The following is a 72,089-nucleotide window of genomic DNA, read 5'->3' as shown; positions in this document are numbered from 1 at the left end:
AGACCTCTCAAGAGGTCAATGACTAAATCATACACACAACAGATAGTGGGAAATGCATCATTAAAGATTTACTGTATATGTTTTATACATTTGGGTTTTGACAATGTGTCTCCTGGCAACACTATTGACGAGATCCTCTAGATATATTTCTTTGTCTATTATTATCCTAAATTATTTGATTATTTAATTCTATATTTGTGACCCATTTCAAGAAGCTAGGTGTATATCCAACATTGCTACTTAATGCTGGAAGTGGTGTTGGAGGGCCAGTAGGAGGCACTCTTTCCTCTAGTCTAAAAAAATATCCCAATGCCCCAGGGCAGTGATTGGGGACACTGCCCTGTGTAGGTTGCCGTCTTTCGGATGGGACGTTAAAAGGGTGTCCTGAATCTCTGAGGTCATTAAAGATCCCATGGCACTTATCGCAATAGTAGGGGAGTTAACCCCGGTGTCCTGGCCAAATTCCCAATCTGGCCCTCAAAACCATCACGGTCACCTAATAATCCCCAGTTTACAATTGGCTCATTCATCCCCCTCCTCTCCCCTGTAACTATTCCCCAGATCGTTGCTGCAAATGAGAATGTGTTCTCAGTCAACTTACCTGGTAAAATAACGGATAAATAAAATAAATAAAAACACTGCTTTTTTTAAATCAAAATGCGTTTTTTGGGGGACATAAATACCTTCTGGAACGTGAACTTAATAACAAATGTATATGCCATCTGTAAATCTGAATAAAATTGCTAAATGACGTGCTTAATTGGCTGAGATAATGGCTGGGCTGGAAATTAGGAGAGATGAGTTCAGATTGGTCTGCCATGTAGCATGCTTCTATCTGTAACATGAGCTGCTCAGTATGTGTAGATAATCCTTGCTACCACAGCTTTTTTGAAAGATATACCATTAGCCATGGAGATCTGCAAAAATGCTGCTACTGCTCTCAACAACATTGCTGCCCAGAATTTAGCAGTGGGAAAAAGTGATGTGATGGACTACTTTCTGCACACTGTCAGTGTGAACCGGAGTGACTTGACACAACAACGGGCCAAACAAGCTGTAGCTAGCTACAAACCAAACGGAAAAGACAAGCTGCCGTGAAGCGTTCATCCATGTATAAGTCTAGCTACATTTTCAGATATCATACATTTAGTCAGAAAGTCATTTTCATTGCAAGTTAAAGCATACTGTTCGCTAGCTAGCTAATGTTGCTGGATTTCTAGTGAACATTACGTGTATGATCTGTGTAGTAATAGTATTTGTATCTCAAATCCATTTGCATTGCTAGCTATAGCGTAATATTAGCTAGCTATAGCGTATTGTTAGCTAGCTAGCTAACATTGAACCTAGTTGGTTAGCTTTAGCTACCTGCAGATTCATACTCCATCATTTCCTGCATGGTGGCTAGCTATGACAATCTGTTTGTACTGTAGATGTGGGTTGGGATTATGGTTCATTGCTAGCTAGCTACATGTTTAAACAAAAGACTCCACTTGCAAGAGAATGATTACATGACCCATCAAGTTAGCTAGGTGTGTCTGGGGGTGATTACGGCCATCTATTGTATTTCATGAACATGTGTACATGTCTAGACGATAGTGACCCCTCCACTTAGCTAGATTTTGGCTGGGAGCTGTTATAGTATTGTCTGGGTAAGCATCATCTATTAAATGTAAAATATTTATGCAACATGTTTATCTACACATGTTCAAAGTCAGATTAAGATATAGGCCAAGGACTAGATAAAGTGTATTTATACCTAGAGTTATTCCTTATTGTACGCTACTACTTTTACCACTTTTGGTCTTGAAATCTTTGGTTGTTTACTACACTACCTTACTTATTGTGTTTAACACATGGCCTCACATGTGAATCCTTAAAGAGATGGGTGGGGCTAAGGCTTAAGAGGATGTGAATGATGCGGAACAGGTGTAAACAAAGAAGAGCTCTCGAGTAGGTGTACCAAAACATTCAAGGGCCATTTTCTCAAAAGTGGGGTTACACATTTATCAACTTTCAAAGCAGAATTACTTTCCAATTGTTCATCAACTGCAGTGTATGATATGCCATTACTTTTATCCAATGTAAAAAAAAATAAAACATTTAAATGTTGCTACATAAAACCGAATTGCGGCGGTCGGTCACATTTAACTAAATCAAACGGTCAGAATTATTTGTAAAAGAAAAGAAAACACATATCTTCTTCTTGTATTGCAATTATATTTAAAGCAAGAAAAAAATACATAGTACAGTTTTTCTCAATCATGTACTGTACATGGACTTTTTGGAACAATGTTGTCGATTTGTGTATAATAACGCTAGAGCTGACAATTTATTGGCTCTTTTAACCAACCATGCTATTTTGTTAGTTTTTTCGCATTGTAACTTATTTTGTACATAATGTTGCTTCTAATGACCGAAAAGAGCTTCTGGACATCAGAACACAGATTACTCACCTTGAATTGGACTAATAACTTTTCTTTAATGAGTCGGATGAGAGGGATTTACTCTAGACACCCGAACAGGCCCTCATCCCCATCATTCGCAGGCGGGTTATACACTCTATCAACAGGATAGAACAGCAGCCTCTGGTAAGACAAGGGGTGGTGGTCTATGTATATTTGTAAACGACAGCTGGTGCACGATATCTAAGGAAGTCTCAAGGTTTTGCTCGCCTGAGGTAGAGTATCTCATGATAAGCTGAAGACCACTCTATCTACCTAGAGAGTTTTTATCTGTATTTTTCGTAGCTGTTTAGTTACCACCGCAGACCAATGCTGGCACTAAGACTGCACTCAATGAGCTGTATACCTCCATAAGCAAACAGGAAAACACTCATTGAGAGGCGGCTCTCCTGGCCGGGGACTTTAATGCAGGGAATCTTAAATCAGTGTTTACCTCATTTCTATCAGCATGTTAAATGTGCAACCAGAGATAAAAAACTATTGACCATCATTACTCTACACACAGAGACGCGTACAAAGCTCTCCCTCGCCCTCCATTTGGCAAATCTGACCCTAATTCTATCCGCCTGATTCCTGCTTGCAAGCAATAACTAAAGCAGGAAGCATCAGTGACTTGGTCAATAAAAAAGTGGTCAGATGAAGCAGATGCTGAACTACAGGACTGTTTTGCTAGCACAGACTGGGATATGTTCCGGAATTCTTCCGATGGCATTGAGGAGTACACCACATCAGTCACTGGCTTCATCAATAAGTGCATCGATGACGTCGCCCCACAGTGACTGTACGTAATACCCCAACCAGAAGCCATGGATTACAGACAACATCCGCACTGAGCTAAAAGGTAAATCTGCCACTTTCAAGGAGCGTGACTAACCCGGAAGCTTATAAGAAATCCCACTATGCCCTCTCTGACAAACCATCAAACAGGCAAAGCATCAACACAGGACTACACCAGTTCCGATGCTTATTGGATGTGGCAGGGCTTGCAAACTATTACAGACTGCAAAGGGAAGCACAGCCAAGAGCTGCCCAGCGACACAAGCCCACCAGATGAGCTAAATTTCTTCTATGCTCGCTTCGAGGCAAGTAACACTGAAACATGCATGAGAGCATCAGCTGTTCCGGATGACTGTGTGATCACACTCTCCGCAGCCGATGTGAGTAGTGGAGAGGGTAGCAAGTTTTAAGTTCCTCGGCATACACATCACAGACAAACTGAATTGGTCCACTCACACAGACAGCATCGTGAAGAAGGCGCAGAAGCGCCTCTTCAACCTCAGGAGGCTGAAGAAATTCGGTTTGTCACCAAAAGCACTCACAAACTTCTACAGATGCACAATCGAGAGCATCCTGGCGGGCTGTATCACCGCCTGGTATGGCAACTGCTCCGCCCACAACCGTAAGGCTCTCCAGAGGGTAGTGAGGTCTGCACAACGCATCACCGGGGGCAAACTACCTGCCCTCCAGGACACCTACACCACCCGATGTTACTGGAAGGCCATAAAGATCATCAAGGACATCAACCACCCGAGCCACTGCCTGTTCACCCCACTATCATCCAGAAGGCGAGGTCAGTACAGGTGCATCAAAGCTGGGACCGAGAGACTGAAAAATAGCTTCTATCTCAAGGCCATCAGACTGTTAAACAGCCACCACTAACATTGAGTGGCTGCTGCCAACACACTGACACTGACACTGACTCAACTCCAGCCACTTTAATAATGGGAATTGATGGGAAATTATGTAAATATATCACTATCCACTTTAAACAATGCTACCTTATATAATGTTACTTACCCTACATTATTCATCTCATATGCATACGTATATACTGTACTCTATATCATCGACTGCATCCTTATGTAATACATGTATCACTAGCCACTTTAACTATGCCACTTTGTTTACATACTCACCTCATGTATATACTGTACTCGATACCATCTACTGTATCCTGCCTATGCTGCTCTGTACCATCACTCATTCATATATCCTTATGTACATATTCTTTATCCCCTTACACTGTGTATAAGACAGTAGTTTTGGAATTGTTAGTTAGATTACTTGTTGGTTATTACTGCATTGTCGGAAGTAGAAGCACAAGCATTTCGCTACACTCGCATTAACATCTGCTAACCATGTGTATGTGACAAATAAAATTTGATTTGATTTGATTTAAGAGCTTTAAACAAGTCAACATTCACAAGGCCGCAGGGACAGATGGATTTCCAGGACGTGTACTCCGTGCATGCGCTGACCAACTGGCAAGTGTCTTCATTGACATTTTCAACCTCTCCCTGTCTGAGTCTGCAATACCAACATGTTTCAAGCAGACTACCACCACAGTCCCTGTGCCAAAGAACACTAAGGTAACCTGCCTAAATGACTACCTGACCCGTAGCACTCACATCTGTAGTCATGAAGTGCTTTGAAAGGCTGGTCATGGCTCACATCAACACCATTATCCCAGAAACCCTAGACCCATTCCAATTTGAATACCGCCCCAACAGATCCAGAGAGGATGCAATCTCTATTGCACTCCACACTGCCCTTTCACACCTGGACAAAAGGAACACCTATGTGAGAATGCTATTCATTGAATACAGCTCAGCGTTTAACACCATATTGCCCTCAAAGCTCATCACTAAGCTAAGGACCCTTGAACTAAACACCTCCCTTTGCAACTCGATCCTGGACTTCCTGATGGGCTGCCCCCAGGTGGTAAGAGTAGGTAACAACACGTCCGCCACGCTGATCCTCAACACGGGGGCCCCTCAGGGGTGCGTGCTCAGTCCCCTCCTGTACACCCTGTTCACCCATAACTGCACGGCCAGGCACGACTCCAACACCATCATTAAGTAAGCATTTCACTGTAAGGTGAACCTGTTGTATTCGGTGCATGTGACAAATACAATTTGAAACGACACAAAACTCTGTGGCCTTTTACAAAACAGTAAATGCATTTTCGAAATGTAGATGCCTTCTCAAAACATAAATTAATTAATCAAAACTAGTTAGACCCAGTAGATCATGGTTCTATTATGAAAGGTCACAATGTTAGAGATGATTTACTGTAGGACTAACCCAAGGTTACTTAGAAGTAACCAAACTTTTGACTAAAATATAATTAGGTCATAATAACATTTTTGTCATTTGAATAATGATTTGGTTTAGTAATTGTCAAAATGCCAAAAACAGTGGACTATTTTAGTAAACGAAATGCCCTTTCATTTTAGTCACATTTTTGTCACACCACATTTGTATTGCCTCATTAACCTTTAGTAAACATAAATCACTGACTTCCAAACATACATAGCTTTGTCCTACCAACACATTTTTCTGCATAACAACATATTCTCTTCCCAACAGCAGAAATATGACAAACATATAGAAGAATATAGAATAATTATCTGGCCAACTAAATTCCTAATTGAGAAAAATAGATATTGGTAATTAAATACAAAACAAACAAGACACACACAAGCAGAGAGAGAGAGAGAGAGAATCACCAGATGGTGCTACAAAGTGTTGGAAAAGTAGTGTGGGTTGCACCTCCATCACTCGGTCGTGTCATTGACATCGTTATCAACGTTCCACAGACACCGCAACCACATTGGTGTGCAAAAGTAAAACAGGGGCTAATGACTATGAGCGGGAGCTAATGACTGTTTCGCCCAGTGTTGCAGTCGAGTCACTAAACCTCCAGTCTGAATCGAGTCTCAAGTCCGAGTCAAGTCACGAGTCCTTATGACGGAAGTACGAGTCCCAGTGCTCAAGTCCTGGTCCAAGTGCCGAAGTCTGAGTTAATCGGTCCACATTAACTCAAAATAAAGTTATTCACTCAGTCAGATATAGTGTAGTTGCAAGAGGAATTTAATCAATACATTTTTTACTATCCCTTTTCCATTCTTTCTGTGCCACCAAGTGTTTGCATATATAGTCGTGGCCAAAAGTTTTGAGAATGACACAAATATTAATTTCCACAAAGTTTGCTGCTTCAGTGTCTTTAGATATTTTTGTCAGATGTTACTATGGAATACTGAAGTATAATTACAAGCATTTCATAAGTGTCAAAGGCTTTTATTGACAATTACATTAAGTTGATGCAGAGAGTCAATATTTGCAGTGTTGACCCTTCTTTTTCAAGACCTCTGCAATCCGCCCTGGCATGCTGTCAATTAACTTCTGGGCCACATCCTGACTGATGGCAGCCATTCTTGCATAATCAATGCTTGGAATTTGTCAGAATTTGTGGGGTTTTGTTTGTCCACCCACCCCTTGAGGATTGAAGTTCTCAATGGGATTAAGGTCTGGGGAGTTTCCTGGACATGGACCCAAAATATCGATGTTTTGTTCCCCGAGCCAATTAGTTATCACTATTACCTTGTGGCAAGGTGCTCCATCATGCTGGAAAAGGCATTGTTCATCACCAAACTGTTCCTGGATGGTTGGGAGAAGTTGCTCTCGGAGGATGTGTTGGTTCCATTCTTTATTCATGGCTGTGTTTTTAGGCTAAATTGTGAGTGAGCCCACTCCCTTGGCTGAGAAGCAACCCCACACATGAATGGTCTCAGGATGCTTTACTGTTGGCATGACACAGGACTGATGGTAGCACTCACCTTGTCTTCTCCGGACAAGCTTTTTTCCGGATGCCCCACACAATCGGAAAGGGGATTCATCAGAGAAAATGACTTTACACCAGTCCTCAGCAGTCCAATCCCTGTACCTTTTGCAGAATATCAGTCTGTCTCTGATGTTTTTCCTCAAGAGAAGTGGCTTCTTTGCTGCCCTTCTTGACACCAGGCCATCCTCCAAAAGTTATTTACCTCAGATGCACTCACACCTGCCTGCTGCCATTCCTGAGCAAGCTCTGTACTGGTGGTGCCCCGATCCCGCAGCTGAATCAACTTTAGGAGACGGTCCTGGTGCTGGGCTTTCTTGGACGCCCTGAAGCCTTCTTCACAACAATTGAGCCGCTCTCCATGAAGTTCTTGATAATCTGATAAATGGTTGATTTAGGTGCAATCTTACTGGCAGCAATATCCTTGTCTGTGAAGCCCTTTTTGTGCAAAGCAATGATGACGGGACGTGTTTCCTTGCAGGTACCATGGTTAACAGAGGAAGAACAATGATTCCAAGCACCACCCTCCTTTTGAAGCTTCCAGTCTGTTATTCGAACTCAATCAGCATGACAGAGTGACCTCCAGCCTTGTCCTCGTCAACACTCACACCTGTGTTAACGAGAGAATCACTGACATGATGTCAGCTAGTCCTTTTGTGGCAGGGCTGAAATGCAGTGGAAATGTTTTTGGGGGGATTCAGTTATTTGCATGGCAAATAGGAACATTCAATGAATCTGATCACTTTTCATAACATTCTGGAGTATATGCAAATTGCCATCAATTTGAGGCAGCAGACTTTGTGAAAATTAATATTTGTGTCATTCTCAACTTTTGGCCACGACTGTAGGCTACTGCTAATATTACAAAGGCCACGTTCAGTTGCAAAACGTTCTCAAATGTTGCTGATAGAAATTCCAATGAATAGTTCCAAAGTTATTCCTTATTCAACATGTCAGAGAGGCATGTTTGTTCTACCTAGCATATTTCTATCTGTACGTTCCAAAATGTTGCATCCTGCTGAACGCACCTCAGGTTGTTAGCCGAGAAAGAAAAAAACATATCGCTGGTGTTACGGGTCACATCATTTGAATTAAGGGTTCAAATTAAGCCATTTTGTCTGAGAAAAAGAGGGAGATTGGACTACGTTGGCTACAACCTGGCTATGAAATCCATTGGGGAAAGTGGGAGGGAGACTACAAATTCAAAGACAGACTAATTTTTATACTCAAGGGAGAGAAAAACAGAGCTTGACTGTTATATTACTATTACACTCAATGCTGTTGTTGTTTTTATTTCGTCAAGCAGCTTACGTTTCTTATCCAGGCAATGGGTAGTTCACTACTGTAGAAGGCTGGTGATGACTGGTTAGCTACAGGTAAGCAAGAGAGTTGCCTGCGAGAAGGGTCGCTAACTAGAAGGCAGGCAGTGACTGGTTATCTACAGGGAAGAAAGAGAGTCCCCTGTGCAATGTGTATAATCGGAAGCTGAGCTGGAGCAGAGCCTTTCTGCCCACACTCATCTCTTGCTCCCCGAACCTCACCAGCTGATGTAGGCTGTATGTGACGGGTGTGGCGAGTCCTTCCCACTGCTGAACACAACTGCACTGTGCATCTGTACTGCTAACATTAAGTGTACTGTTATATTAATACTTTAATATAATTGTACTTTAACATTAATTGTAATATTAATTGTACTCTCTACACTCTCCAAAAACCATTGTCTAGTCCATTTACTAGTCAGATTTTCGTCACAAGCTAGGTTTCCATCCAATTGGCAACAGATTTTCATGCGAATATTCTAAATTCCGAATAAAGAAAATATGCACATTTTCCTGACGGACTTGTTGCTGATAAAAATAATTGTGTAATGTACCTTTTCGCTTAACTTTTCATGTACTGAATACAAATCTAAAGTTCAATGTGTTTCCATCGCATTTTCAACTCTGCGGATGAATACAAATGTGCCTACTCTGGTTTTGGCACTAGCCAGCAGTTCGCAGATACAGTACAGACGGCTAGTCTACATGATGAGACTATTATGGACAAGAGCCTGGCAGAGACAGTACAGACGGGTAGTCTGTGCTGGTAGGCTAGTCTACATGATGAGACTATTATGGACAAGAGCCTGGCAGAGACAGTACAGATGGGTAGTCTGTGCTGGTAGGCTAGTCTACATGATGAGACTATTATGGACAAGAGCCTGGCAGATACAGTACAGATGGGTAGTCTGTGCTGGTAGGCTAGTCTACATGATGAGACTATTATGGACAAGAGCCTGGCAGAGACAGTACAGACGGGTAGTCTGTGCTGGTAGGCTAGTCTACATGATGAGACTATTATGGACAAGAGCCTGGCAGAGACAGTACAGATGGGTAGTCTGTGCTGGTAGGCTAGTCTACATGATGAGATTATTGTGGACAAGAGCCTGGCAGAGACAGTACAGACGGGTAGTCTGTGCTGGTAGGCTAGTCTACATGATGAGATTATTATGGACAAGAGCCTGGCAGAGACAGTACAGACGGGTAGTCTACATGATGAGATTATTATGGACAAGAGCCTGGCAGGTACAGTACAGATGGGTAGTCTGTGCTGGTAGGCTAGTCTACATGATGAGACTATTATGGACAAGAGCCTGGCAGATACAGTACAGCTGGGTAGTCTGTGCTGGTAGGCTAGTCTACATGATGAGACTATTATGGACAAGAGCCTGGCAGATACAGTACAGATATGTAGTCTGTGCTGGTAGGCTAGTCTACATGATGAGACTATTATGGACAAGAGCCTGGCAGATACAGTACAGATGGGTAGTCTAGTCTACATGGTGAGATTATTATGGATAAGAATTGAGAATTATTGTATTTGTCAAACCGCAGTCAGGCGATGATCATCATGTCACCAGAATAAGACCCTCAATATTTATTGGATTGGAGCACCGATATCACCATGCACTTAAACCACCCTGTGAAGTTAAACCACCGATAGCCAAATAAACTGCATGGTTTCACACACCATATCATACCAATTAATTTTACCCACAGAAAAAGTTTCCACCATGTTGAATGAACAAATTACAGTATCTGTCGGCATTTATAAAATTGTACCGAAGCTACCTGTTTCCATCACAGCTGTCATTATTTAATATTTTTATATAGGGTACGACTTCACTCATAAAGAGTGTGGATGGAAACGTGGTTAGTGAGATCATTTTGTCTCTTCTCGTTTTAGTCAACTGAAATTAAAAATCATTTTAGTTAATTTATAGTTTTTTGGGGGGGGTCTATTATTTAGTCAGTTAAGTCTCCTCAATTGTTTGCTGAATATTTGAGTCACTATTTTTGTTAATGAAATGAACACTGCATCTCTGCATTTCTGCAAAAGTCTAACAATTAGACAGTCCCCATTGCCTAGATCTTTCCATATATTGTACATGGTAGGACCCTAGTGGAGGCTTCTCAGAAAAGGACCATCCTGCTCATTGAACTTCTGAAAAATAAAAATAGTTAAACATGAAAAAGTTATCCTTTTTAGATAAAACTATACTAAATGTATTCACGTCATCAAATAATTGATTGAAACACACTGTTTTTCTAAGGTCTACAGTAGTCTCAACAGCTCTCTGTAGGGTAGCACCATGGTGTAGCCGGAGGATGGGTACATTGACTTCAATACAAAACCTAGGAGGCTCGTGGTTCTCACCCCCTTCCACAGACTTACACAGTAATTATGACAATTTCCAGAGAACGTCCTCCAAGCTATCAGAGCTCTTGCAGCATGAACTGACATATTGCCCACCTAATCAAAGGATTAGGGAATGAATCTAGTACTGAAATCCTGAGATAAGGCTATCTAGCAGTGCATAACATGTGATGAGTAGTTGACTCAAAGAGAAAGTTTTGAAAACAAACATTTATTTAAAAAGGAAGGAGAAGCGAGAGCGAGAGAGATTTTGTTGTATTTTTATTTCCACTTTCACTTTCACTTACTTAGCTAGCGAATGCAGCTAGCTAGTTTAGCCTACTCAAACACCAGGGTAAAACAGAAAGGGATGCTATGTTAGCTAGCTGGCTATGGCTATCCAACACTTGAACTCTTCCAAGTCAAGGTAAGCTTTTGGTTTTATTAATTTATTGCCACCAGGGCCCGCCAGTGTAACGGCTAAACTGCTTATTGGATGTGGTGCATGATTGTAGCAGGTTTACTAATGCGTTGGTTCTAGTAGCTATATTGACTAAGATGCTAGCTAATATGGTGACAACGATGTAGGCTGTGTGTAGCGGTTAGCGGTTATGATATGGTTTGGCTTGGAAAGTTTTTTTTGCCTGGTCACAGAATGCTGATGCACTGTGCACTGAAGTCCACAAGCGAAGGGAATAGGTGAGAGGAGGAGAGCGAGAAGATGCAATAATTAATTATACAATGGTCAAAGGGATCACGCTCTTTTTATGTGGTTGCTATGAAAGGGAAATGTTTTTGCGTGTGGGGTATATATCAGGGGTGTATTCCTTCCTCCGATTCTATTGAAAAAGATTTCTTAAAACGGAAGCAAACGGAACAAAACGGGGATAAACATACAATACATGACCAAAAGTCATCGAACATCTCAGTCCAAAATCGTGGGCATTAATATGAAGTTGGTCCCCTGTTTTCTGCTATAACAGCCTCCACTTTTCTGGGAAGGCTTTTCACTAGATGTTGGAACATTGCTGCGGGTACTTGCTTCCATTCAGCCACAAAAGCATTAGTGAGGTCTGGCACTGATGTTGGGCGATTAGTTGTTTGACGGGGTTGAGGTCAGGGCTCTGTGCCGGCCAGTCAAGTTCTTCCAATCGATCTCGACAAACCATTTCTGTATGGACCTCGCTTTGTGCACGGGGGCATTGTCATACTGAAACAGGAAAGGGCCTTCCAGAAACTGTTGCCACAAAGTTGGAAGCACAGAATCGTCTAGAATGTCATTGTATGCTGTAGCGTTAATATTTATATTCACTGGAACTAAGGGACCTAGACCGAACCCTGAAAAACAGCCCCAGACAATTATTCCTCCTCCACCAAACTTTACAGTTGGCACTATGCATTAGGGCAAGAAAGCATTTCCCTGGCATCCGTCAAACCCAGAATCGTCCGTTGGACTGCCAGATGGTGAAGCATGATTCATCACTCCAGAGAACGCATTTCCACTACTCCAGAGTCCAATGGCAGCGAGCTTTACACCCCTCCAGTCGACACTTGGCATTGCGCATGGTGATCTTAGGCTTGTGTGTGGCTGCTCGGCCATGGCAACCCATTTCATGAAGCTCCCGACGAACAGTTCTTGTGCTGATGTTGCTTCCAGAGGCAGTTAGGAACTCCGTAGTGAGTGTTGCAACAGAGAACAGACGTTTTTTACGTGCTACACTCTTCAGCACTTGCCGGTCTTATTCTGTGAGCTTCTGTGGTCTACCACTTCGCGGCGGAGCCACGATTTTTTACTTCAACAGAGATTTCTACTTCAACAGCACTTACAGTTGACCGGAGAAGCTCTAGTAGGGCAGAAATGTAACCAAATTACTTGTTGGAAAGGTGGCATCCTATGACAGTGCCATGTTGAAAGTCACTGAGCTCTTCAGTAAGGCCCTTCTACATTCAATGTTTGTCTATGGAGATTGCCTGGCTGTGTGCTCAATTTTCAAAACCTGTCAGCAATGGGTGTGGTGAAATAGCTGAATCCACAAATTTTAAGGGGTGTACACATACTTTTGTACCAGTCAAAGGTTTGGACACACCTTCTCATTCAAAGGTTTTCCTTTATTTTTACTATTTCTAAATTGTAGAATAATAGTGAAAACTTAAAAAACTATGAAATAACACATATGGAATCCTGTAGTAAGCAAAAAAAAGTGTTATACAAATCTAAATCTATTTTATATTTGAGATTCTTCAAAGTAGCCACCCTTTGCCTTGATGACAGCTTTGCACACTCTTGGCATTCTCTCAACTAGCTTTATGAGGTAGCCACCTGGAATGCATTTCAATTAACAGGTGTGCCTTGTTAAAAATGTATTTGTCTAATTTCTTTCCTTCTTAATGCATTTGTGTCATGTGTGCTCTCTCCGGCCTCAAGGTCACCAGGCTGGTTGTTTATGGCACACACCTGTCACCAGTGTTACTCGCATGTGCACATAATGCCACTCACCTGGACTCCATCACCTCCTTGATTACCTGCCCTTTATATGTCACTCCCTTTGGTTTCTTCCCCAGTCGTCATTGTTTCTGTTTCATGTCGGTGTGCTGTTTGTGTTTCTTGTTTTGTTCATTTATTAAATGTATTCACTCCCTGAACTTGCTTCCCGACTCTCAGCGTACATCGTTACAATTTCAGCCAATCAGTTGTGTTGTGACAAGGTAGGGGTGGTATACAGAAGATAGCCCTATTTGGTAAAAGACCAAGTCCATATTATGGCAAAAACTGCTCAAATAAGGAAAGAGAAACCACAGTCCTTTTTTACTTTAAGACATGAAGGTCAGCCAATTCGTAAGATTTTCATAACTTTGAAAGTTTCTTCAAGTGCAGTCACAAAAACTATATAGCGCTATGATGAAATTGTCTCTTACGAGGACCCCCACAGGAAAGGAAAATCCAGTGTTACCTCTGCTGAGGAGCATAAGTTCATCAGAGTTACCAGCCTCAGAAATTGCAGCCCTAATAAATGCGTCACAGAGTTCAAGTAACAGACACATCTCAACACCAACTGTTCAGATGAGACAGCGTGAATCAGACATTCATGGTCAAATTGCTTGAAAGAAACCACTACTAAAGGATACCAATAAGAAGAAGAGACTTCCTGGGCCAAGAAACATGAGCAATGGACATTAGACCGGTGGAAATCTGTCCTTTGGTCTGATGAGTCCAAATTTGAGATTTTTGGTTCCAACTGCCATGTCTTTGTGAGACCCAGAGTAGATGAACGGATGATCTCCGCATTTGTGGTTCCCACCGTGAAGCATGGAGGAGGAGGTGTGATGGTGTGGGGGTGCTTTGCTAGTGACACTGTCTGTGATTTATTTAGAATTCAAGACACAGTTAACCAGCATGGCTACCACAGCATTCTGTGGAGATACGCCATCCCATCTGGTTTGCGCTTAGTGGGCCTATCTGTTCTTCTACAGAATGACCCAACACACCTCCAGGCTGTGTAAGGGCTATTTGACCAAGAATAAGAGTGATGGAGTGCTGCATCAGATCTGGCCTCCACAATCACCCGACCTCAACCAAATTGACATGCTTTGGGATAAGTTGGACCACAGAGTGAAGGAAAAGCAGCCAACAAGTGCTCAGCATATGTGGGAACTCCTTCAAGATTGTTGGAAAAGCATTCCAGGCGAAGCTGGTTGAGAGAATGCCAAGAGTGTGCAAAGCTGTCATCAAGGCAAAGGGTGGCTAATTTGAAGAATCATTGAACTGGGTTACATTGAGCATGGTGAATGGAATGTGAAAGACAGTCATTCAATATGCTGAACTAGAAATACGTTCATGCTCATTAAAAATGTTTTGCTCTCCCTCATCTTAATAAATGGCACCGACCACCACTGTATGACACTGATGGGGTGATTTAGAATTTTGTGCAGTAGTGTTTACTGATTGACAGAAAAGGTTAACACAATTGCGCACATTTCTCTTTGAAACAACGTGCAAATATTTTGTGAAACAAACACGTAACAGTGAATTTTGTATTCACTGACGACATGTGTGTTCAAAGAGTTGCAAAAGGTGGTCTAGGGCAAGAAAATAGATCAGATGTATTTGATCATTTACTGTTCTGCTATAGATACACTGTACGTTTCAACATAAAAAAAATTGATTTTCCTCGATTGAGAAAAAAACCAACACAACAACCTCCCTTCTTTGGAGAAAGTAACCTGCAGTCGGGCAGTATGGAGAGATTTTAGAGGAGGGGAGGGTGTTCAATAAAACCACATCCCTCATCCCGAAGATGGAGAAGCATTTCATCTTCAGCATTTTGTCTGGGCATGTGATGGATGAAGGGGCTTGGCGGTATACACCTGCAGTCCTCATCCAGGCAGCCTAAGAGATCATAACTAAAGACGTGGCAGACAAAGATTATCTACAACATCCGTTATAGCCGCATGTGTCAGCCACCATCATTCTGCCAAGACAACTTTGTCACATCTCCCTCCTACGCCAACATAACCTTGCTTTGATAAAAAAGGGCCCCTGGCTGACCATCTAAAACAACTGCACTATTTCTGACACTAATATGGCATTTTACAAGGGCGCCTCAGTGGCAACCAGCAGATATCAATTACATCCAGCTGAAGGAAGCAGTGTGACTGCAACATGATGGACTCCATTGAGTTACAACACCATGAAACACCAGGGAGAGTGTTCAGGGTGAATCAATGATACAGCGGACTGATCAGCAGCATGGAAAACCTGGAAACTTAACTAGAGAGTGAAATTTCATATCCTAATCTCGAGCAAACTATTTCTGTGGAGCGCTGTATTCTAACTGAAGCAAATATCAGGTCAACATGAAATTTGACAATGGAATGAGAAAAGGAAACAGCGTTATTTAGCCACCTTTCACGTTACACAAACACACGTCGATAACCTCCAACGTTGACAATAGCTACTCATATCATGAGACAAACAGATTATCCCTGTGTTCGTTTCAGTTATGGTACCAAGTTGCCTTTTGTCTGCGTTGGTTTTGTTGTGCTGATACTGTCCGGCATTGTTTTGCTGGGAGCGTGTGGTATTTTGAGGGGGTATTAAAGCGTACGTTGGCGCGCACAGAGTTCAAGGCTTTAAGCGCCCGGTGGTGGTATCCTCTGCTGCCGCTTGTCTTTGTTTAAGGGGGAGTAACTCTGATCTATCTGCCTGCCGGTAACCACGACATATTCACAGGTAAGACAGTCCAGACACATGGACCTAAAAGGTACTTGAGGTGTGTGTGTGTGTGTGCGTGCGTGTGCACGTGTGTACGCAATGTACAGAATACAAACCCAGAGGCAGAGCTTAGTTTTATAATACACCTTGAAGGGGATTTAATGCTCCTGTGAGGGATCAGATGCAAAGTCATACAGGAAATGAAAACATGGCAACACACACACTTCCTCGAGCATTTGAACGATTGAGATCTGATCGAGTTTAGGAGTGGCTAATGTTACATACACCTTTCCATTTAGGGGACATTTCTCTATTATTTGTAGCGATTGTTCTTCTTTCATATTTTGTTACAGTAAGAGCGGCAGAGAAGTTGATATGTTCACCTCCACATACTGTTACAAGCCCAGGTAATATTTAGTTATTCTGTCTGTGGCCCTTCTCGACACCCACCTCTGTCTGCTGCTCCTGTACATAATGGTCCGATCCCTGGGAGGAAGTCGGCATTTACTAATACAAAACCTCGAGGAAATCCCCACGAATCCTCAAGGCGCACGTTTCTGCGCGCCCAAAACACAAAAGCTATGCAAATCTGCCCAGACTGTGTTTATCTACCCTCGGTTTCCGTTTGCACCACGGGAACCAGCATTGTGTCCTGCGTTGCGATTATCGCATGTAATTTACATAGAATACGCACAGGAATACGCACAGGAAACAGTGTGCTGATCTCTAACAAAGCAGGGAGAGAGTCTCTATCTGCTCAAAAGACAGCGATCTGACAGCAGAGCAAAATTACAGGTTTAACCGTAGGGTATTAAACCGACAAATCTACAAGGTTTTTTCCTTTTTGAAAATGTATTGTGTGCATTGAACAGTATCTCCTCAAAGTGTTCCTTGTTTATCTCCTCTGTTTGTTTTTTTAACCCAACTCCCTAACACCCTTCCAGGAAAACTGCCTCCTCATTCCAGGTTAATCTTCACTCTCTGTGTTTCCTTTGTCACCGAATCCATGTAGCACATGCTAAGGTGCAGCTGGATCAAAAAAGGTCTGTCATTTTTCCCCACAAAGACTCTACTTACTAATGTGTGTGTGTGTGTGTGTGTGTGTGTGTGACAGTGATAGGCACAGCGCACTCTGCCAATACAACACGTTTTGAGAATGAGGACTGCAAGTCATTACACTGTTGTGCTCTTCTGCTGACACAAAGTCTAGTTAGTACCCCGTCTGAAATCTGAGACCTGAGGGAGAGATGAGTGATCAGATTCTGGATGGTGCCATTTCTCTACAGCTGCTCGAGGAACGTATCTTATGTGAGACTGTTAAACTACAGCAAAGGTCAAACAAAGCTCACTTCCCACTGGGCACATTTCATTGAAATGACATGGAAACAATGTTGATTCAACCAGTGTGTGCCCGGTGGGTTAATACTAGGATTCATCTTTCTGTCCCTGATCTAATGCATTAACTCTTGTAATGTTGGCTGTGTGACATTATTAAGAGAAACTCATATTATAGTATTGTCTCAGGCCAAAATACTCATCTTAATTGTGTTATTTATTGAGTTGCTCAGTGTCGACAGTCAGCAGTCTGTGTCAAATGGAACAGACACCCATCGGACTCGTTTCCAGGAAGACAGGCACAAGCACATTCATTCCCATCATGAAGACAACACTGATTCTTTCAGCGCAGAAAACTCCAAAGGCCAGTCACAAGCCTAGCATGGGGCTCACAGCACAATAAACACCCTTACAGCTTATCGTCACCCTCATCATCATCATCATTATATGATGATTCTCAGTCATTAGTCTGCGGTATGACACTAGGTTTTTTTATAGACATTCTTTTTTTTTAATCAATGATGAAGGAAAGCTAATGTTCTTTTGTGTGTGCCCTACACATAATATATAATTTGTCATTTGTTCTAATATAATGTTGCACCTTATATAACCTTGTAAACACAGAATGTTGTGCAAGGCGAGTACTTCGTTACAGTATTTCACCTGAGCAACTATAAGAGTGTTATTTATTTTCTTACCAATAAAATAGTAACCAGGGAATTATCGAAGTTAGCCCCAGTCTTTTCACTGTGTCTACAGTTGAAGTCAGAAGTTTACATACACCTTAGGAAAATACATTCTAACTCAGTTTCACAATTCCTGACATTTAATCCTTTTAAAAAAGTTACTGTTTTAGGTCAATTATGATCACCAATTTATTTGAAGAATGTGAAATGTAAGAATAATAGTAGAGAGAATAATTTATTTCAGCTTTTATTTCTTTCATCACATACCCAGTGGGTCAGAAGTTTACATACATTCAATTAGTATTTGGTAGCATTGCCTTTAAATTGTTTAACTTGGGTCAAATGTTTCAGACCCGTGAAAGCCTACCATCAGTAACACACTACGCCGCCAGGGACTCAAATCCTGCAGTGCCAGACGTGTCCCCCTGCTTAAGCCAGTACATGTCCAGGCCCGTCTGAAGTTTGCTAGAGAGCATTTGGATGATCCAGAAGAAGATTGGGAGAATGTCATATGGTCAGATGAAACCAAAATATAACTTTTTGGTAAAAACTCAACTCATCGTGTTTGGAGGACAAAGAATGCTGAGTTGCATCCAAAGAACACCATACCTACTGTGAAGCATGGGGGTGGAAACATCATGCTTTGGGGCTGTTTTTCTGCAAAGGGACCAGGACGACTGATCCGTGTAAAGGAAAGAATGAATGGGGCCATGTATCGTGAGATTTTGAGTGAAAACCTTCCATCAGCAAGGGCATTGAAGATGAAACGTGGCTGGGTCTTTCAGCATGACAATGATCCCAAACACACCGCCCGGGCAACAAAGGAGTGGCTTCGTAAGAAGCATTTCAAGGTCCTGGAGTGGCCTAGCCAGTCTCCAGATCTCAACCCCATAGAAAATCTTTGGAGGGAGTTGAAAGTCTGTGTTGCCCAGCAACAGCCCCAAAATATCACTGCTCTAGAGGAGATCTGCATGAAGGAATGGGCCAAAATACCAGCAACGGTGTGTGAAAACCTTGTGAAGACTTTCATTGCCAACAAAGGGTATATAACAAAGTATTGAGACATTTTAGTTATTAACCAAATACTTATTTTACACCATATTTTCCAAATCAATTCATTAAAAGTCCTACAATGTGATTTTCTGGATTTTTTTTCTCTCATTTTGTCTGTCATAGTTGAAGTGTACCTATGATGAAAATTACAGGCCTCTCATCTTTTTAAGTGGGAGAACTTGCACAATTGGTGGCTGACTAAATACGTTTTTTTGCCCCACTGTAAGTATTTGATACATCAGAAAAGCAGAATTTAATATTTGGTTTGTTTGTTTGCAATTACTGAGATCATACGTTTCCTGTAATTATTGACCAGATTTGCACACACTGCAGCAGGGATTTTGGCCCACTCCTCCATACAGACCTTCTCCAGATCCTTCAGGTTTCGGGGCTGTCGCTGGGCAATACGGACTTTCAGCTCCCTCCAAAGATTTTATATTGTGTTCAGGTCTGGAGACTGGCTAGGCCACTCCATGACCTTGAGATGCTTCTTACGGAGCCACTCCTTAATTTCTCTAGCTGTGTGTTTCGGGTCGTTGTCATGCTGGAAGACCCAGCCACACCCCATCTTCAATGCTCTTACTGAGAGAAGGAGGTTGTTGGCCAAGATCTCGCGATACATGGCCCCATCCATCCTCCCCTCAATATGGTGCAGTCGTCCTGTCCCCTTTTCAGAAAAGCATCCCCAATGAATGATGTTTCCACCTCCATGCTTCATGGTTGGGATGGTGTTCTTGGGGTTGTACTCATTCATCTTCTACATCTTCTACTCAAAACACGGCGAGTGGAGTTTAGACCAAAAAGCTCTATTTTTGTCTCATCAGACCACATGACCTTCTCCCATTCCTCCTCTGGATCATCCAGATGGTCATTGGCAAACTTCAGATGGGCGCTGGCTTGAGCAGGGGGACCTTGCGTGCGCTGCAGGATTTTAATCCATGACGGCGTAGTGTGTTACTAATGGTTTTCTTTGAGACTGTGGTCCCAGCTCTCTTCAGGTCATTGACCAGGTCCTGCCGTGTAGTTCTGGGCTGATCCCTCATCTTCCTCATGATCATTGATGCCCCACGAGGTGAGATCTTGCATGGAGCCCCAGACCGAGGCTGATTGACCGTCATCTTGAACTTCTTCCATTTTCTAATAATTGCCCCAACAGTTGTTGCCTTCTCACCAAGCTGCTTGCCTATTGTCCTGTAGCTCATCCCAGCCTTGTGCAGGTCTACATTTTTATCCCTGATGTCCTTACACAGCTCTCTGGTCTTGGCCATTGTGGAGAGGTTGGAGTCTGTTTGATTGAGTGTGTGGACAGGTGTCTTTTATACAGGTAACGAGTTCAAACAGGTGCAGTTAATACAGGTAATGAGTGGAGAACAGGAGGGCTTCTTAAAGAAAAACTAACAGGTCTGTGAGAGCCGGAATCCTTACTGGTTGGTAGGTGATCAAATACTTATGTCATGCAATAAAATGCAAATTAATTACTTAAAAATCATACAATGTGATTTTCTGGATTTTTGTTTTAGATTCCGTCTCTCACCGTTGAAGTGTACCTATGATAAAAAATTACAGACCTCTACATGCTTTGAAAGTAGGAAAACCTGCAAAATCGGCAGTGTATCAAATACTTGTTCTCCCCACTGTATGCTTGAGGTCATTGTCCATTTGGAAGACCCATTTGCCACCAAGCTTTAACTTCCTGACTGACGTCTTGAGACATTGCTTCAATATATCCACAGAATTTTCCATCCTCAGGATGCCATTTATTTTGTGAAGTGCACCAGTCCCTCCTGCAGCAAAGCACCCCCAAAACATGATGCTGCCACCCCCGTGCTTCACAGTTGGGATGGTGTTCTTCGGCTTGCAAGCCTCCCCCTTTTTCCTCCAAACATAACAATGGTCATTATGGCCAAACAGTTCTATTTTTGTTTCATCAGACCAGAGGACGTCTTCAAAAAGTACGATCTTTGTCCCCATGTGCAGTTGCAAACCGTAGTCTGGCTTTTTATGGCGGTTTTGAAGCAGTGGCTTCTTCCTTGCTGAGCGGCCTTTCGGTTTTGTTGATATAGGACTCGTTTTACTGTGGATATATATACTTTTGTACCTGTTTCCTCCAGCATCTTCACAAGGTCCTTTGCTGTTGTTCTGGGATTGATTTGCTCTTTTCGCACCAAAGTACATTAATTTCTAGGAGACAGAATGCGTCTCCTTCCTGGGCGGTAGGACGGCTGTGTGGTCCCATGGTGTTTATACTTACATACTATTGTCATGCGTTTGGAAATTGTCCGCAAGGATGAACCTTGCGGACAACCAGACTTGAACCAGACTTGGAAGTCTACAATTTGTTTTCTGAGGTCTTGGCTGATTTATTTTGTATTTTTCCATGATGTCAAGCAAAGAGGCAGCGAGTTTGAAGGTAGGCCTTGAAATACATCCACAGGTACACCTCCAATTGACTCAAATGATGTCAGTTAGCCTATCAGAAGCTTCTAAAGCCATGACATCATTTTCTGGAATTTTCCAAGCTGTTTAAAGGCACAGTCAACTTAATGTATGTAAACTTCTGACCCACTGGAATTGTGATACAGTGAATTATAAGTGAAATAATCTGTCTGTAAACAATTGTTGGAAAAATTACTTGTGTCATGCACAAAGTAGATGTCCTAACCGACTTGCCAAAACTATAGTTTGTTAACAAGACATTTGTGGAGTGGTTGAAAAACAAGTGACGCCAACCTAAGTGTATGTAAACTTCAGACTTCAACTGTATGTACTTCCATGCAAAATTAACACACAATCACAAATGCATGACTGTTAACAAGAACTGCTTTGAGATTTATTTTACAATTGAGAAAAAACAAAATGAAACAAACTAATCGGTGCTAGAAATATTTTTTTTTTACAATATCATTGATAAAACATTGAAATGTATAGTCATTGTGCATCGCTTAATTCTTTTTCACACCATATCATGCATCAAACTGGATGCAAGTATAATTCAAATCATTTCTGTAAACCAAGCCAAAGAAGCTAAATTCTTATTTCTTAAAAAATGACATTTTTGTGGATCTACAGTATATATCTATATACACAATTTTTTAAAACATTTTTTTTATTTTTTTATTATATAAAATGATGATATAAAAGTTCAAGAATGCACACACCTTTAAGAACAAAGAATGTTGAGCTATTGCAAATGGTAAAGATATGTCTTATGGAGTATGACATTTCATTGCGAGTCATTTACATGTAAAGGACTGCTCTTTTTATGGTTGAATTCAAAGCGGCAACATTTTAAAAGAGGAGTTGGTAACAAACCATACAATTGGAAAATTACTGTAAGTGATACTTCACATAAAAATGTTTTTTTTTTTAGCAAACTTGCATACTGTACGGCCATTCATTTTCACTGACTGATATGTAACCGAAAGCAGCATTTCAATTACTCTGAATGTTTACATTATCTGTTTAGTTTTGTCATACACTGACAGATTTCTGAGCAGGCCATTCATTATCAAAGATGTTGCAGAGTGACAAGAACCGAGAGAAGAAAATAATTTATCTTTCAAATTAAAACATATTTTGACAAATGCAGAATATCTTAAAACATGTTCTCTTTACAAATAAAATCTTAAACGTCTATAAGGTGCTACTTTAGCCTTTGAAGGGGTTCTTCCATTCTTTTGGTGTGTACAATGATTTTTCACCTTCTTCATATCAAGTATTGTACAGTTTTCTTTTCCCCTTAATTCGTTTTCACCACTTTAGTCACCATTGAAACAGTAGTCGTTTTTTTTGTCATGAAAAGATACAAAAAAACGTGTGTTTAACCTTGGTTCACTAAAATACATGCACAGATCAGACAAATAGCATATAAATACATTACAAAATAAGTGTTAAAAAAGCTTGGCAAATAAAATCTAATAAGACATGGTCCAGTCAGGCAGTATCACAACAAAAAAATAAGACTGATTCTGGCAGCTCAGTTTGGCCCAGTGCAGTAACTGTGAACAATGTTATCTTAGTGCAATGAAATTCTGGTCAGTTACACAGCCGTCTTTCTGTCTGTTTATCTGTCTCTTCCCTCAGCTCCAGACCACTCTACTACTTCTCCAGTTTCTCAAGAGCAGTGACGAACACCAGGTGATCTTCTGGTGACTTGCCATGGGTCTTGCTGAGGTGCAGTTTGACCGCGTGCTTGCTGACGAATGTCCGATTGCAAAGCCTGCACTGGTAAACTGAGCCAGTGTCGTCGTCTGGTGAGGTCAGGGATGCCAGGGTGCTGCCAAAAGTCATTTTGTCTGTGATCACTTTGGAGGCAGCCTGCTGCTCCCGTAGGTGTTCATTGGACAGCTTGGACAGGTCCTTCAAGCTGAAGCCCAGGTGAGACTCCAGGTGGCCGATGTAGGCGGACGCAGTCCTGAACTGCGAGGCACAGTCACCGCAGAGGAACACAGGCTGGCAGGAGTCCATGTTCTTCAGGAACTTGGTCCCGCCAGTTCGCCGGAGCTGGTACTTGACGTTGGCCAGCCAGTGAGAGATGGTGGTCATGGAGAGGCCTGTGAACTTACAGATGTGAACCCGCTCTTGGGGGCCGAGGTCCGTCATGGCGTAGCGGCCCTCCGGGGTCTCCCGCAGGCTAGAGCAGAACTGAGCCTGGAGGATGAGGAGGTGCTGGGGGTTCCAGTTGGACTGCCGCCCTTTCCTCTTCTGGACCGGGGAGAGGTCATCCAGAGCATCCTCGAACGCACTGCAGTCTGCGTCCGACTTCTCGGAGATGGATGACGGGGTGGAGGACTTGGGTGTCAGCCTGCCTGTAAGGTTCTTCACCATGTCTGAGATGTCCATCAAAGCATTCTCTCTCAGAGGAGAAGAAATGTCAGACAGAGACAGGTTTGACATTATGGGTTTGTTACCATTTATGCTGCTGTTGCTGTTGCTGACAGTGCTGCTGTTGCTGTTGCTGTTGTTGTTGTTGCGGTTGTTGTTGTCGTTTTTGGACTTCCTCAGGTCCATAGGCTGGTCGTTGCTCTCGTATTGATAGTAGCAGTTGATGGGCTCGGGTTGCTTGGCTTGAGTCTGGTTGAAGGCCGGTTTCTCCATCACGCTGTTGCTGATCTTGTAGAGCATGGCTAGCGGGTCGCCTGCGGGGCTGATGGGCTTGGAGGCCTTGCCCAGGTGGTTGTTCATGATTGACTGAAGTGCGCTGAGGGGGTTGATGAAAGGCCTCTCTGGTGAGTGATCGGTGATTATGCCCAAGCTGTTGGTGCCGTTGGTGATGGGTGACTGGCGAGTCTCTGGGCCGTTCTTTGAATGGCTGTGGTGGTTGTCTACCAGGCTCTCTTTGGGCTCCTTTTTGCAGACCAGCTCTGACTCTACATTTCCAGGGCTGCTGTTCCTCACGAGGGGCTTCCCGACGGTGAAGTCATTGGGTGCTGAGTGGTGGTCCCTCTGCTCTTTCAGTACAGGAGACGGCGACTTTAGGGAGGATGGATGACTGTGGCGGTCCAAGCTGACCAACTTCTCCTCTTTCTTCACAGCAGCAGCAACAGCTTTCCTTGTGACCTTCTCCACCAGCTCTTCCATGGCAGTAACATTGCTCCTGCGAGAGGGTGGAGATGCAGGGCTCCTGGGGGAGTGGATCACTGAGCTGGAATCCTGGGTCACCAGCCCGCGGAGCCCGCTGTTGAACACCGGCTGGATCTGCACACTCTGGACCGAGGAGTGCAGTGCTGCATGCTTCATGTGGCCCTGGAGCTGGTAAGCAGCGTGGATGCTGGGGTAGCCACCACCCCACTGAGGTGTGCCCGTCTGGGCCTTGCTGATGGCACTGGACACAGTGTTCTCCAGGGACTTGAGGATGTCCAAACCTCCTTTAGGAGCCTCCTCCAGGTCCTCCTCTGTCAGATACTTATACGACCCAGCGTTCACCTCAATCTTCTCACCTGGCTCTTCCATCTCCTCTTTGATCTTTTTCTCCCCTGGTTCGCTCGCCTCCATCCTCTCGTCTTCCGGTTCTCTCTTTTCGTCAGAGCCGCAGGAGAGTGCAGGGGAGACAGGCTGAGATTTGACACTGGGGACGGGAAGCCTGTTGGTGGTGGGTGGCAGAGGGATGGATTGGATCTTCTCCTCCACCACTGGGTCAAACACTAGCTGCTTGCCCTTTTTTGAGGCAGAATTGGTGACCTTGAGGAAGTGACCCGTGACCATCATGTGGGCAGTCAGCTGCTGCAGTGTATCGTGGGAGCTCCCACACTCCATGCACTTCAGGATCTGTGCCTTGCGAGCCTCGAACTGCCAAGTGTAGCTGGCACCGTTCTGATAGCCGTAGCGGTTGTTGGGTGTGACATAGGGGTTTGTCGTGGACTTGGGGTCTTTCCCAGTGTCCCCTTGGGGCATGTGGCCACCACTACCATGTACAGAGTCTGGGGAGCATGGGGATACCAGGGCGTCCTGGAGGGCTCTTTTTTTGGCAGAGGGCATCAGTTTAGTGGCCAGGGCTGGCACCGGTTCTTTGAGAGGCACTTTCTGATAATGCTTGGTCTTGATCATGTGGACGCTCAGGTCCTGCAGAGACTCGAAGGAGTGGCCGCAGTACATGCACTTGAGCACCTTCTGAGCGTCCTCTTTGCCCTCCATCTCCATCAGGGAGCGCTTGCGGGGCTTGGACCAGCGCTTGCCCCGCTCTTCCTCCTTGTCCTTGTTGTCGTCACGGTAGTGGCCCGACTCGTTCATGTGGACCGTGAGCCCCACCAGCGTGTCGTAGGCGCCGCTGCAGTCTTTGCAGCGGAACTTGCTGGCGCCGGTGAAGACTGAGCCGTAGAGCTTGTTGTTCTGGCGGTAGAGCTGTACCGTGCTGAACAGGCTGGGTTCAGGCAGCAGTTGGTAAGGGGTATGCTGGAGGGTCTTAGCCAAGGCTGCCTGGTGCCAGTCATAGGCCACAGCCCCACCGTTACTAGCACCGCCACCACCACTGCTGGTGCCACTGTTGCTACTGATGGAGTTAGCCGCGGTGCCGTTAGAGCTGCCACTGCTTCTGTGGTGGTAGGTGGTGGCGGTACTTCTTCTCCCATTGTGGTGGTGGCTGCTAGCATTGCTGTTCTCACTGTGGTTGTTGTTGTGTGTGGTGGTAGTGGTGGGGCTGGTGGCGGTGGGGATGGCGCCAGCAGTAGCCGGTGTGGCTTTCATGATGTCCATGGCAATGCTGGACCAGGAAGCATCTGAGATCAGGTTTGCATAGACAGCTTTCATCTGAGCCAGGCTGTCCCTCAGGGAGAGGCCATTGTTCAGTACAGAGGGGAGGGGGGCTTCCTCCCTCTCATGGCCATCCCTGGAGGAGGTGCTCTTGAAGTCCGTGAGCCGGTCGCTGGCATCGCTGAGGGGGGAGCCGTAACCAGCGTCTGGGTTGGTGCCGTTGCTGAGTGGAGAGGCCCGGTAGCTGGGCGGCTGGCCTCCATCCTCTCCCTCGTTGCAAAGGTACGCAGTGTCCTCCCCGTTCAGTGACAGCCCGTCATCCTGCAGGTGTTCCTCTTCGACTGCTCCTGCCTTAAACTCGTCCTCTGGCGAGTAAGCTGGAAGAGAGAGCGATAGAGAAAATGGAAAAAGGAGGTCAACAAAGTGAAATAAAAGATTTACAATGCACTAACACGAACACTGACAAAACTTAGTGATGAATAATCTGTTGCAGGAAATATGGGCTTTTATCTGTGTGTGTGTGTGTGTGTGTGTGCGCATGCGTATGTCTGAGTGTCAGTGGTGAAGAAATCTAGTTTCATAGAGAAAAAAGACACTAAAGTGTTGACATTTTCTTTCTTTACTCCCTATTTCATTGCCCATGCCTCCTGTTCCCTAGGATATCGCTAAGTGTGTAGCCTTGTCAGCCAGCTACTTGACTCTCCTCCTTTCCTTCTCCCTCATGCCTCATCTCTACACCCAATCATACACACACACACACACACACACACACACACACAGTGAACTTCACTTTATTTAGTCATTCACATGGTGAGCTTACGCAACCAATCAGGAGGGAGGGAAACAAAACACTCATTCTGGGATGTTGCTGCATCTCCTTCAGGCCACTCTCACTGAGTTAACAAATACAATGATATTAAATACCAGACAGTACTGTCAAGTCGTCTCTACAATGTCAAATAGGGGAGTGACACTCCTTGACTGTCTCTGTTATGTTTGAGAGGTAGACATGGGTATGGGTCATACTATACATGGCGTTCTGTATTTTCTTCCCTGACACATACAGCGTGTAAACAATTTATCATCAAAAAACACAGGGGATGAAACTACAACATAACGTAACAGGTGAGAGAGAGAGAGAGAGAGAGAGAGAGGGAGAGAATAAGGGAAAATATTGTGAGGGTGTCTGCGAGCAAGTAGAACGTCAGGGAGGGGGGGGGCAGAGTAAAAAGAGGTGGAGAGGGAGAGCGAGAGACGGAGCAAGGGAGGGAGACAGGAAAGACGGCCCCCTCAGTTCTCCCTTTATCTCCTTCCTCCGTGGTGAGATGTGTGTCCCAGATGCCAGCATCAGTCTCTCCTGATGAAACAGATGTGCTGTCAGCTTCAAACAGCACGCTAACCTGTCATATCATAATCTAAGTGGACATAATACCTGATATATGTACACTGGCACCATTTACTGCTGCCTGAGAGGAGATGGGAGGGAAAAAAGGCGAGCAGCTGCATATGGAAGTGTGTGTGTGTGCATGTGCACGTGCGCATGTTTGTGTGTGTGTGTGTGCCTGCATTGGTGTGTGCCATTCGCATGTTCTCATACGTGTAGGTTTTAACGCGGTAGCTTTCGAACATAAAGGCCCTAACGTTGTCTATAGGTTTGTATTTTCTGTCTATGACTGATAGGCCCTTCTCTCCAAATGAGCCACATACTGTATTCTCCTCATTCTCTTGATTCCTGACAGGATTTGGAGGGAAACGAGCGCAGCACAGGAGAACCTGGCTGTGTTTCAATCCCACTGACAGGCAGAAGCTGAGACAGTTCCTAAAACTCTGAAAATCCCTAACACAGCAGATTAGCATTAGCTGTATACTGTACAAGCTCTAACTGTAAAACATGTCCCCGTTATTATGCCAGCCTTCCCCTCACCAACGGCCAACCTGTGCTTGAAAATAAAGAGGACTATGAAATCATACAGTAAAATGGCTATTCAGTCGTCACTAGCCTCTGATCAGTTCCAGTGAACTCATGTGAATTACTATGTCCACATCATCAGTGCCAAAAACAGCATTTTGGCAGCCCCACAAATCTACGGAATGAAAGGGTGAATGGAACGGGAGAAAAATGTCTGAGTGAATGACAAAATACAGACTGGGAGGGGAGGGGCAGGGAATGGTGAACGACAGGACGTGAAGGAAACCCTTTGACGATAGCTGTCAATCAATGCTTATCCCCTCATGTTGTCATGGAAACAACAAAGAGAGAGCCTGCAGACAAAAGAACGACCTAAAACATCTGTAAAATCACAGGTTGGAAAGTGGAAGGCTTCAGATACCATGAATATGGGATCTTATGATGAAACCCATCAAAAAATTAAGCCTAGGTAGAGAATTGTGAAACATAAAATCTATATATTATATATTTTGTGATTAAATTGCAAGCAGATGACAATGCCCCCTCCCCCCCTACACATTATTTTTTATATATTTTTTTATAAACAGAAATAGGACAGCTTTATCAGTTCAGCCATTCATGAAACCCGATCAAACACAACGACTCAAAATCCGACTGGTGACCGAATCCCGCCTCCTCAATGTGTCCTAGACCTAGACGCACTTATGAGGGGAGACGGGAGCGAGGGGAGGGGTTTGGCGTGCCGTCCCCGGTGGTTTAGCTTGCCGAGCGGGTGATGGCTGTGAGCGGGGCCATCTGCACGGGCGTAAAGGCGCCTGTCACTTCTGCTCCGGGACGCCTCGACGTCAAGGGGACAGGTGGTGGCGCGGCCAGGATGTGTCCGAGGCCTGTGCTGTCACAAACGGCCCGGATCACGCCATGTCACCGCAACGCACACACTAAACAGCACGCCATTTCTCGGGCACCACACACACACGTACACATAATAAACATAATCAACCCCACGGAAGATCTACATTGTTCTGAAGAAAGTGGTTAGTGGACAGTCCATCTATATTATGTGCATCAAACCACACAATCAGTAACAGGCCGACTGCACGTCTGTGGACATGTAACAAGGAAGCCTTGACTGTTACCAAACAAAGTAAACCCTAGCTTCGTCTCACGTCAGGGGGTTTCCAGATGTGTGTAGTCTTGTAGGAGAGGAGACCGACAGACAGAGAGACAGAGACAGAGAGACACGGGTTTAGACGGTGTTATGATTAATGAGGATGACTGTGTTCCTTTTCACTCTGTACTGTCTCAACACAATGTTAGGGCTGGAGGTGACACACACACACACACACACACACACTAGTCTGTTTCATTTGACTTGGGGAATGATAACAAATGAAATGTAATCACATGCACATCAGCGTTTTAGCAGAGAGTAGCTCGGCGTCATATCACTTCTTCTCAAACTTTGGCATCTCGGTCTGGCCCTTCCATTTTGTGTTTTTGTTGTCTTTCCTAATTCTGCTAGTTGTTAAATCAATAAATCTCTCCGTCAGGCTGGCGGTGCCTCGCCATTTGGCCGCAGTCAAACCCAAACAAAACAGATAAGAAAAGCAAAAAGGCGATGAAACGAGAGAGGGAGGGAGAGAACGGGAGGATGAGACCAGTCAGTTACTCCGCCATCCGACCCCATTTCCCGTCCCCAACACCCCTCCTATTTCCTTACACACATCTCTCTATTTATCTGATGTGATTTTGGGAAGAGGGGTGCAATCACCGCAGTCATTTGCGCCACTAATGTCCAATCCCGGCCCCCTTCACTCATGTGATTTAGGCTGGTGTTGGAGTGGGCTAGTGGGGGTATGGGGAGCTGGGAGGGAGGTGGGGGCCAGGGGCCATTTATCCCACGCTCTAATGGGAAACTGGCAGTCTTATTCCTTCCCCTACATTCTGTTTGTCACCCTGCTCCTCCATTACAGTCCTCTCAGCCCTGATGGCTTTGGACAGGAGCTGATCAAAAAGCCATCGCTTGACCTACGCGCCGTGGCAGCCCGACGAGAACGACTTGCGCCAGCCAGAGAGAGAGAGGGATGAGATAGAGGAGGAGGGGGAGGTGGGTAGGATGAGTGTATGTGAAGGGGATGAGGAAGACGGGTGGGGGGTGATAGCTCCTCGGACCAGGACAAGAGGGGAGGCGGTTGTAAATAAAATGACATTATTACTTATTCTGTCCCGTCATGTAGAAAACCCAATTATGGTAATGTCTGCTGCCGGGCCCGCCGTGTCAGAGAGAGGGAGAGCAGACAGAGAGCATGCTGGGTTGTGGATTCCTCTGGAGCGGCTAACGTGAGAGAGCAGTGGGCTGCCTGCATGTCGGTCTGCCCACCGAGGCCCTCCTCTCCCTCCCCTGACGGTACACACTTAGAAAAAAGGGTTCCAATTGGGTTCTTTGGCTGTCCCCATTTTTGGTTCAAGGTAGAACTATTTTGGGCTCCATGTAGAATTTTCTGGGGAAAGGGTTCTATATGGAACTCAATATTTTTATTTCACCTTTATTTAACCAGGTAGGCTAGTTGAGAACAAGTTCTCATTTACAACTGCGACTTCACCAAGAAAAAGCAAAGCAGTGTGACACAAACAACAACACAGAGATGGAATAAACAAACATACAGTCAATAACACAAAGTCTATGTACAGCGTGTGCAAATGAGGTAAGGGAGGTAAGGCAATAAATAGGCCATAGTGGCGAAATAATGGCATTGAAGCTCATCTGATGTCCAAAGGAGGGCCAGAAGTATACAGAATGGTGTCGTCTGCATAGAGGTGGATCAGAGAATCACCAGCAGCAAGAGCGACATCGTTGATGTATACAGAGAAAAGAGTCACCCCGAGAATTGAACCCTGTGGCACCCCCATAGAGACTGACAGAGGTCCGGACAACAGGCCCTCCGATTTGACACACTGAACTCTATCTGAGAAGTAGTTGGTGAACCAGGCGAGGCAGTCATTAGAGAAACCAAGGCTGTTGAGTCTGCCGATAAGAATGTGGTGATTGACAGAGTCGAAAGCCTTGGCCAGGTTGACGAATACAGCTGCACAGGTGGTTATGATATAGTTTAGGACCTTGAGTGTGGCTGAGGTGCACCCATGACCAGCTCGGAAACCAGATTGCATAGCGGAGAAGTTGACCAGGGTAGGGGTGGCCAGGTGGAAAGCATGGACAGCCGTAGAAAAATGCTTTTTGAAATTCTCAATTATTGTGGATTTATCGGTGGTGACAGCGTTTCCTATCCTCAGTGCAGTGGGCAGCGGGGAGGAGGTGCTCTTATTCTCCATGGACTTTACAGTGTCCCAGAACTGTTTGGAGTTTGTGCTGCAGAATGAACATTTATTTTTGAAAAAGCTAGCCTTAGCTTTCCTAACTGCCTGTGTATATTGGTTCCTAACTTCCCTAAAAAGTTGCAAATCGTGGGGGCTATTCGATGCTAATGCCGTTCGCCACAGGATGTTTTTGTGCTGGTCAAGGGCAGTCAGATCTGGAGTGAACCACGGGCTATATCTGTTCCTGGTTCTACATTTTTTGAATGGGGCATGTTTATTTAAGATTGTGAGGAAATCGCTTTTAAAGAACGACCAGTCATCTTCTACTGACGGAATGAGGTCAATATCCTCCCAGGATACCCGGGCCAGGTCAATTAGAAAGGCCTACTCGCTGAAGTTTTTTGGGAGCGTTTGACAGTGATAGGGTTCTAGGGTTCTAGGGTTCTACATGGAACCAAAAGGATTCTTCCTGGAACCCTTCTTCAAAGGGTTCTCCTATGGGGACGGCCAAATAACCGTTTTAGGTTCTAGGATAGTACCTTTTTTTTCTAAGATTGTAGGCTCAACAGCGGGCCAGCATTTGGGCCTGGCACCATCCACTCTGGGCCTGGCACCTTCCACTCCCCACTGTCCATGATACAGTTGGTTGCATACAGGACCGTATAGAGTAGGCTACATGTAGATGTGTAAGAAAGAACTAGAGGTCGACCAATTAATCGGAATGGCCAATTAATTAGGGCTGATTTCAAGTTTTCATAACAATCGGAAATCTGTATTTTTGGACACCGATTAGGCCAATTGTTTTTTTTACACCTTTACTAAATCTTTATTTAACTAGGCAAGTCAGTTAAGAACACATTCTTATTTTCAATGACGGCCTAGGAACGGTGGGTTAACTGCCTCGTTCAGGGGCAAAACGACAGATTTTCACCTTGACAGCTCGGGGGATCCAAATTTGCAACCTTATAGTCAACTAGTCCAACGCTATAACCACCTGCCTCTCGTTGCACTCCACAAGGAGACTGACTGACTGTTACGCGAATGCAGTAAGCCAAGGTAAGTTGCTAGCTAGCATTAAACTCTCATTAAAATCTTATCATCTTATCATAATCACTAGTTAACTACACATGGTTGATGATATTACTAGTTTATCTAGCGTGTCCTGCGTTGCATATAATCTGACTGAGCAGTGGTAGGCAGAAGCAGGCTCGTAAGCATTCATTCAAACAGCACTTTCGTGCGTTTTGCCAGCAGCTCTTAGTTGTGCGTCAAGCATTGCGCTGTTTATGACTTCAAGTCTATCATCTTCCGAGATGAGGCTGGTGTAACCGATGTGAAATGGCTAGCTAGTTAGCGGGGTGCGTGATAATAGCGTTTCAAACGTCACTCGCTCTGAGACTTGGAGTTGTTGTTCCCCTTGCTCTACATGGTTAACGCTGCTTCGAGGGTGGCTGTTGTCATTGTGTTCCTGGTTCGAGCCCAGGGAAGAACGAGGAGAGGGACAGAAGCTATACTGTTACACTGGCAATACTAAAGTGCCTCTAAGAACATCCAATAGTCAAAGGTTAATGAAATACAAATGGTATAGAGGGAAATAGTCCTACAATTCTTATAATAACTACAACCTAAAACTTCTTACCTGAGAATATTGAAGACTCATGTTAAAAGGAACCACCAGCTTTCATATGTTCTCATGTTCTGAGCAAGGAACTTAAACGTTAGCTTTCTTACATGGCAAATATTGCACTTTTACTTTCTTCTCCAACACTTTGTTTTTGCATTATTTAAACCAAATTGAACATGTTTCATTATTTATTTGAGGCTAAATTGATTTTATTGATGTATTATATTAAGTTAAAATACGTGTTCATTCAGTATTGTTGTAATTGTCATTATTACAAATTTTTTCGAATAAATAAAAACGGCTGATTAATCGGTATCGGCTTTCTTTTGGTCCTCCAATAATCGGTATCGGCGTTAAAAAATCATAATCGGTCGACCTCTAGAAAGAACGAATGGATATCTACTGTAAGTGTCTGGAGTTTAGCACCACTGGAGGGACCATCTTACCTAACAACTTAAGAGGTAAAAAGTATTCCTTAAATACAGAGAAATCAAAAGATATAAGATAATTATCCATTTCTGCAATTCGTTATTTGTTTCCCTTGCATCGTCTTCCTAAGTCCTAATATCGAGTCGGGAGATGTGCGTGATATAGGTTCTCCAGAAATAATTCCCCTCCACTGCCACCCACACCTCTCTCCACCTCCACCTCCTCATTTCCTTCCTCCCCTGCTTTTCTCTCTCTCTTGTCCTCCACACTGGTCCAACCACCGGACGTCAGCCCCTCCCGAGTAGAAGAATAGAGCATATGGCCAAGCACCTACAGAGCCTTAAATAACTGCTGCGCCATTCCACCTCACCGATTCATCTCCACTCATTTGAGAAAACTGCCAGCCGGAGCAGAGTGGAGCGGTGGCCGCACACACTATTCCTGTAGACGGAGCCGCAGCGCGCGTGTGTGTGTAGACATGTTTAACAATACTTGTGGGGACCAGAAGAACAGTAAACAAACCAACATTTCACCAACTGGGGACATTTTGCCAGTCCCCACAAGGAAAAAGGCTATTTCTAAGGGATTTAGGGTTGGGTTAGAATTAAGTGTTGGAGTTAGGGAAAGGTGATACCTAGTCAGTTGTGAAATGTGTCTTCTGCATTTAATCCAACCCCTCTGAATCAGAGAGGTGCGGAGAGCAGTTGTTCGAATTAGGCTGAGGGGTTAAAGGTTAGGTTTAAGGTTAAGGTTAGGGGTTATTGAAAATAGGATTTTGAATGGGTATCAATTGTGTGTCCCCACAAGGTTGAGGGTTGAAAGCTGATGTATACACAACTCGCGAGGCATAGTTACAGTTGCTGTAATGTGGCCTCATAACCTTGAATATTTTTGTCAGCTTAAGTGTTAGCCAAGGGGTGAAGAGTGAGACGATGAAGTCATGTCAACAGAATTCCTTCCAGATTGCTCTATTCCCTTATTCCCTTCTGTGTTCATACAGTAGTACCACAGCTTAGTGACGGCACAAAACACCATTATTATTTGTGAGATTCAAATGTGAGATTATGATGGGAAACACACACACACACACACACACACACACACACACTGAACACTGCAGTGTTGTGTGGTAACAGCTCTTACATGACACATCTAGAGGGCATAGAGAGGAAAACTACTGCCTGGCAGACAGGTAGCACTGTTCTGTGTGTAGGTTTAGACATATTGAATGAGAGGGAGGGGAGGTGTGAGATGTACATGTACAGCATGTGTGTGTAGATACAAGAGGTATGGTGTGTGTGTAGATACAAGAGGTATGGTGTGTGTGTCTACATACAAGAGGTATGGTGTGTGTGTGTAGATACAAGAGGTATGGTGTGTGTGTGTGTGTGTGTGTGTGTGCGCATTAATAGACCTGGCTCTAAAAATAAAACAGAAGCACCGCACGCACCATACCTCTTGTATTTACACACACACACACAATATCTCTTGTATCTACACACACACACACACACACACACACAATACCTCTTGTATCTACACACACACACACAATACCTCTTGTATCTACACACACACACACACACACACACACCATACCTCTTGTATCTACACACACACACACACACACAATACCTCTTGTATCTACACACACACACACACACACACACACCATACCTCTTGTATCTACACACACACACACCATACCTCTTGTATCTACACACACACACACACACACACCATACCTCTTGTATCTACACACACACATAATTTCTGCACCATGTATTCTTGTACACTATCCCACACACCCACATATATATTTAGCAACATGATTGTTGGTTCTCCTGTATAATTGTAAAGAGGGGGATGTAAAAACGAGTGGCTGTTTTCAGAGGGTGTTGAATGAATGCACTGGGTGGAGTACAGCTGGGTTGAACGTGCTGTGTGATCAATAGAGTCGACCAGCAGGGATCGATCGCAATTCATCTCACTTTTTTATTTTCATTCTAACCCACACACGCACTGAGCATGTTACTAGCTTGTTAGGGGAGGGGCAAAATACGTGTTCACGCACGTATAGGTGTGCATGTGAACACACACACACATGCAAACACACACAGACACACATTCAAACACATGCACACAAACAGTCCGAGGTTCAATAAAACAATATGCAATGTATTTATTGGGCATATCAGCTCACCCCCGTCGTCTCCTCTGCATAACAAGCCCTGTATAATTAAACCATCAATTTCAACACTTCCGTTTAATTACCAGAGACAATGTCGGGAGGCAGGAGAGTAAACAAGTGCCTTTGAAGTGAGGAGTTAAAAACCCGCTCCAACACAGATGCTGTTCATTTAGGTGGTATGTTGTTTTATATGAAGATGTAATGTTCAAAATAATGCGTGTGTGTGTGTGTGTGTGTGTGTGTGTGTGTGTGTGTGTGTGTGTGTGTGTGTGTGTGTGTTGTAGTTTTTTGGTACTTCTTCTCCAGGAATGCTTGGAAAGTAGTAGGCTAGTGAGGTAGTGGGTGTGTGTGCGTGTGTGTCCGTACATGCCCGGTGTGTGTGTGTGTGTGTGTGTGTGTGTATAACACAGCAGTTTATGCATTATGTGTGTGTGTTCCCTGAACAAACACAATGGGCTGAGGGTATAATAATTGATTGAAGGCCACCTCCTTGTCCAGGGTGACCGTGACAGCAGACGACAGACACGACAGTGGCTGGGACGGTCGAGTGGACGCTTCAGGTCAATGTCAACACACACTCGTCGCTTCCAGCAGCTTAGCTAATTACACAACGGCCCTTAAGGCCACTTACAACAGGTTAGCTAATTAACAAACAGCTGATTACAAATTAACAGAGAGGTGTTCTTAATCTCCCACCCAAACAACGTGATGACAAACACTAACCGCTTGTAATTAGTTCTGGGTAAAGGGAGGGGTGGAGAGGGCAGGTGTGTGTGTGTGTGTGTGTGTGTGTGTGTGTGTGTGTGTGTGTGTGTGTGTGTGTGTGTGTGTGTGTGTGTGTGTGTGTGTGTTGTTTTGGTAAAGGGACCGCATCTATGTGTCAGACTAACAACACCACTGTCATAATGTAGTTGCCACTTCGTGAAAAGTTCACCGGTCCAGCCACAGTTAACCCAGTCTACGTACCTTCCTATTAGCATAGTGAGAGTCATCAAGATAATATAGAGGTTGAGGGCTAACACAACTCACAGGCCCAGATGGCCATAAGGCTCCGAGTCGCACCTGCCGACAGTTAAAAAAATCTTTCTCTCTCCTTCCACCCTAATTTTCACGGCCCCTAAAACATCCGCTCTCTCGCAAGGCACCAAACGTCCATCTGCTCATATAAATCCCTTTTTAAAACGTACCCCACAACCAGAAACACACACACACACACCTGTGCCTTTTAAGCTGCCGCCCTCCCGTCCCTCCCTCCCCCCCAAACACTTCCTTTGATTTCCACCTGCCCCATTTCAACATCCATACCCCTTCCTCTCTCCTTCCTTCCCTCTCTCTCGCTATAAAGGCACCTGTGACTTTAAATCTCTGTGTCAGGCCCGACAATCCAGCAAGCCCAACTTCACCTGAGCACCCCCACCCAGCCCCCCCCCCCCCCCCCCCCCCACCACCTCGACAAGACAACAGTGCAGCCTAGAAAACGGCCCGGCCAGCCGCAGCTGTCTCCATCGCCTAGCAACCGCGAGCCTGATAGATGACCCCAACGATGGATAATTACCGTAAATCACAAGAGCTCAGACACTAAGGGGGAGAGCAGGGGAGAGAGAGAAAGAGAGAAAGAAAAATACAAAAGAGAGAGAGAGCAAAATAGAGAGTGAGAGAGCGAGATCAAAAATAAAAGGAGGGGTGGAACTGGTCATGCATGCACTAATGCACCTTGATGAGCTCAGACCCCCTCCCCTCCCCTCCTCCACCCTTGACTCAAACACGCACACAAAAACACAGGAACACACAAAAACACAGGAACACACAAAAACACAGGAACACACAAAAACACAGATGCAGCAGCCTTGTCGCTGTAATCCGACACCCCATTCCCCGCCTCCCTGCAGAGGCGCTTGTCCGTCAGAGATTCACCTCTTTACACAGAGGCGCCAATCAAAGGCCAGACAGAGCAGCCCAAAACATTGAGAAGGCAGGGGAGAGCAGACCGGTCCAAAAGCCAGAGGGGAGGGGGTGCACTGCACTGTACAGCATACCAGTATAAAACAAAGACACACTTGGATTGAGGAGGAATGGTGACAAAAAGTCCAAAACAAGTTTAAATAACCTAAAGATTTCACGTAGAACTGTCCAAAGCACAGTTTACTCACTAGCAAAGGTTCAGCCTTTTTTTTACTAGTCTTACAAACTGTCCCTTCTCTCTGCCTCTACTTCACTCCTCCCTCCCTCTCCACTCCCCTCCCTCCCTCTCTCTCTCTCACTGCCTACACACCTCCCTTCCTCTCCTCTCCTCCCTCCCCGTTCCAGATGTTTGATCTGGTTCTGCGTGTGATAGATTGACAGGTAATGGGGGAAGTTGAAGGGGCGATGGAGGCAGGAGCAGGTGTTCAGCACAGTCTTTCTGGCCGGCGTGAAGCTGCCTTGTCCTTCAATACATCTACACCGCCCGTCTACTTCCTTTCTCGCTCTCTTTCTCTCTCCCCCATGGCTCTCTCGTTCTCTCGTTCTCTCGCCCCTCTCATTCGGTCTATGTTTGAGAGATGTAATCCGTCAGTATAGTGAAAGGGTTGGACATGTAGGCCTACTGTCGTTCATGGGGAAACACATGTGCAGTGTGTGTTTGTGTGTTGGGGGGGGATAACATATTAAGAGCCCAGAGTCCCAGCCACAAAACTACAGTGTAACTGTGTCACACTGAGCAAAAGAGGTTATTACTGAGTAACTCGCTCAACTTCATGTCACGTGTACATCGCAAACTCCAATTATTACAGTAGGAGGGGGTGAGTAGAGAGTAAAGACCAAAGGGAAAGAAAAATGAAGAGGAGTGTGATGAGTAGGGGAGAGAGAGTGAGACAGAGAGACAGAAAGAGAGAGAGACAGAGAGACAGAGAGAGAGACAGAGAGAGAGAGACAGAGACAGAGAGACAGAGAGACAGAGAGAGAGAGACAGAGAGAGAGAGACAGAGAGACAGAGAGAGAGAGACAGAGAGAGAGAGAGGGAGGGGAGGGGGGGATGCAAGCCATAAATCAAAAGTGTGGTGACGGTAAATAACTGCGGCGAGGCTGTAACTACCTGCCACCATGTGACCCCAGGAGAGCGTTCAGCGCGAGGGAAACAGGGGTCTCGCTGATAAATCCCCTCCAACTTTTACTGCATAACATTAAAGGACATGTCACTGTCGCAAATCACTCCGGCTCTGCGAAGTAGGGAGTTCAAAACAGGCTGTATTTGCATGTTGGGGCTCCAACATTCCGGAGGAGTGGATATCGGATAAGAAAATCCCTCACTGACTGGGGTGTATTAACTTGAAAGTACAAACACTTAAAGACATGCTCCAGAATTTTGGCGAGTAGTAAATATTTTTCAAACCTCCTGCTTAGGCCTGGATCTCTCAATGCGTAGTCCATGCAGTACATGCATAATCTATGAGCAGAATTACTGTCTTACCTCAATTAGCCACAAAATCCCTAGTTTGAAGTGACTATTCACTGTAAGCCGCACAGGGCCACTTCCCTTACATTCCTCCCCCCCCCCCCCCCCCCCCCCCCCCCCATGTGGACCGGCCCCCTAGCAATTCGAGTTCCAGCCAATGAGCTTCAGCCCCTCGGTCCTTTTCAGCGACAGCTAGCAAGATGCACACACAGCAAAGTGAGAGAGCAATGACGTGTTGCACATATCTGCACACTCGTGAGTGCTACTTTCAGAACTACTGGCTAAAAAGTACTGGAGAATCTCTTTAAACCAGAGATTATAATCATTAGGTAAATGTGGTGGACCTCAGTTTAATCACTCGACTTGGTGATGGTGTTCGTATTTTTAAAGAAAGGGGAGGACACAGGCAATAGAGGAATCCTACCGTTTGAGTCCCACTGTGGCTGCATTGTAAACATTCAAATTCAGCACTTGTTCACAAAGCATCAGCTTGAAGCCGACTGACCTGAAACAGGGAGGGACCACCTTGACCTTTCCAATAAGGAAGGCTCATTTTCACTTTCTGTTGCAAAACAATGTCTGTTGAGTGCTCTGCTGAACAGGACCCGGCTCTCAGCACCGGCTCTATCTCTTCCAGTTCTAACCTCGTCCAAGCCTGTGTCCCAAATGCCCTACATAGTGCACTGCTTTATAGGGAATAGGGTGCCATTTCGCCTGAACTGACTCACAGGAAAACTTGATAAACAACATCGGTCTGTATTTATTTCCTTATTGCCCATCATATAAGACTTACACAAGTTAACAATATCACCAGCAGAAAGATACAGAGGTTCAAACTGGTCACTCCTTGGCAGTTATCTAGAAACAAACAATCACTTTGAAACACACATGCTTTCTGTCATTTGATAACTCGCTCTTTCCCTCGCGCACACACACACACACACACACACACACACACACACACGCCACACACACACTTTGCAAGCAGTGTGCCGGGCATCTGCTGTCACACGACCGGTCTCAGTGAACTAAGCAGAGACAGACACTGTCAACTTAAGAGTGCCTCAAATGCCCACCTAAGAACAGGCGAGGCAGGAACCAAGGCTGTCTCCCTGTATAATTTGAGCTAATCCGCAATAGGAGATAGTCACGTTTATGGCATATCTGGCTAACAGCGCCAGTCACCGGCAGCTTTTAATCTCATATTTGGACCCGTTTCCATCACGCGCCGACGACAAAAGCAGCCGCACAAAGTGTGATTGCCTCGCCTGTTTTTACATTTCTGCATGACTTCTGATAATGGCGAGGATTTGAAACAAGAGAAAGAATACACTTCAATTCTCTTCGTGAAGGAAAGCAGGTAAGTTATGGCAGGCGGCTGGCTATAGGAGAGGAGTGAAAAAGGAATGTTTTAAATGTGAGCTATACACTGAGTGGACAAACCATTAGGAACACCTTCCTAATATTGAGCTGCACCACCTTTTGCCCTCAAAACAGACTCAATTCGTTGGGGCGTGGACTCTACAAGGTGTCGAAAGCATTCCACGGAGATGCTGGCCCATGTTGACTCCAATGCTTCCCACAGTTGTGTTAAGTTGGCTGAATGTCATTTGGGTGGTGGACCATTCTTGATACACACGGGAAACTATTGAGTGTGAAAAAACCCCAGCAGTGTCGCAGTTTTTGATACACACAAACCGGTGCGCCTTGCACCTCCTACCATACCCTGTTCAAAGGCACTTACATAGTTTGTCTTGCCCATTCACCCTCTGAATGGCACACATACAGTCCATGTCTCAAGGGTTTAAAAATACATCTTTAACTTCTTTGGGGTAGGGAGCAGTATTTTCACGTCCGGATGAAAAGCATGCCCAGAGTAAACGGCCTGCTACAAAGCCATAAAAGCTAGAATATGCATATTATTAGTAGATTTCTAAAACTGTTTGAATGATGTCTGTGAGTATAACAGAACTCATATGGCAGGCAAAAACCTGAGAAAAAAATCAAATCAGGAAGTGGGAAATCTGAGTTTGGTCGCTCCTATTGAAGATACAGTGGGATATTGGTAATGTTGCACTCCCTAAGGCTTCCACTAGATGTCAACAGTCTTTAGAACTTTGTCTGATGCTTCTACTGTTAGGTGGGGCCGAAGGAGAAGGGAATGAGTAAGGTCTGCCATGAGCTGACCATGCTCTGACCATGCGCGTTCACATGAGAGGGAGCTCTGTTCCATTGCACTTCTGAAAACAATGGAATTCTCCGGTTGGAATATTATTGAAGATTTATGTTCAAAACATCCTAAAGATTGATTCAATACATCGTTTGACATGTTTCTACTGACTGTTACGGAACTTTTTGACATTTCGTCTGCTTTTAGTGAACGCGCTTCGTGACTTTGGATTTGTTTAACAAACGCGCTAACAAAAGTAACTATTTGGACATAAATGATGGACATTATCGAACAAAACGAACATTTACTGAGGAAGTGGGAGTCCTGGGAGTGCATTCTGATGAAGATCAGCAGAGGTAAGTGAAGATTTATAATGCTATTTATGACTTTCGTTGACTGCATAATATGGCGGATATATTTGTGTCTTGATTGGGCTCTGAGCGTCAACTAAGATTATTGCATGGTTTGCTTTTTCCGTAAAGCTTTTTTGAAATCTGACACAGCGGTTGCATTAAGGAGAAGTGGATCTAAAATTCCATGCATAACAGTTGTATCTTTTAGCAATGTTTATTATGAGTATTTCTGTAAATTGATGTGGCTCTCTGCAAAATCACTGGATGTTTTGGAACTACTGAACGTAACAATGTAAACTCAGATTTTTGGATATAAATATGAACTTTACCGAACAAAACATACATGTATTGTGTAACATGAAGTCCTATGAGTGTCATCTGATGAAGATCAAAGGTTAGTGATTAATTTTATCTATATTTCCGCTTTTTGTGAATCCTCTTTTTGGCTGGAAAAATGGCTGTGTTATTCTGTGAATAGGCACTCACCTAACAATCGTTTGATTTGCTTTTTGAAATCGGACACTGTGGCTGGATTTACAACAAGTGTATCTTTAAAATGGTGTAAAAAACATGTATGTTTGAGGAATTGTAATTATGGGATTTCTGTTGTTTTGAATTTGGCGCCCTGCAGTTTCAATGGCTGTTGAAGAGGTGGGACGCTACCGTCTCACATACCTTAGAGGGGTTAACTGGCTCCTCCCCTTCATCTACACTGATTGAAGTGGACTTAACAAGAGACATCAATAAGGAATCATAACTTTCACCTGGTTCGCCAGGTTCACTATTTCATGGAAAGAGCAGGTGTTCCCATTGTTTTGTACTCAAAAAGTGGAGGTTAACACACACACACACACACACACACACACACACACACACACACTTCCTTTTCAGTGCCAAGGTTTACACCCTGTGGTGTTTGTCCTGCACTGTTGGCCACATGACCGCATGCATTTGAATGTCGGTTTGAGTGCATCCCTCCTCTTCATCCAGAGAGAAGACAAGAACCATAGAAGACGACACACACAATGAAGGCTTTTACCCGAGAGGGGCTTAGAGGGGGGGGGGGGGGGGGGTGCAATTCTGGCAGGGTAGGTACTTTCAGGGCACGTGGGGTAAAGTTAACTCCGTAAAAAGAGTGGAGGTGCTTGATTTAGGTGACGAGTCCCTTTCTCCCGGTCTCCCCCACAGAGAGTGGTTTTGGTTTGGCTCTTCCATAGAGGAGTGACCTGGGAGAGAGGAAACAGACAAAGGGAAAAGGGGAGACAGCACACGGATCCTAATGAAGCCATAAATCAAACGTCCGGTGAGAAAAGACTCCGAAGGAGGATCACATCGCCGGGGATCAATGGAGACACATCTAAAGGAGGAGACAACAACAGCCGGAAAACACACACACACAGCTAGAAGGACACAGACAAGTGCATGCATGTACACACAGGCTGAACAACAGCCTCATAAACACACCCATATACACACTTGAACATACACACACAGCTAGGACACAAACAAGCGCATGCATGTAAACACAGGCTGAACAACAGCCTCATAAACACACACATCTACATCCTTGAACATACACACACACTCTCTCACAAAGGCGCAGAGTAACTGAGACACATGCTTGTCTTCAATCTATTAAACTTCCTCGTACATTGTCCCCCCTACCACCCAGGAGGGCTCTGAGTTACACCTCCACGCTCAATCCCTCTCGTCTAAATAATATCGGCCGTGATAAATGGCGCCATAACTCTGATATCCACAATCAATCTCTGCTTTAAAGACACATCCATCTTCAGTAATTCTGATGGGGGGGGGGGGGGGGGGGGGGGTTCCAGGGGAGTGTGAGAGGTGGGGAGGGGAGGGGGGAGCCGAGGGAAGACGTGACTGTTTTCCTGACCTCCTGGCGGGGGACTAGGGTGGGGGACAGGGGGGACCTGGTGGAGGCGGGCCACTGAGTGATGTCTGTCAGCTCACATCTGGCTGGGAAAATAAACTAGGCTTTATGAAGACAAATGAAAAGGGCTGTTCCTGCCGCCACCGCCGAGACACAGCGAGAGTGAGAGGGCGGGAGAGAGAGAGAGAGAGAGAGAGAGAGAGAGAGAGAGAGGAGACAGAGGCAAAGAGAGAGACTGAATAAAAAAGGGAGCGAGGGGGAGAGAAGCAAAGCAGCCATTAACGTAGTCACGCTGCAAAGACGCAGGGCTCACTTAGTCAAAACCTTGTCTTTCTCTCTTCTCTCCCTTCTTTTTTTCCTCTCTTGTTATCAGTCGTTGAGTGGCACGCCAGGAACATTCTAGATGGCAATATGGCCGCAGTATGAGGAAGACCAAAAGACAAGACACAGTCTCCTTCCTTTGATCCTCAGTGGTTGTGCAGTGGGGGAGGAGTGGGGGGTGGAGTGAACTAGGGATGGGAATTGCCAGGGACCTCACGGTACAATATTATCACGATAGCTAGGTGCCAATATGATACAGTTGAAGTCCAGTTGGCGTAATTAAAACTCGTTTTTCAACCACTCCATACATTTCTTCTCAACAAACTACAGTTTTGGCAAGTCGGTTAGGACATCTACTATGTGCATGACACAAGTAATGTTTCCAATTTACAGACAGAATATTTAACTTATAATTCACTGTATCACAATTCCAGTGGGTCAGAAGTTTACATGCACTAAGTTGACTGTGCCTTTAAACAGCTTGGAAAATTGCAGAAAATTATGTCATGGCTTTAAAAGCTTCTGATAGGCTAATTGACATCATTTGAGTCAATTGGAGGTGTACCTGTGGATGTATTTCAAGGCCTACCTTCAAACTCAGTACCTCTTTGCTTGACGTCATGGGAAAATCAAAAGAAAAAAAGAAATAGAACTGTTTGGCCATAATGACCATCGTTATGTTTGGAGGAAAAAGGGTGAGGCAAGGAGCAAGGAGGCCTACAAACCTGACTCAGTTACACCAGCTCAGTCAGGAGGAATGGGACAAAATTCACCCAAATTATTGTGGGAAGCGTGTGGAAGGCTACCCGAAACGTTTGACCCAAGTTAAACTATTTAAAGGCAATGCTACCAAATACTAATTGAGTGTATGTAAACTTCTGACCCACTGGGAATGTGATGAAAGAAATAAAAGCTGAAATTAATCATTCTTTCTACTATTATTCTGACATCTCACATTCTTAAAATAAAGTGGTGATCCTAACCGGGATTTTTTACTAGGATTAAATGTCAGGAATTGTGAAAAACTGAGTTTAAATGCATTTGGCTACGGTGTATGTAAACTTCCGACTTCAACTGTATGTATCGCGATTCTCACAGTTCTATATGTATTGCGATTCGATAATTACATTTGATTGCAATTGGATGTTCCAAACATATTGCTGACATATGTCTGCTGCAGAGGAACAAGAGAGTGCCATGAGAAAGTTCTGATCAGTCATGGAAATAAAAGATGAGGGAAAAAATTATGGCGTTTTGGTGCAGTTACAGCCAACTAGTGCAAAAATATTATTGCGATATTGTCAAAACGATAAGCTACGATATATTGTCAAAAATAATATACACTGCTCAAAAAAATAAAGGGAACACTTAAACAACACAATGTAACACCAAGTCAATCACACTTCTGTGAAATCAAACTGTCCACTTAGGAAGCAACACTGATTGACAAATTTCACATGCTGTTGTGCAAATGGAATAGACAACAGGTGGAAATTATAGGCAATTAGCAAGACACCCCCAATAAAGGAGTGGTTCTGCAGGTGGTGACCACAGACCACTTCTCAGTTCCTATGCTTCCTGGCTGATGTTTTGGTCACTTTTGAATGCTGGTGGTGCTTTCACTCTAGTGGTAGCATGAGATGGAGTCTACAACCCACACAAGTGGCTCAGGTAGTGCAGCTCATCCAGGATGGCACATCAATGCGAGCTGTGGCAAGAAGGTTTGCTGTGTCTGTCAGCGTAGTGTCCATAGCATGGAGGCGCTACCAGGAGACAGGCCAGTACATCAGGAGACGTGGAGGAGGCCGTAGCAGGGCAACAACCCAGCAGCAGGACCGCTACCTCCGCCTTTGTGCAAGGAGGAGCAGGAGGAGCATTGCCAGAGCCCTGCAAAATGACCCCCAGCAGGCCAAAAATGTGCATGTGTCTGCTCAAACGGTCAGAAACAGACTCCATGAGGGTGGTATGAGGGCCCGACGTCCATAGGTGGTGGTTGTGCTTACAGCCCAACACTGTGCAGGACGTTTGGCATTTGCCAGAGAACACCAAGAATGGCAAATTCGCCACTGGCGCCCTGTGCTCTTCACAGAAGAAAGCAGGCTCACACTGAGCACATGTGACAGACGTGACAGCCTGGAGACGCCGTGGAGAACGTTCTGCTGCCTGCAACATCCTCCAGCATGACCGGTTTGGCGGTGGGTCAGTCATGGTGTGGGGTGGCATTTCTTTGGGGGGCCGCACAGCCCTCCATGTGCTTGCCAGAGGTAGCCTGACTGCCATTAGGTAACGAGATGAGATCCTCAGACCCCTTGTGAGACCATATGCTGGTGCAGTTGGCCCTGGGTTCCTCCTATGCTAGACCTCATGTGGCTGGAGTGTGTCAGCAGTTCCTGCAAGAGGAAGGCATTGATGCTATGGACTGGCCCGCCCGTTCTCCAGACCTGAATCCAATTGAGCACATCTGGGACATCATGTCTCGCTCCATCCACCAACGCCACGTTGCACCACAGACTGTCCAGGAGTTGGCGGTTGCTTTAGTCCAGGTCTGGGAGGAGATCCCTCAGGAGACCATCCGCCACCTCATCAGGAGCATGCCCAGGCGTTGTAGGGAGGTCATACAGGCACGTGGAGGCCACACACACTACTGAGCCTCATTTTGACTTGTTTTAAGGACATTACATCAATGTTGGATCAGCCTGTAGTGTGGTTTTCCACTTTAATTTTGAGTGTGACTCCAAATCCAGAGCTCCATGGGTTGATCAATTTGATTTCCATTGATCATTTTTGTGTGATTTTGTTGTCAGCACATTCAACTATGTAAAGAAAAAAGTATTTAATAAGAATATTTCATTCATTCAGATCTAGGATGTGTTATTTTAGTGTTCCCTTAATTTTTTTTGAGCAGTGTATATAACTATATTTAACTGTATCGATCACTAGAGTGAACTATCTCTGACCTGTCGGAGGTGTCGTCACTCAGCCATGTTCCCCCTCAATGATGAACCACGTCTTTTATCAGACGGACAAAAGCAAAGGAAAAGAAACACTTCACAGCATCTCTTGCTTTTCTTCTCTCCCCTCCCACCATTTCTTCTTTGTTCTATCTAGCTGACCCCCCCCCCCCCCCCCTCTCTCTATTATTATTTTTTCTCTCTCTCTTTTTAAAAATGTTCTCTCTCTCTCTGTCTGTCTGTCTTGTCTGTTAGCCACCTAATGCTGCCCTGGGTCTGAACTTAATTATTAAACAGAGATGTCCACACAGCCTTTTTAGCTGCTCTGCTCTCCCCCTTCCTCCAACAGCACCAGATAATATTATGCATCTACCACCCAGCCGCTGCTTCTGCTCCAGTCAAAATATCTTCCACTTTCTTCCCCCCCCCCCCCCCCCCCCCCAAACAAATGAAAAGGTACACAAGTTACATTTACTCAAAGTTATAAGGTGTGCGACCTGAGGTTTTTAACCGAGCTTGGCCGCGGTGTGAGAGCAAACACTTCAATAAATACTAAACTGGCCGGTTTAAAGGCCGGTTTAAAGGCCGGTTTAAAGGCCGGTTTAAAGGCCGGTTTAAAGGCATTTTTACGTTCCGTTTAGGCGATCTCCAAGAGTTTGTCACATAATTGGACTAGCATGTGCTTCCTGTCACCATACACTTCCATGGCGTCACTCACAACAGAGGGTAGTGACTCAACAAGGTCAGATGTAGTACTAGCCCTACTGTAAACACTATCTGCTGTAGCTTAAGTTGCACTAACAAAGCATCAGAGAGAACCTAAGCAACGCTGTGATGTAGTGCAGCGTTTTGACAGGGGCCCTCCCACACACCCCAATCTGTCTCTACGATAGAGGAAATGAGAGAGAGAGAGGGGGGGGAAAGAGGAGAGAGAAAGAGGAGAGAGAGAGGGAAAGAGGAGAGAGAGAGGGAAAGAGGAGAGAGAGAGGGAAAGAGGGAAAGAGGGAAAGAGAGAGAGAGAGAGAGAGAGAGAAAGAGGAGAGAGAGAGAGAGAAAGAGGAGAGAGAGAGAGAAAGAGGAGAGAGAGAGAGGGAAAAAGGAGAGAGAGAGAGAAAGAGGAGAGAGAGAGAGGTAAAAAGGAGAGAGAGAGAGGGAAAGAGGAGAGAGGGAGAGGGAAAGAGGAGAGAGAGAGAGAGGGAAAGAGGAGAGAGAGAAAGAGAGGGAAAGAGGGAGAGGGAAAGAGAGGGAGAGGGAAAGAGGAGAAAGAGAGGGAAAGAGAGGGAGAGGGAAAGAGGAGAGAGAGGGAAAGAGGAGAGAGAGAGAGAAAGAGGAGAGAGAGAGAGAAAGAGGAGAGAGAGAGAGGGAAAGAGGAGAGAGAGAGGGAAAGAGGAGAGAGAGGGAAAGAGGAGAGAGAGAGAAAGAGAGGGAAAGAGGGAGAGGGAAAGAGAGGGAGAGGGAAAGAGGAGAGAGAGAGGGAAAGAGAAAGAGGAGAGAGAGGGAAAGAGAGAGGAGAGCGAGGGAAAGAGGAGAGAGAGGGAAAGAGGAAAGAGAGAGAGGGAAAGAGGAGAGAGAGGGAAAGAGGAGAGAGAGAGAGGGAAAGAGGAGAGAGAGAGAGGGAAAGAGGAGAGAGAGAGAGGGAAAGAGGAGAGAGAGAGAGAGAGGGAAAAAGGAGAGAGAGAGGGAAAAAGGAGAGAGAGAGGGAAAAAGGAGAGAGAGAGGAAAAAGGAGAGAGAGAGAGGGAAAGAGAGAGAGAGAGAGAAAGAGGAGAGAGAGAGAGAGGGAAAGAGGAGAGAGAGAGAGAGGGAAAGAGAGGGAGAGAGAGGGAAAGAGAGGGAGAGGGAGAGAGAGAGAGGGAAAGAGGAGAGAGAGAGGGAAAGAGAGGGAGGGAAAGAGAAGAGAGAGAGGGAAAGAGAGGGAGAGGGAGAGAGAGAGGAGAGAGAGAGAGGGAAAGAGGAGAGAGAGAGAGGGAAAGAGGAGAGAGAGAGAGAGAGAGAGGGAAAGAGAGGGAGAGGGAGAGAGAGAACGAGGAGAGAGAGAGAGGGAAAGAGGAGAGAGAGAGAGGGAAAGAGGAGAGAGAGAGAGGGAAAGAGGAGAGAGAGAGAGGGAGGGAAAGAGGAGAGAGAGAGAGGGAGGGAAAGAGGAGAGAGAGAGAGGGAGGGAAAGAGGAGAGAGAGAGGGAGGGAAAGAGGAGAGAGAGAGAGGGAGGGAAAGAGGAGAGAGAGAGAGGGAAAGAGAGGGAGAGAGAGAGAGAAAGAGGAGAGAGAGAGAGAGGGAAAGAGGAGAGCAGACACCTAAGCCTTGTCTGCTGCTCCGTGTCCCTGCTTCCCTGCCACACCAAGGTGAGTTTGTTTATTGATTCTGGAGGCGTCTGGTGATGTGATGTTCTAACCGTTGGCGTGGCCGGTGGGGGTAGAGGGGGGTAGGGGTGAGGTGTTTGGTAGTGCTGCTAACCCCAAGGACCTCACTGGGCGATAGGAGCCTGGGTAGGAGATAATCACTCTGTCAAACAACTCCGGCAACAGCAGGTAACGAGTGACGCACACAAACACACACACAGACGTAAACACACGGACACACACACACACACAAACGTAAACACACACACACACGGACATGAACAAACACACACACAGGCGCACACACAAACCCTTACCAAAACGAGATACTGGGAGACAACGTTGTAGACCATAGCGAGAGACAAAAAACACAAAAGTAACATAAGTAGCTACTAGTATGTTAGTGACTACAGTGAAGAATGACGTGGGAGGAAGGGGGGCAGGCAGGGCCAAACCATGCTTAGCACTAGGCACTAGTAACAGTTCCCAGGAGGAGCTACAGTGAGCCACACACAAACACACCACAGCTGAGTACAGACAGGGCCCCTGTGTGTGTGTGTATGCGTGCGAGTAGTGCAGCGTTGGTGTTGGGAAGACAGAAAACATTACAGGGCCTGTTTTTGGCAACAGGCGAAGCGAGGAGAGCGAAGGGGTGAGGAAAGAGAGAGAACGGTGGGGGCGGAGTGGAGACGTGGGGGGGTTGAGCGTTGGAATGAACTCTCTCAGGCTTTGTGGTGCACGTTTCCCAAGGCCCCGGCCTGGCCCCTTTGATAAATGACACATGTCATTCTGTCAGCCCGTGACACTGCAGCTGGGAGGCCCTGTGATGTATAGCTCTGCTGAAAAAGGAAATCAACCTTTTTCCCCTCCTCTCTCTCTCGCTCTCTCTACCTCTCTCTACCTCTCTGTTGTCCTGGGCAGAGTGCATGTTCTTTTTTTTTATGAGGATTTAGGTTTTCTTTAGCCCAGTAAGCCCCCCCCCCTCCCTCGCTCTTCTCCCTTCGCTCTTTCCCTGACACAGGCATGCTCAGAGACAGCTAGGCTGTGGCCTGGTTTGGTTCTCACTCACACAATGACACAGCCTTCTAATGACGTACTAATCTAGTAACTCGAGGAAGGACACTGCAACGTCTGAGGTGAATCGAAGATTTATCACAGTGAGGAAGTAAACAAGGTATGAACATAGCGGGGCCTTAGCACATTCCGGTTATTCAGGATGACTGTCTCCCTACTGGGGTCATCTGTCATCCATCTGTCTATGAAAAGGACAATGCAGTAATAAACATGATCCCGCGGAATGAATGTACACGAATAGCTCTGTATATCTGTTTGACTATCAGACTCCAAAATAGTTTGGCGGAACAAATGAGCGAGAAAGCGAGCACAGCCAATAAAGAGCTCCGTGAGACAAGGCCGACCCTCCTGCCAGATTAGCCTATCACAGCTCCCTACTGACCCTTCGACTGCGCACGCCGCCCACACAGCAGCATGTGAGGCAAACTCTCTCTCTCTCTCTCCCCCTCCCTCTCTATCTCTCTCTCTCTCTCTAACGGCTGACCTGTTATCAGTTCTCTGGAGATTTGACAGCCAACAAACCCCATAGTGTGAATCAGCTGAGACAGAGGAAATGTCATGCGACCAAAAGCCAGTCCAGAAAATCAGAGAGGCCTTCAACAAAGCGGGTGGGAATAAGGATCAGTAGATCAGTACATATCATCCAACCATGTGGTCGGCTGAAAGAAAGACAGCCAGATACTGCAGAGGGATCACTTGATATCATTCCTGAATGATGAGGGAGAGTGAGAAGCGACTGATACGAGATCAGTTCGGGTTCCGTCAGAAATGTCAGGAATGAGGAATAGGAGAGGGCCAGATACAGGCACCAACACAGGGTATTCATCAACACGGATTCCACACATTATTAGTCCACTGAACCACTACAACATTAAAAGAGTTCACAATGTGTTGCTATGGGGACCAGCTACTTTGACTGAGGGAGGGAGGGAGAGAGAGAGACAAGAGATAGTTAAAGCACACACAGAGAGAGAGAGAGAGAGAGCAAACAAAAACAAGAGTCGTCTAGTGAGAGAGCCAGGGCAGCCACCTGGAGGTCGTGACCCACGAACGACCCCTTCAGATGTGCACTCTGGCTGGGTGCTAGTAGGGAGAGGGGCGGGAAAACAAGGCATCATTAGGGCTGAGTGATGAGCCCCTTGCCATGTTTGACCTCCTCCTTCAGTGACTACAGGGCTGCAACGCTCCACCACATGACCGACACTGCATTTATAAATGCCAGAGGGCCTAAACACACACACAGGCGCGTGCACACACACAGAGAGCGAGAGAGAGAGAGAGAGAGAGAGACACACACACACACACACACACAGAGCGAGAGAGACAGACAGACACACACACACACGAGGGAGAGAGAGACACACACACACAGGGGGAGAGAGAGAAACAAACTACCTAAGCACACACACAAAACACACAGACACAATTCCTGAGGAACCCGCTACTGAGACTGACCCCACACACCCGTAGCAGCCCTGCGAACAGCATAGCATGACCGAACCAACAAACGCCGTTGCCTTTAGCTAGCAGAACGTCATTCATATGCCCGGTGTGTTGCGCTTACAAACACACTGAGGCCATTGTTTACATTTCAGGGTTTTTTTTGGGGGGGGGGGGATTTTTCACGTTTAATCACAGAATAGGAAGTGGTGGGGAAAGGAAATAGGGGACAAAATGAAACAAAAAGGCCAGTGTATGGTAGTCGTACAGTTCAGAGTGCGTATATAAGCGACCGTACGGGGGCAGTTCGCTAAACGACACAGTCCACAGTGTTGGACTCTATGGTTGATCATGGGAGGCTAAACAGAACCCTAAATTCACATAATTGGCCCAGCGATGCTGAAAGTCCTGGGCATCGAAACATACGGATGTGAGTCAAAGTGCCTTAGTTTTGAGGGGCTTCATCCTGTCTAGTAATTCTATTTCTGTGGTTCCCGGTACCTCTGCTCTCTGAGCCTCGGTACGCTGTGTGTTTGCCTCAATGAATCATCCCAGTGGTTATACTGTGGTAATAAGAAAACAATCTCCATGATCACACACACAAACAACATTTCAAATTGCTATCATCCATCTCACCTACCCCTTTAAGAGCAGGGGGGGGGGTAACAAAAAAAATGTGCCGCGGCTGCCAAACGCATAAAGGCGCCGGGATCAATGCATTGCGGACCGCCGCGACGGGAGCTGCTATGTAAAACACTGCCTTAAGTCAGCCCGCATCCGGTTAATATTTAATCCCACCGTCCATCTCGGCGCGAAGCGCTGCTTCCCTTTAGCTCTGCCGTTTACTTTGATTACACACAAACGTTTGGGGGGAGAAAGTGATAAGAGAGAGCACATCCGATTTGCATGGGGATGGAATATGGAATACGATGGAATAAAAAAAAACGCAAGTTTGATAATAGCTTGGAGCAGTCTGGGGCCAGCTGAGAAATTGAGGGAGAGATAGAAAGAGGGAGAGGGGGGGAGAGAGAGAGAGATAGAAAGAGGAGAGAGAGAGAGATAGAAAGAGGAGAGAGAGATAGAAAGAGGGGAGAGAGAGAGAGAGAGGGGGAAGAGAGAGAGGAGAGAGAGAGGAGAAAGAGGGAAGAGAGAGAGGAGAAAGAGGGAAGAGAGAGAGGAGAAAGAGGGAAGAGAGAGAGGAGAAAGAGGGAAGAGAGAGAGGAGAAAAAGGGAAGAGAGAGAGGAGAAAGAGGGGAGAGAGAGAGAAGGCCTGAGTAGGAAAAGGCTCTAAAAAGCAAGCATTTCACTTATTTAGAACAACGAGATATGCAAATACAACAGAATGGAAAAATAACACAGATAGTATCGTCTCTTTCCCAGTAAATGTTGTGTGGCAAATGATTTCTAGGGAGGAATTTCCAAAGAAACTACTCCCACGTGAGCATGTAAATCTCCATAACTGAATATTCCCAGAGTTCTCAGTTCTCCTCGGCTACTTCACTTCTGTCACAGATTGTCTATTCCATGAAGGCTGTTGATAAATGGTTTCAGAATATTCATATTCTATATCCCATACTAGGTGTTTAACTGGTTTGATAATACCTTGTAATATGGATGTGATACGTACTCACTCTCTCAACAACCGCGTATGTAATGACAAACCAACACACTTCTCTGCACCCCCTACTACAAGAGCTGAGCATAGTCAGTGAAAACAGCATTTTACCAGTCATGCCAATGACATCATTTCCTACAACTCCCATCAGCGCCCTCTTTCCCAGTTCCCTGCTCGGGAGGACGCTGTTCCTCAGTAATGATGAGGTGGAAGCAGCATGGGCCTCAGAATGAATTCCTCCCTCCCTGTATTTCAAACATCCAACTGCACTCACACTCAACTAAACCCCTGCCAACAGTTGGGGAAAATCTGTTTCTTTGACTTTCTTGTACGTTCTACATACACACACACACATGTGCCGACCATAGTGAAATGGACTGGTGACAAGCAGTGGTGTGTGTGTTAGATGTGAGTTAAAGCAACACTTAGGGAGGAAATAAGCCTTCAGGACTGCCAATGACAAGTGTTCATTTTCTCACTCACTGAACAGAGCTAGCCACTTTACAATGTGTGTGACCGTGAGATTAGCCTGTCCTGAAATAGAGAGAAGGGTTAGAGTGGGAGAGTGGGTCAGTGAAATAGATGGCGAGGAGATTTGGTCTCTCTGCCAGGGGGAAGGTTTGCCAGTCTGACTTTGGTCTCACAGGTACTCCATACAGGATAGAGTCCACCCGGCCCGACACACATCCCTCAACACACCCCTCTCCCAACTACCTCAGCGAGGCCTGGTGAAGAGGAGGATCATGGGAAGTCCTTATCTCTGGCTAGCAACACCCATCGGACGCCACAGCCCTCCACGGACCCGAAGGGCGCAATAATTACTAATACAGCACTTTATCGATTGGCACGCTCGCTGGCGCCCCTTGTTTTCGGGGGCCGACGGCTAGGGGGGCTAACCAAAGTGACACGAGTAAAGTGTTATTTCTTTCACATGCCGACAGCTGGGTGAGAGAGGAGGAGTCGCCCTGGCTCACTCCACCCGGCAGTAATTCTTAATTGACACCTGTCAGGATAATGGTGGCAGTCACAGCTGCTGCAGGAGAATTTGTCCATCGCCCCATTCCTCTGTCAGCTTTAATACCCGTCCTGTGGAACTGCCCCCCTCCAGCCCAGTTGCTGCCTGCCTAGCTAGTAGCTACCCCCTCTCCTGCTTTCCTATCCCGCTCACCCCCTTTTATTTTGCTCGCCTGCATTTTGCCGCCAATCTACATACTTGCTTTGCTTGAAAAAGTTTTTAAAAAACTAAATGGCTATCTTAAGCGCTGGTTACGGAGAGCTTGACCTAATCTCTGCAATGTTGGGAAAAGAGTAGAAGATACGATGAGAGGTCTTTGCACTAGTAAGAGAGGAGGGAGTGTGAGGGATACATGTTAGAAAGAGGGAAGGGGCAACAAAGATAGGGGGAGAGATGAGATGGACGTGAGAAAAACAGAGAGAGTGAGGGAAAGGAGGACGATGAGTGCGAGGGTGTCCCTGGGTAGGGCTCGGCTCCCCTGTAGTAGGCCCACCTCGTTTGTCTGTTTGTTTGTTGGCATCAAAGTGCTTGCCTCTCGTTCTCCGTGCTCGTCCCCTGCTAACTGATGTAATGAGTGGGTAAGCTACATGTTTTTCTGTGCCGAGGAATTCAAATACTTATTAGACAAAATATTCTGTAATTGCTCATCTTTTATTGATGGCAGAAACATGTTCAATTTGGCTGGTACAGGCTTCCCATAGCACTGCCAAGCCTCTCGAGGATGAACACTACCGCTGATCAAGAGGACAAACTAACTCTCTGCAAATAGAACACTTTAACTTAACAACATTTTGGAGATCTTAAAAAAAAAACATGTTCCTGTTACTGGACTCAAATGATGAACCAAATAAAGCGGCAAACAATTTGACAATAATTTGCTGTTAAACCACCTAGACCTTCTGCAACTACTATACGGCAAGCAATAAGCCTACTCAGCATTAAATGCCATCTACAGAATAACATACGAAACAAAACGGGGACTTTAACAACAAACAAACCCACATTTATTTAAATACATATCACAGTTATTGTATTGCATTTACTCTTGTTCTCAATCTAATTCAAATTCCATACAAATAACATTACTAAAATACTTTCACTTAAAAAAAAAAGTTTTTTAAATTAAATCACTTTTTTTTTAAAGTAAAAACTATAATAACGGTGACAAAGCAAACAGAGAGGACAGGGCTAGTGAATCCAATCCCACAGGGCTAGTGAATCCAATCCCACAGGGCTAGTGAATCCAATCCCACAGGGCTAGTGAATCCAATCCCACAGGGCTAGTGAATCCAATCCCACAGGGCTAGTGAATCCAATCCCACAGGGCTAGTGAATCCAATCCCACAGGGCTAGTGAATCCAATCCCACAGGGCTAGTGAATCCAATCCCACAGGGCTAGTGAATCCAATCCCACAGGGTTGCCTTCTATATGTTCGGCGTTGTTTTCTTTTCTGCCCCACTCCGAGAGACATTTTTCTCCCGAGCAACAAAGCACATCTGGCTGCTTTAATGATATGATTTCCCATCATACTAAGCCACCCCCATTATGACCTCCCATCGTGCGTGCGTGCGTGTGTGTGTGTGTGTGTCTACAGTGCAGAGAGGGCGACACTCTTCTGATGGTAGCTTCGTGCCCTGAGGACAGCTTAGTGAAAGAATGAGAAAGATAGAGAAAGACAAGAAGAGCTTAAACATGATATGAAATGTATCCTTAGCTTCACACATACAGTCCTGAATGCTTAAAAAAATATATGTATGGTTGTACGGCTTAAACACTTACAAAGAAATATTCCCAATGTCTACTACTCTCATGCCTTATATCTGGAATGTGTTTCACTACTAAACACACACACACACAACTCCAGCTAAGGCAGTAGAGGTTGGGCGACTGACTGGCTCAATTCCCAGATGCAAATTTAACTATTAGTCTCAGAGGGTGGCAGAAGAGCAAAACTGGCTATCGACGAAAGAAATCGATGCCACCTGCTAACGACACAGGCGCTCCAATTAAAGTAACCTCTAGTGAAGCAGAGAGAAGAGAGCCTGACCGCCAAACACACACTCAGGGAACTGTTACACACACACACACACAGCACAGGAAAACACCCTACTGTATATCACTGTACATTAGTGATACATGTGTGACGCTTGTGTGTCCTAGTTAGCTTGGAGTCCTTGTGTTACTCATATGGTAAACAGAGTGTCAATGTACTGCCCTCTCACATACTAGAGACGCAGGGCCCAACAGAAAGGAGACGCTAGAGTGCTACAACGACTACTATTTATTCCATCAAAACACACACACACACACACACACATGTTCCTACCCAGAGGCCCATCTTTGTACTCACAAATGTCATATTCACATTTCCTTAGAATTGTTAGATGTACACAAAAACACACAATTCTCACGGCGACAAACGTTGATGTCTCAGTCGACGTCAGAGAGAGCGTGTGAAACATTTATCGCTTAACATTCCCTTGACCTTGACTAAATTGCCCACTACATTTGAACGCACCTCCAAAAACAAATCTTTACGGTCTCCGGCTTCCAGATTATAATTTTTTTCCCGGTGCTAATATCATTTTTCAGATTACTCCCCAAAATATTTATGGCAGACGACTACAGGGAAATAAAATGGGGGGGGAAAAAATACACCTTGTGGAAGATGGTCCTCCTCAGGCCGTTGATCTAAGAGTGGGCCACATAAATCTCGGCATTGCTGATTCTTTCGAGCACAGAATATCATGTAACAGCATCGTCTAGTTAGAGCACAAAGGTCGCTGTGTAATCTTAGCTACCCCGGGCATGCTAAACCATTAATCCCAGGGCACTGGGCTTCTTAACTCACTAGAAATACACTGGGAGATGTTTTTATACCAGGTTTCTAGAATGCCCCCTAAAACACAAGAGAGGGAGAGATACATTTTCCACACATTGAGACTAGGGCTATACGTGGTTAAGACGTGAAGATGTGAAAAGGTGTGTGTGTGTGTGTGTCTCCCTCAATGCGCTGCTTCAAAACGTTTACAAAATGTACCATCAAATGAAAACGCCTAGCAAATAAAAGCTATACCTTGTATGCAAGAATTATGTTGCATAAACATATTATCAGATTATTATTATTTCATATTACACTGACCAGAATGTTGTGAGAAAAAGAAATAGGCCCGTCCCCCCCAAACAAAAATGTTCTGGAAAAAGCAGCTACAACTCCCGCATTAAAAACATTTACAAAACCTCAAAGCTAGTTTGAGGTGTACAATTGTCTTCTTACGCACAGTAACGATTAAGAAAGACAATTGCGGTTATTATAATATATAAAAGGGAAACATAAACATTGCACATGCAGGAGTGTTACGACGCAGCTGATCGTGGTTCGGTGTGTCTGGCCTTTTATTATGTCGTTAAAGGCGGAGGATTAGGGAGGTCATTAAGAGGCATCGTCTCCTCCGACATGATTAGTCAGGTAGCAAAGTCCATTTGTCACCTGCACGAGCAAATTGAGTTGAAACTGCACTAGGGGCTACGGGGACTGTATAATATCAACTTGATTACATCAAGGCAGCTGCGGACTTGACACCTTACTGAATTTGTCAGCATTAATCGTCAGGGCCCCGTCACAAATCCATCAGGTTTACAGATAATTAGGGGCTTTCTCTAATGAAGCCCAGAGAAGCAACCTTACCTTTTCTCTCGGATAATGAAGAAGCCTCTATCCCTGGGAAAGAGATGTTTTTTTCTCCCCAGACTACTAGCTCTGACTGGCTGAGACACACAGACCCCAATTTAATGAAAGACAACGTCGCTCTTCTCTTTTTTTGGTTTTTACATCGCTCCTTTCCTCATCACCCTCGACTGAAACTGATATTCAAGGACAAAATGAGGCCTGAAATGAAGCGACACACAGTGATGTGTAACACACACACACTCTTACCAACTGCCTTAAATACACTGCAGGAGATGAACCGTAGCTCGTCTTAACCATAAATGACAGGATATCTGAAAGAAGAGGAGTAGATATCATGGCTTTCCCACGACACTACGTATACTGTATATATGGGAAAGGCCTTTTGTATGGTTATGGCCCCATCATAACCGTTAAAACGTTCACACACACAGAAAGTAAAAAGGCCCTATATCAAATGTCGCTCTATTCTACCTCCCTAAAACGAGTGAAAAATAAGGGTGCCCAATACTATATATTGTGTGTATAAAATTTGTCCAGACATGTCTCCTTGTGGTGCTCCGTTCCATTCTCCTCTAAAGCTCCAGTCCTGTACCCCTGGGGTTCCACATTTGTTTTGGTTGAACCTGGTTTACCCTCTCAGTGAAAATATAACTCACAACAACCTCTTTTCCCGATGGTCGCTCGAGTACTCATTCTCTAAACCTCTATTACCATGGCATTACCATGGCGATTTCCCCCTCGACTCTCCCTCTCTATTTCCTCGTAGGCTTCAGAGTACCAGGCATGGTTCAGCAGCTACTAGCTAGCATTGAAACACTGGACCATCATGCTTTAGCTGAGTGTGTGTCTGTATTTGTGTAAAAAGGGGAGGGTTGGAGGGTGCTGTTACTTCCAACAAACTGTCACGATCATGACAGAATGGTAACACTCCCGTCTGCCAAGTTGTGATTGACCATTAAAGGCCATGATGTATAAGCCGGTCAATGACAGTCAAGCGGATCAATAGGACCATGTTGAGGGGTCAAGGTGATGGCATGTTTTCATGTAAGATCTGCTCGGAACCATCCTATATAGCCTGATACCCAGCTTTTTTCGTTTTGTTTGTTGATGTGATACAACACAAGAGACGAATCAGATGCGACTCAAACAGTGAGTATAAAGCATAAGACTATTCAACACTGTGCGTCAGAAGTGTATGAGCTGTAGAGAGAAGTACTAGTTGAATACTTTTCACAGTCAATCCACACTGACTCCCCATCACTTGGCGCCTATTTAAAATGATAAACCTGCCCGAGTTCAAAGTCTTCGCTGCCCGGGCCCTCCTGTTCGGTCCGCTTTACACCTCATATTTCAGAATCTCTTTAAAATTCCATGACTGTCTTTTGTTCACTCCACTTGTTAATGCCTAACTTCAAAGGCTGCGCCTCATTAGCACAGAGGTAGAAATCGCTGTCACTCATTTACATTTGTTTTAAAGTCGGCTTGAAAAAGAGAAGAAAGTCAAAAATCCAAACCACTAGACCTCCACCTCGACATGTGGTTTATCATTGGTTGTCAGATAGTAAACACTGCGGTCCTGTGGATGGTAGACATGGGCTGCATTGGTAAAGTGCTCTGTAGGATGAGAGGAGAATGTGTGTATTTGGATAAGAAGTGCAAATCTCTGGGTCTTTAACGCAGACCTAGGGGGCTACTGGTGGTAGGCTGGTTCAGGTGCCCGAATTAATTAGGATTTAGCCCTTTCTGTGATCCTCAAAACACTTCTACCTCCTCCCTCTTTCATTCTTCCCTCTAGTATTTTCTCTAGAAAATATTAAAGAAAGAAGGATTCCCCTCCTTTTAAAGACTTTTTTTGTCTTTTTTTTTTTTTTTTTTAGACAACAGGGTTAGGGTTGTCCTTTGAGTGGCTAAATCCGGTAAGGAGCATGCGTCTCCATGGAGAGATATATTGATGTTTATCAGGGATGAATAGATCAAAGGCTGCCACATGACAGGCGATCAATCACGCATCAAATCAATGACGGCAATCCTCAAATAAAACCGAAAAGAAACAAAACCGGCTCTGGACAGTTTTTCTCCCTCTCTTCCGAAGTCAATTATTCATTATTACTCGCTCTTTAACACTGCAATGAACCCTAAATGGAAACTCTATCTCTAACGTTTCGTTTATCTAGCTCCCCAAGTAGTCGACTTTTCTGGCAAGTTAATAACACATCAGGCCTATCGTTGACAGAAATCATATGGCAAAATAGAAAACAATAATGGTCAACAAACGAAGATGTGTTGAAAGTCAAACTTATTTTTAGGCTATTGCGTATGTATAACACGAGAAATGGAAAATGGAAAAAATAAAACATTTAGTGAATTAAAATGAGAAGGAAAAAAAAGTCCGACATTGTATCTCCATTTAGTAAGAGACGGTGAAAATGAACTTCTGTGTGCGCTGGTGCTTACCTGCTGATCGCCTGGGCTCTTGCTGCTTTCTCCTCGGCATAGTGACCGTCACGGTCCACGGTACTTTTCATGCAGGGATCAAAACAATAAGTCTGTCAGTGGAGAAAAACCATCCCGTTGCTTTTTTTTCGGGAAATAACCGTAAACAGTTTTTTTCTATTAGAATGGTTTGTTTCTTTTGTAATTGTGGGCTTATGCCAGACAACCTGAAACGGCCACAATGTAACTAAATATGTCCTTAAGGCCTAGGAATAGAAACAAATGACAGGAGATAAAGGACAAACGGGGAAAAAAGGGTTTATGTGATATCAAAACGACGCACGAATTTCGCCAGCTCATAACATGTCTATCAAATACCATCTTCCCTCATCTCTGTGTGTCAGGAAAAAAAAGGCAGACATCGAAGCCAAGTTTCAGTCACTCCCCTGCTGCCATATGGGGCTATATGGCGGTGTTGGGGCTACTTTGTAACGTCTTCACTCCAAAATAAATAAACTCTGATGGTAAACGAATAAGTCCAGTGTGAGCGAACACAATGTATTTCCGTGGGAAGGCTGCGCTTCTTCAAGCTCAGATCTGAAACAAAACAGAATTGAGAGAAAATAGACAGGCATTAGATGGTTAATGTCAGTCCGTCACCACGCCACCTATTCCGACCAAAGCCTCGCCGTCAGCGGACACTTTTCTCCCCTCTCTAGCTTGAGTCGGGGTGGTAGGGCTTCTACTTACATTTCTAGTCGTTAAAATGACTATTATCAGCCGCCGATCAAGGAATATGCAGGTGGTTGATGTGGTGGGGAGCCTGCGACTAAAGAGAAACAAACAAGATGCAGGCATCCACCCTCGCCGGAGAGAATGTTCCTTCTGTAAACTCCAGGGGAGTGAACCGAGGTCTCGTCTGCTCCTCCGGAGAAAAAAAATTAAACGCAGGGAATCTCGACGCGTTTCAGACAGTCTCAACTGATAGACAGACGCATCGAGTGGCTTTTCCTGCTTCATTTTCACTCCTCCCCTCGCGCTACAAGCGTCACCCTGACAGTAGAGCCCACCTGTCAATCTTTTTAATTGTCTTGTTTTTTCCTCCGCCTCAAATTGAAATGACTGACAAAGGAAAGCTTGCATCAGTAGGCTAAATATCAAATTGTTGCTTTGAAATATTGGTACATAAACTTCCTGCATAATGTTATTATGGCAATTAGTCAATTACTACAAAGCTATTCCTAGGTTAGGCTATATTACTATAACTAGGCTAATCATGAGTCATCATCATCCTCATGTGACAAACTCACACTAACTTTATTTTGCCTGACATGTGCGATCCTATGTCAAACCCAACATGGCAATGTTTTGGACTTATTTGTTGGAAACATTCGGGCTGAAGTTTCCTAGTGCGAGAGCGCCAACATTTACGCATGCTTGGGGAGAAACTATATTTCTGCAGGTAATAGCCTACTAACGGTGCTTGTTATTAATACTTGAATGGTGGTGGTCGGCACTGGCTGTGTTGGCAACTCGTTGGCTTTTTGTGTACAATCGTTGAGGATATGTTTGAGACTACGATTGATATGTTTCACCTTACGAGGAAGTGTGTCATGTCCCGGAAGGGGAGGGACTCGAAAGGAGACACGCCGCTACAGTAGGAGTTTGGCTGCCGCTACAAGGTTGCGCCGTGCTATAGCCTAGTGATCATCAAAGCAAACATTGCAAAAGCACGTTATTGCGTGTCGATCTTCTGCGACAACAAAAAAAACAGCGCGGCTAATATTGTTTTAATCGCATTGCATCGGCGTGGCCTACCCTGCTACGTGAAGAAAGCCTAGCATAGGCTAACGATAAACATATTGATATCAACGCACAGCCAGTGCCCGTGAACTTTGTCACATAGTCCCTCCCTGGTGCAATGTCCACCTCTTTCTTGTTGAGAAACGGTAAGAGGGTGTTTTCGATAATCGGCGGTGTGTGCAGAGGAACCGATGCACTTTCCAGAGTTAATTTTATATCGCGTCGCTTCATTGTAGATTTGTCATACTCCACGCACTTCATGGATTTTAAAGGTTCTTCGATACCGAGCTCCATGAAAAAGCTGGTCGTAACGAAGCTCAGCCAGAATTTCAGAGACGCCGTTGCCTTACAAACTGTTCCAGTCCCGACACCTGGCGACGGGGACTTGCTTGTCAGAAATCGGTAAGTTTTGGTTAGAAATTGGATAGGTTCCCATTTTCCGCGTATGCATAGCCTATGTATAGACCATTCCAATATGGGGCACATTTTGGAGCCAATATCTTTGATAAACTATTTGGTATTGTTTTCAAGTTGTGAAAGGGTCTCTTACCTCTGTTAGAATCGCCTATCCATTCCCATCGATTATAGTAGCCCACTCGCGACCATTTCAGGAGCGAGCAAAATAGGTGAGGAATATTTCCAAGTTCCGCCCCTACATTTGTCTATCAATCCATCTCGGCATCTCGCTCTGTCCTGTCTCCTTACGTCACGAACCTGCAAACAGAAAGTCATGGGTGGGGGTGTAAAGACTCACGAATAGATGAGGAGATGGAGAAACAGCTTTGCATGGCATTGGGGCTGCGGCAGGATCATCATTTTCCGCTGCATAAAACCAATGCATAAGACTCTGTGTCTGTCCAGTTCAAAGCAAGATATTTACAAATGTTGATTACATTCGGGGTACTGTAACAGCAGGAATGTAGGCTACTTAATCTAACCGGTTATTTACTACAATTTAAGTCGAGGAGATATTAAAATGCGGGTCAATGCTGGTGTAGCCTATTAGAGCGCAATTGATCAGTGAAATGAAGGGAGGGTCTTGCATTATGGTTTAGAGACCAAGGACATAGTAGCATTATCTAAAGATCAAATAGCTTTGAACATTTACAGAAATTGTCATATGTAGCCTAAACCTTTTTCACAGGATTTGTTTTGTGTGCTTAATTGTGTATGCGTAATTTAGGGAATTTAAAAAATATATCGCATTTATAACTTGAGAATGTGGAATTTTGAATTATAAATACAATTTGCCATGGAGGGGTAGCCTATCTCTCATCATGGGAAAAGGAAAGAACTGTTGATGCAGTGGTAGGTTATTCTCCCCCACCCGAAACCTTGAATTGTAGATTGAAATAGATTGAAAATTATGGCATCACGTATTGTTCTATAATTTAATGTAGGCCTATGCCCTTATACTTCTTTTTTTTTAGCAATTCTTTGTGTGTTGTCTGTAATGAATCCCCATCATATGAGTTGGCCTGGGAAATTACAACATTTAGCTATTAGCTATCAACTAGGCTTCACAGGCACCTTCAACTGAAGAAAAAAAAACAAGTTAACGGGCCTAGTTATCAAGGCATATTTCTTGATCTGGGTTATTATTTATTTGTTAATAACTACATCAGAAAGGCCAATTCTATGGTCTCAATGCAGAGCTCGGAATTAGCAGATATGTCTGTGATGTCGCATTTAGGCCTTGTATAAAGTCTGCTTGGTTAAATTATCTGGGTTGGGAAGACAGTTGCGCAACACGGCCTATTGTAGTCCATGGTCATTTAATTGCACATATTGCCTATGATCATTTCCATAGGCTATTGATGACCCTTGACCTTTTGAACTGTGATTTACCCATGAATTAGGCTGGACTTTAGGAATTAGATAGCGTAGGCTATAATATAAAATGCACACAGCTGCAAACCACAGGTGAAACGAGCATTGTTTAGAAAATTGAGTGGGTCAGCGCCACTGCTAAGGTAATTGCACAAAAGACGAACCATTTAGTGATAGTGAAATGCAATATCAGATGATGTATTGGTGTAGATAAAGGTTTTAGGACGTTATTGTAGTTGTGTGGCATGTTTACGGACAGGACATGGCTGGACCACTTGTTGGCCTCTGCAATGCTTTGGTTCACAATGCAATGTGTATCAGGAAAATGTTTGTTTTTTTTCTTTTCTTTTATGCATTATTAACCCGAATTTGACACATGTTGAGTTTAAATTGAGAAATGCATTGATATGTTTCAGTGGCCGAGATGATTGTGCATTCAAATGTGCACATTTTTTAAATCCAGCATCTTTAAGAATATCAGGCCCAATCCTGACTAGAGATCCCAGTTCTCTTTAGTTTTAACTTTTGAACTGGCTCTTCTTTAATGCATGGTGTCTCAGTTCTGTTGGTCCATTATGAGAGATTCAGGTTAAAATATTTACTGGTATGGAAAAAAATTCAGAAAGGCTGCAAAGGAAAAAGTGATTTGGAAAGTATAGTCAAACTAGATGTTTTCCTATATTTAATTGGAGCCATTTATTTGTAACTAAACCGGGCTGATACATTTTAAGTGCTAAAAATGCAAATGTGACATGCACAATGATGAGTCGCAACAAGGGTTCTTCTGGAGGATAGAAAATGATTTATTTATACATTTGTTTCACACAAAGATTTTTTTTCTTCTCCATGTCATCAACTGAGATGAAAACAGTTATTTTTTTCATGTCGAGGTAAAGAAATATACAAGATTTTAAAAGTGCAGTTTGTTCTTGTGTGTCTCTCAAGACAATGACTCATGACATCATGCAATGTGTTTCGGGTGGGTGTTTTTTCAAGACAAATGGAATCATTGCCAAAACAAACCAATGTTTCCTTCCCGAACGGTGTCGCAGAGGTTTTCTAGGGAATAGAAGTGAAATCTTGACCTTCGCAGACATTACTGTAGGCATTCTGAAGTGCACCTCTTTATTTTATTATAACTAACTATTGTCATGTTATTATCAAAATCTTTAATTCATTGACTTTAATTAATTGACTTGAATGCTAGGTAACAATTTTTAATCATTCACTTGTATTTTGTTCTCTGTTCCATTCCATGCAGATTTGTTGGAATCAATGCCTCGGACATCAACTACTCAGCAGGCCGCTATGACCCTACGGTGAAGCCACCGTTTGACGCCGGGTTCGAGGGCATTGGCGAGGTGGTCGGACTCGGCCTGAGTGCCAGCGCCCGTTACACCGTTGGCGACACAGTGGCCTACTTTGCTGATGGGGCCTTTGCAGAGTACACGGTGATACCCATGATCAAGACCGTACCCGTACCCGCGGTGAAGCCAGAGTTCCTCACCCTGCTGTTAAGCGGTGCCACGGCTTATATAGCCATGAAGCGGCTTGGCGACCTAGTGAAGGGCGAGACAGTGCTGGTGACGGCCGCTGCCGGTGGCACGGGCCAGTTCGCCGTGCAGTTTGCCAAACAGGCCGGCTGCCACGTTGTGGGCACCTGCTCCTCCAATGAGAAGGCTGGCTTCTTAAAGACCATTGGCTGCGACAGGCCCATCAACTACACGTCCGAGGACCTGAGCGCCACGCTGCGCAAAGAGTACCCACAAGGCCTGGACGTAGTCTACGAGTCCATAGGCGGCAGAATCTTTGACATGGCGGTCAACAATCTGGCCAATAAGGGCAGGCTGATCGTGATCGGGTTCATCTCAGGGTACCAAACGGCATCAGGGGTCCCAACTGTTAAAGGAGGGACTCTGCCCGTGAAGCTGCTCCAGAAGTCAGCCAGCGTGAGGGGGTTCTTCCTACCTCACTTCCTGTCTGACTACAAGGAGGCGATGGGAAGCATGATGCAGATGTTTGCTAAAGGGAAGCTGGTGTGTGAAGTGGACTGTGGGGACATGGCCCCCGAGGGCCGTTTTGTGGGGCTAGAGTCCGTCTTTAGGGCTGTGGACTACATGTACGCTGGGAAAAATGTTGGAAAGGTGGTGGTTGAGGTGACTCCACCCTCACTGGACAGCAAACTGTGATTTGCCTTAATGTGAATGCACTGGAATCCTCAAACAAATCAAATCATATGTATGTATAATGAAATGAACTATGCAAGTACATATGTTGAAGGCAAATTACCCAAACTGTGACAATCTACAGTACTCTTGAGTTGAATATATTTTTCACCTGAATCTCTTTTGATATTACTAAAATGTTGTTCTGTTCGAGACAGTTCCTTTATGTTTTGATGATTGTACTGAATAAAGCAAAGCCAAATTCCCAATGAACGGGGATCATACTGAAAATTGCTGGTGTAACAGAAGGTTATCTCAAGAAAAGAATACTGTACCCCTCTAGTTCAAATGCCTCCCTCATTCTCATGCTGTCACACACACACACACACTTGTTTAATTGCTCTGTGCTCAAGACTAGAGCTAACTAAAATTTGTATTTACAGTAACTAGACCAGTGGCTGCATTGACTGTCCACAGCTTATGCTTGATTACTGCACTTCAGACAATGTACCAGCATATCAGCTGAACTTGTCCCTCTATTTAACAGGAAACAAAGTATCTGAGGACAATAGTGCATAATGATCACATTTAGTGTTACCAGTTTAAACCTCTGTCATACTTTTGGAATAAATGCCTAAGCATGCCCAGAGCAATTGACCCATTTAGTCCCTCACACATATACACACACACACACACACACACAACATATTACACATTCATATAATTAATACATTAACTTAAATCAACAGAAAAACAATGTATTGTAGATGTACAGTAGTTTTTAAACAGCACATTTTGAGAAGTATTTGCAATGTATGATGTGTAATTAACATTCAAATATCTAGAATACATTATCTTACATTCTTGATTAAAAAATGAAATGTGTTTTGTTGTAGTAAAGTCTGTATAAATACTTGTCAGGACTGAATGCAGCATCAGGTGTGCTTGGTATTTTATAGCATGTTTGTGGCTGACCGAAATATCTTTCCATTCACATGCCCCAAGCTGCACATAATAAAAAAATTAGTCCAGCTAACCAGAACTTGGGGTTGAAAATACCATTCGTTTTTCCCACAACAAGCAGAAACCACTTATATTGAATGTATTGTGGAATGCCTTCTGAGGTAGGCCTACGGTTTTCTTATTTTTTTTTGTTACCGTGAGGATAAGGTTCCACTTGACGTTTTGGATTCTTTAAAGCCAATTCACTCATTTCTATTTTTTTCCTAATTTAAATATAGAACCCTTTTAAGCTAAGTATCATGTTATCTACCCTCACATTAGAGGTGAGGGTAGATGAGTTACCAGGTGGGATACAATTGTCATGGAGAAATGCCTTATCTTACATATTAATTCTAAAACTATTTACAAGTTAAGGTGGGTGTTACTCTGTGGCCTTTTTTTTTTATTCATTTTTTTAGAAGTGAGAAAAGGTCATCAAAAAACACTTCTAAGGCAATACGTTATGTATCAAGCCTAGGAACACAAAACAAACACCTGTTTCCACCTGGGAGGGACGTCTGTGTGTTCATGCACTGTGGACATGCAATATCCTCCTCCAGGTGGCCACTCAAAAAAGATCTCAGTGTGAAACACGTTACAGGTGTGACCCCAGCATGCAAAGCTGCTACCTTCGCCAGGCAGGCAGCTCAGGAAATCAGAAACATACCCACCAGCCTGAAGCCATTTGAACCTGCACCAGTGTGTCTCACACACACATACACACACCCATATGTGTTCCAATAGAATAGTGGTCTGTGTAATGCATGCAGTGTATTTCTGTAGATTGGTTCTTACTATCTTTGGTATTTTTTTTTTAAATTTGAGGTCCTCTTTGATTTCTACTCCTGTGTGAAATATAGAAATGAAGTGATCCATCCTTGTAAGTGTTTGATAACAGCGTCACTGTACAGCATGGATGAAGGTGAGCAACCCGAAAGCTATTGTTAAAGGCAGATGCACTTACCGCTCATAAAATGGATTGTTCACTCAGTCATTCCAATGCAAGAGCACACTCTCACACGCTAGTCACAGAAAGGTGAGAGAGGTGACACAAATTAATGTTCACTTGAATTTACCGTGCTCGAGTACAGTAGCGCGCATACTCTGGCTAGACGTACGGACTGTCAATGTGTATCTGTCTTCAATTTCCAACCGAGGCCTCACTCTGGTCCTCCGGGGCCCACCTGTAGCAGCCATGATTAGTGCACATACACAGTCCAATTAAAGCACAAGACAAACTGGAGAAAACAACACATTTTATTTAATTGGCTTGTAGCTGTTAGCAGGCTCTTAACAAATCATATAGACACATACCTGTTGTAGTCACCTTCTGAGGTACATGACAAATGTTGGTGGAGTGACAAACATGTTTTGGAAAAGTGTCGCGTTTCTCAACGTAGCTTGAAAATATTAGTTATTGTTAAAAAAAATGTAAAAATGTATTGCTTAGACTATCGTTAGGGGTTTTGAGATCCAGTATATTGCATCCACCTTTAACCTGGGTATAGCCCTGAAATCCTAAACATAAAATTGAAAAGTTTATAATATGGCAAACGTGAAACGACCACAACAATTTATGTGAGAAAAGTTCAAATCTAAAATAAATGTCCAAAAGTGCATATCATGAATAGTTGTGATACTTGGTTTGCCAGAGGTCTGTGCTTTGTGCATACACGCCCAAAATGGGATCTGTGACCTTTTTACAGCTTTGCTTTCAATTCAATTGAACCATATAATTGTTGATTATAAGAATACGTGGAATACTGTCAACAGTTTAGTGAAATGCCAGTGTTGTAATACACAAAATCAATTTGATCAGCTGGGTATTCAATCAACCGTGTTACTTTAGACTCTGCCGTCCCTGTTCCCATACTAGAACACCTAACATAGACATCATTCGGTGTGGTCTGGTATAACCTGGTGCCTTAGTGGCTAACTCTGTCATGGCTCAGGTCCACTTTCAGTCACTAAGAGTCACAAAGAATCACTCAGACCCCTCAATCACCATCACTCCTCCCCTTGTTACAAAACCCCACTGAACTAATTAGTCAATGCACACACTGTAAGTTAAGGTACAAACAGGTGACTTTCCAATACTTTTACCTGGTGGTTTTATTTGACAAAATATATAATAATATGCTACTTTTGCTCATTTTGTATTGCATAGAAATATGAACACAAGGTTTCTCTTGCGAGCGTTTTCCATACTAATGTCATTATTTTGCATTTCTCCATTTTTTTTATGGTTCACTTTTAGAAAATAGGAAAAAATAGGGGAACCCTTTTTTGGTTCCAGGTAGAACTCTTTTGGGTTCCATGAAGAACCCTCTGGGGAAAGGGTTTTTACATGGAGCCCAATAGGGTTCTACCTGGAACCAAAAAGGGTTCTTCAAAGGGTTCTCCTATTGGGACAGCCAAAGAAACCTTTTAGGTTCTAGATAGCACCTTGTTTTCGAAGAGTGTAGGGTAGCAGTGTGTGGGTGTGCATGTATCAGTACTGCTGGCAATCTGTCGGTCTGTCAGGGTCACAAGGACTCAGTGGGACATAAATTAGAATATGCAGCCGGGCCACTCAAGTCTCACTGAGGAGGAGGAATTCCTTTCTTAATCAAGTTCCCCCGATTAATTGTAATAAAGGTGTCATCCATAAATGTGTCTTCCTGATTGAGTAATTTGAGGTTGAAGACAGTAAGCACATCCCTGGTGATCGGGGTTTTACAGTGGGGGGGGGGGGGGGGGGGGTGTAACAGGGAGACACGGCGACGACACAAATAGCTCTTCAGTGCGCTGGCAGTCACCCTCCCTCCACGGACAGCTTTCGCACAGCTGACTGAAATACAATTATCAGTGTGATCTGCTTAAGAACTCATCAGCGGCTCCACTGCCCAGTGAAGACATTCACAGAGTTGGAGAGAAAAAGAGAGCCGAGAGAGAGGAGGGGATGGTGCCGAGAGAGAGGAGGGGATGGTGCCGAGAGAGGGGAGGGGATGGTGCCGAGAGAGGGGAGGGGATGGTGCCGAGAGAGAGGAGGGGATGGTGCCGAGAGAGAGGAGGGGATGGTGCCGAGAGAGAGGAGGGGATGGTGCCGAGAGAGAGGAGGGGATGGTGCCGAGAGAGAGGAGGGGATGGTGCCGAGAGAGAGGAGGGGATGGTGCCGAGAGAGAGGAGGGGATGGTGCCGAGAGAGAGGAGGGGATGGTGCCGAGAGAGAGGAGGGGATGATGCCGAAAGGGATTGAATGAGGTTCTATTTTTGTACAGGCCGAATGTTCCTTATAAATTAATGTATTGATTCAACCCGCATGTTATTTTACATGTTCCAAATCAATGTCTTTATTCCAATGAATGAAAAACATCCAGGTGCCTGTAAACATACTATATGTGTATTAAATACGGTTCAGATTGCATTTCAATACCACACACCAGTCAAATACATATTGGTCATACGATATGAGTGGTAGAGAAAACAAAACGTATCCAAATGTATCTGATGTTGGTGGCAATATACAAAGTAGCGAACCTGAGCCACGTAACAACGCAGTGCAACCTGTACAGTCAGGAAAGGCTAGCCTACGATCATTGAGTCGGATGTCATGTGTGCAAGCGAAAGTCAAGGGCAGTAAGTATTCATGCAGTGGATGGATGATATTATCAGCACACCGTGCCGGACGACAGCATCCCAGTTTCATCGGTCGGTGTCTCTCCACTGCAGATGTAAAGGTTGAAACACCCAGTCCATCCCACCCCATGCGAATGACGGACAGGTCCTCAGTTAGCCCAAACACCAGGTCCCCCTGTCCCCATTCTTTACCCGCCAAACGCCACTGCAGCCAAGGACGCCGGGGTGTCAGCAGCGAGGCATCTGGGCGACATCGTTCATCAGGGCGCATCGGTAATGGGAACCTCCCGGTGACAGTGGTCGTCAGGACACAAAAGCAAAAGGGACCATAAACATGGTATGACAGATGGCCAATGGGGGACAGGCTCCGACAGGGAGGGAGGTAGTGAGAAAGAGAGAGAGAGCGAGATAAACGTGAGATAGCGAGAAGGACAGAGAGGAAGAGAGATTTCATGCTAAAGTGTTTGGTGTTATGAAAAACAAATCCTCAAACCCCTGGATGATAACTATATGTTCAATGTCAATGGTGAAGAGGTGGACTGGAAAGCACAAGATAAGTACTGCCTTGCCTGTATATAACAAAAAATGCAATGGAACCCCTTCTGTCGGGTCCCATCAAAGATGAGGGTAAAGAAGTAGTTCTGTCTCTCCCCTACTCAATGAACAAGATAGGCTAGCTACATTTAGAAAAGAAGAACGTTCAAAGCAGAAAATAGTATTTTTTTTCTCTTAACATCTCTTCCTTTTTTTCTCCCTCTCCTCTGATCAGTCTAATGAGCTTGCGTTTGTTTCAGTTTGTTTACCATCGTGTCAGCGTTGACATCGGCCAATTAGCGAAGTGAAACCGTTTAACTGTAGCTACGGTATGTCGGGGAGTGAAGGAACGGCGAGAGGAAGGAAAGAGATGTTGATTTAAAGGACACGTGGACAACCACCAGGTTTTATGACAAAAACTGGGACCAACAGGCATGGTAGCTACTGCCGGAGCTAAAGCTGCTAGCATCATACGCTAGCTCAGAAGTTCTTCAGATATTGCCTCCCTGATCCTTTGAAAACACATGAGGAACCAATGGGAGGGGGACAGAATTGATCTGGAAGTTTTTGGTTTAATTCAACTACTGGAAATTGGACCTTAAGACTTTGCCTGAAGAGGGTGGTGTTTTGTGGTAAATCGTGGTGAAAGAAGTTTGAAGTGAAGTAAAAACAAAAGGATAATTATGGAGGTGATAGCAACGACAGAATGTG

General features: G+C 44.6%; 2 protein-coding genes across 3 annotated transcripts; one reads left to right on the top strand and one right to left on the bottom strand.

The window, feature by feature from the left end:
* Positions 1–21,846: 21,846 nt before the first annotated feature.
* Positions 21,847–62,966, bottom strand: LOC110518315 (teashirt homolog 1). Of its 2 annotated transcripts, none has more exons than XM_021595953.3 (3): positions 62,781–62,966; positions 60,449–61,024; positions 21,847–26,609 (listed from the first exon to the last, which is right to left on the bottom strand). In XM_021595953.3, the coding sequence occupies exons 2-3, from the start codon at positions 60,486–60,488 to the stop codon at positions 23,143–23,145; spliced, it is 3,507 nt and encodes a 1,168-aa protein (XP_021451628.2). In that variant the 5' UTR covers positions 60,489–61,024; positions 62,781–62,966; the 3' UTR covers positions 21,847–23,142. The 2 variants fall into 2 exon arrangements, with proteins under 2 accessions (XP_021451628.2, XP_021451624.2); XM_021595949.3 differs by lacking the exon at positions 62,781–62,966 and adding an exon at positions 61,178–62,590.
* Positions 62,064–67,110, top strand: LOC110518336 (prostaglandin reductase 3). The gene is made up of 2 exons (XM_021595958.3): positions 62,064–62,632; positions 65,322–67,110. Exons 1-2 carry the CDS (start codon positions 62,349–62,351, stop codon positions 66,247–66,249), a joined length of 1,212 nt encoding a protein of 403 aa, XP_021451633.1. The 5' UTR covers positions 62,064–62,348; the 3' UTR covers positions 66,250–67,110.
* The last annotated feature ends 4,979 nt before the right edge of the window (positions 67,111–72,089 follow it).

The sequence above is a fragment of the Oncorhynchus mykiss genome, chromosome 3 (assembly GCF_057628025.1).
Source record: "Oncorhynchus mykiss isolate SJ-2025 chromosome 3, ASM5762802v1, whole genome shotgun sequence".
Taxonomy (NCBI): domain Eukaryota; kingdom Metazoa; phylum Chordata; class Actinopteri; order Salmoniformes; family Salmonidae; genus Oncorhynchus; species Oncorhynchus mykiss.
Note: the sequence above shows the minus strand (reverse complement) of the source record. Positions and strands in the feature narration are given on the sequence as shown.

Coding starts and splice junctions, on each gene's coding strand:
- LOC110518315 (XM_021595953.3), bottom strand. CDS start 60,488: ATGCCGAGGAGAAAGCAGCAAGAGCCCAGGCGATCAGCAG. Junction 26,610..60,448: donor AGAGCCCAGGCGATCAGCAG/GTAAGCACCAGC, acceptor TCTCTCTTCCAG/CTTACTCGCCAGAGGACGAG.
- LOC110518336 (XM_021595958.3), top strand. CDS start 62,349: ATGTCCACCTCTTTCTTGTTGAGAAACGGTAAGAGGGTGTTTTCGATA. Junction 62,633..65,321: donor GACTTGCTTGTCAGAAATCG/GTAAGTTTTGGT, acceptor CATTCCATGCAG/ATTTGTTGGAATCAATGCCT.